This window comes from Cygnus olor, chromosome 3 (genome assembly GCF_009769625.2).
Source record: "Cygnus olor isolate bCygOlo1 chromosome 3, bCygOlo1.pri.v2, whole genome shotgun sequence".
In the NCBI taxonomy this organism is placed as follows: Eukaryota; Metazoa; Chordata; class Aves; order Anseriformes; family Anatidae; genus Cygnus; species Cygnus olor.
The window spans coordinates 9794782-9866870 of NC_049171.1; the positions used below are offsets into that span (position 1 = coordinate 9794782).

A 72089-nucleotide genomic window follows, 5' to 3' on the forward strand; every position below is an offset into this window, starting at 1 on the left:
GATAAATTCTCTGAAATATCACACTCTTTTTAATGTCTAATTGTCGAAATAGTTTCCAACCCTGATTATTCTCTGCATTATAACTAGTACTTGTCCTCCCAAACCAGAAGTTTTTTCATTTTACAAGTCAAGAAAGGGAACTGAGGACCACAATTACTCATCAGAGGAACTGCATATATGTCAGATGTGCTTTTAGCCCACTGTGATTTTGAACTAAAATGTTTATTGAAAGACCATATTTTTATAGATGTTAGTTTACTCAGAAGCAAATGTAGCCATGTTAAATGTACCTGTGCAGTATAATCTTCTTGGTGAGGGGCCAGGTAAAGATCAGTAGATTCATTGAAATGTGTTGTCTTGGGATCACTCAATAGTCATCAGAAAAAGATGAAGGAATCTCCAGGGAGGTTTAATTCCACTCATTTCAGGATGGAATTAAACAACTTTCTGCTGTGTCTACTTCCCTACAGGGAGCATGCAGCTCTGGATGTCAGACACTCAGCATTTCGACAGCTGAAGTTAAGTGGAAAGAATTCCACCCTATACATTAAAGAGAGGAATCCCCTTTTCTATATGTCATTATAAATGACCACAAAGAAAAATTATGTCTAGCCTCTGCCTTTGTTAAGAACTTGATTTACAACAGCCCTTAGGACATTATCTGCTGATTATTCTGAGAGACTAATCAAGTAAAGTTTAACTAAATTTATGGTACACCATATCACATCTCCACTGTTACTGCTGTGGAGAAGACTGCGCCTTAATCTCCTCTTTAAACACAGTTTTCTTTAGGGCTCTTCTGATGCTGTAATGTCTATAAAACCAACTAGTAAATGAGGATGTATTTACCATAATGAATATGTACCAGCATACACAGTGGTTAAAATTACTGTTTTCATTAACTATACCAAAGATCAAGATATTATATTTAAACTTTCAGATTTAATGTCAACAGGCACAGTATATGCTCTGAAATGGACCTGTGTTAGCATACACTGATGTCGTGAACCATAATTCGGGCTTTTGGGAGCTGCTGGTAAAGCAGATTTTGTCACGATTAGTAGTAATCATGAGCTGGAATCAGCATGGGGAACTACCACACCTTTCACAGAATCACAGAATGCTTGAGGTTGGAAGGGATCTTTGAAGCTCCTCTGGTCCAACCCCCCTGCTCAGGCAGGAACACCCAGAGCAGGGTGCCCAGGACCACATCCAGGCAGCTTTTCTTGAAAGCAAAACTGACTGAATGCTCCCAGTCCCTGAAGCTGAGCTTTATCAGAACACAAAGCATTAAATGAGGAAAAGATGTTAAATGGTAAAAAAAGTTCAAAATAAATCTTACCTGAAATCCATTGTTGACCAACATGTCAAGTTCTTTCCTCCCATCTTGCTCTCTGACTTCAGCATTTCCCTGGTTCAAATGAACCACACCTCTTTCTTTGAGAAAGACTCATTCTTCATTAAACTCTGCAGTGTATTTATTCCTGTCTCCTCTGTAGTCACCACTTTGCTCTGCCTCTGGAAGGTCTCACCTGTCTCAGCTCACAGCTGCATGAACAAAGCAAAGGGGTTGCCTTCCTAGCAGAGGAAAATGTTAACACTGGATAAAACAGGGAGCAAACGTTGTTATAGCACTGACACTAACAAGTTGTGAAATTCAAGTGGTGCCATACTGCTCCTCAGACCCCACAGAATGTTCTCAGCAGCATTTGTTTTAAGTGAGCAGAATTTGTACCTGCATTTCTACATTATGTTGTTCATAACATAATGCTCCTCTCTTGCTAAACACCAGCTTGCTCCTCATCGTTTCAGAAGGGCAGGTTAGCGCTATACATGTTGTAAAGTTCAGAACTGGATGCAAAATGACAGGTTATGTGCCTAGACCTAAACATCTGTACCTATAAGCCTCTCTGCTTGCCTTTCTCTGTAAGCCTTCCTCTGCTTCATCTCCCAAGGGCACCTTAGAGGTTATTTCTTGTTGTATACCAGCTACTATCTACCTCTCCAAAGTCTTTTTTCCCATAAGTTGATCAGAAGATCCCATAAGAGAGATACCATGTTCTAGAGTGACATTCTGCTTGAAGAACAGATCAGAAGCTCCAAAAGTAATAAAAACACAGTGAATTGGATGAAATTTTAATCAAATCAAGCATTTCTGCATGTTTTCTAGAAAGAGAGCACTACATTACAAATTTATGGAGTAAGTGGCTGCTCCATCTGTGCTTCATCCTAGTCTTTAAGAATATTTGAATAGCTACAGTGGATACACTTGTCATTTGTCTAAATTGAAGGGTAGTATTAGTCATGTTTTTGCCATTGAACTACTCTGTCATCTTGTGCAATTCATTTCACGCTCTGAACTTGTTTCCAAGCTTTTCTTTCTTTATTACTTTTTTTCTGCTTATGTAGAGATCTGGCTTTTGATTTTTGTTTGAGCAATGCTTGGTACATTTTGGCCCTGATGTTGGGTGGGTCTCTTATAAGCTACTGGAATATTGTCATCCACATCATCATGTCATACAGGCTGGTTTCTGACCTCATGTCCCACAACATGATTGGAGGCCAATGTGGACTCTGAAAGGAGTTAGACATTGCCCTGACATACATGAACATTACTCGCCCAGAAATCTCTGGGAGTTTTGTGTACAGCTGAGGGCAGAGTTCGGACCATAAAGTTTAAGTACAAGCATCTGGGCACAATTTTCTCCAGTGAGCAGGATTCCAAGTTTCTGTAACATCTGCTGTGGGAACTATAAGTACTTTATATTAATGTTTTACACTGTGTTAGCTATAATCGCCTTTTTTTATGGGAAAAATATAGTCATCTCCACCTGGTGATTCCAGTGATGCGGACACCTGTCTGCTAGGAATTGGACTGAGACCATAAATGCTTCTCACACAGACAATTGAAAGGCTATGAGATGGTAATGGCCTTAGGTTATGATTTTCAAGAAACCCATGCATGCTGTTTTGTTTTGTTTTGCTTTGCTTTCCTTTTTCCAGCAGAACATCATTTTCAGATAAGCTCCCATTTCTTTGTAGGGGTTCAGCTAGTTCTATCACTTCATATTTTGGAAAACGGTTTGGCTAAGAGATAATGAATGAACTCACACATAGGAAAGGAAAGAATCCTTTAACAGTGCTGCTTGTACGTAACCCCCACAGAAACCAGAACAATACTGTAGAACCTGTTGTTGTTCTTTTAATTCATTTCCTACTCCTATATGTAACTTTATAGTTACTGAAAATGTTGTAATGTTTTCCAACAATGTCAGTCGTTCTTTTATCTGTTTATGGTTTCTTGTTGTTTGTTGTCAGTCTTGTGTATGTATATGGCTGAGGCTGTACAGGGAGAAAACAAGAAGGGCCAAAGACCACCTTGAGCTCAATCTCGCTACTGCTGCTGAGGAAAACAAAAAATGTTTTTATAAATACATAAACAAGAAAAGGAGGATTAAGGAGAATCTCCATCCTTTATTGGATGTGGGGGGAAACATAATGATAAGAGATGAGGAAAAAGCTGAGGTACTTAATGTCTTCTTTACCTCAGTCTTTAGCAGCAAGACCAGTTGTTCTCCAGGTACTCAGCCCCTGAGCTGGTAGATAGGGACAGGGCGCAGAATGAAGCTCTCATAATTCATGAGGAAATGGTTAGTGACCTGATACTCCGCTTGGATGTATGCAAGTCTATGGGGCTGGAGCGTATTGAGGGAGATGGTGGAAGTGCTTGCCAAGCCACTTTCCATCATTTCTCAGCAGTCCTGGCTATCAAAGGAGGTCCCAGTTGACTGGCAGCTAGCAAATGTGATGCCCATCTACAAGAAGAGCTGGAAGGAGGATCCAGGGAACTACAGGCCTGTCAGTCTGACCTCAGTGCCAGGGAAGCTCATGGAACAGATTATCTTGAGTGTCATCATGCAGCACTTACAGGACAACCAGGTGATCAGGCCCAGCCAGCATGGGTTTATCAAAGGCAGGTCCTGCTTGACAAACCTGATCTCCTTCTAAAGGTGACGCACTCAGTGAATGAGGGAAAGGCTGTGGGTGTGGTCTACCTTGATTTCAGTAAGGCTTTTGACACCGTTTCTCACAGCATTCTTCTGGAGAAGCTGGCTGCTCATGGCTTGGATGGGTGTACGTTTCATTGGATTAAAAACTGGCTGGGTGGCCAGGCCCAAAGAGTTGTGGTGAAGTGGGTTAAATCCAGTTGGAGGCTGGTCACTAGTGGTGTCCCCCAAGGCTCAGTACTGGGGCCAGTTCTCTTTAATATCTTTATCAATGATCTGGACGAGGGGATCGAGTGCACTCCCAGTAAGTTTGCAGACGACACCAAGTTAGGCACGAGTGTTAATCTGCTCAAGGGTAGGAAGGCTCTGCAGAGGGATCTGGATAGGCTGGACCGATGGGCCAAGGCCAACTGTATGAAGTTCAACAAGGCCAAGTGCTGGGCCCTGCACCTGGGGCACAACAACTTCATGCAATGTTACAGGCTGGGGGAAGAGTGGCTGGAAAGGTGCCCAGAGGAAAGGGACCTGGGGGTATTGGTCGATAGCTGTCTGAATATGAGCCAGCAGTATGCTCAGGTGGCCAAGAAGGCCAACAGCTTCCTGGCTTGTATCAGAAATAGAGTTGCCAGCAAGAAGGACTAGGGAAGTGATTGTCCCTCTGTACTCAGCTCTGGTGAGGCCACACCGCAAGAAAGACATCGAGGCTTGGAGCATGTCCAGAGAAGGGCAACAAAGCTGGTGAAGGGTCTAGAGAACAAGTCTTATGAGGAGTGATTGAGGGAACTGGGGATATTTAGCCTTGAAAAAAAAAGGAGGCTCAGGGGAGACCTTATCACACTTTACAATTACCTTAAAAGAGGTTTTAGAGGGGAGGAGGTCAGTCTCTTCTCCCAAGCACCAAGTGATAAGAAGAAATGGCCTCAAGTTACACCAGGGGAATTTTAGGTTGGATATTAGGAAAAATTTCTTCACTGAAAGGATTGTGAGGCACTAAAACAGGCTGCCCAGGGAAGAAGTTGAGCCATCATCCCTGGAGGTGTTCAAAAGATAAGTGGGTATGATGTTTAAGCACATGGTTTAGTCGTAGACTGGGCAGTGCTAGGTTAACGGCTAGACATGATGATCTTAGGGGCCTTTTCTAACTTAAATGATTCTATGATTCTGTGGTCCTAATTGAAAAGGAGTCTTTGACTACTTTTCATAATTAAAGCTAATTTTTCTTATATAAGCAATCAATAGTGAAAAGAAGCAGATTCAAATAGCCCACACTCAGATGTATGCTGCCATTTGTGGACTGTTATCAGTACTTGAGTCATGTAGTTTAAAAGAAGCTGGAATAAATCTGCACTGTTACTTTTTTACTGTGGTTATGAAATATCATTATAATAAAACATAAGCTTTAGTTGAACTATAGATGGAGATATACAGAGTTATGTATATATTTTAACTGGATACATTATATCTGGATATATTTTAAGTAAAAATAAATCCTGCAAGAATCTTCCTATTGGAGGAGGAATATTTTACCTCTCCTACTCTGATGCTTACTTTAATTTGAAAACTATCCAAAAGGCATAATTTTCAGCTTCATTTTTTATTTAGTTCTTACTGTCTGGCCTGTGGAACATGGATGAAGGAAAAGTAAACTTTAGTGGATATTGTTCCATAATTTCCCATTTTTCTGTGATACCCTGTGTTGATAACCAATATACAATTCCCTATTAAAAGGAAGAATATATTTATGGAAATCAATGGGAATTCAGTCTGTTTCAGTACAAGAGTAAATCAAGCCCCAGATTAGTCAATCTATCAGTCTACAGTACCCTGATACAGTACCAGCATCAACAGAAAGGGTTCCTGAATGTAAAAAGTGAGGATATATAAGTATTAAGCATATAAAGATAATCTGTAAAATGGAATGTATGCATAAATTCCGGCATCCTATTAGAAAGCCATGCAGGAATCTTTATACCATCAGTAAAGAAGAACCACTGTGCAACCTTCATCTCCCCTGAATGAACCCCAGTATGAGCCTCCTGAAGATAAACTGAACATGCTAAAAAAGATTGGTGTTCAAGGGCATGCCATGTGTCTGCAAAATCCTGGGAAAAAATTTCTCTCTTCCTTTTCATTTGTAACTCTCAGGTCACAACACCTAAATGACTTGTAATATTGCCTTCTTGAATGAACATCAGTGCATTATGAGAGGTTTTTAATCATGAGCTATGTGTTTGAAAAGTTGCAAAGCCCAGTGGCAGAAGTACTTTTAATATTTGCCTCTGAGTCAGGGGTTAGCAGGCAGGCTACCAATATAGATGAAAAAGGGTGGTTTGCTAAAGAGAACTTAGAGCCAATATGGGAATACAATTTTCCTCTGCTTGTGATTTTCTTCCTGCCGATTCCAGCTCCATGCACTGAGATAGATTAATGAATGCATGTTTTTGCTGGATAAGCAGGTAGGGAAGTCACAGACAAAAAATTCCACAAAACCTTTATTTTTACCATACTTGAGTTGTTGCTAAGGAGTAAGTTTTCTTGCATGCAAAGTAAAATGAAACTGAATAGATTCAAATTCTCCTGCTTAAACTGCATGTTATTAACACTGGCTAAGAAAAGTCCTAATTTTCTGGCACATTCAAGCAATATGCCTTCAAAAGGAAAAATTAATAACTTGCATCTTACCACAAGAATGGACCGTAAGTGGTATTGCCAATCAACAGCTTTAAGCTCTTTGGTTGTTTGGATGTGAATGGCCTACGAGAATCTTTCTGGATTCACCAGCATTGTGGGAACCTTCCATTTACACTTGGCTTGGGAAGTGTGAATTCTTATTTTGCAAAGAGCCTGGGGATGCTGCCAAAGCTAATATTCTGGGGTCCATATGTGTTAAGTGACCAGCAATTCTGGAATACAGCATCAAGAAGCCAAATGGGGAAGCCTCTCAGAGACACTTCAGCCAAGTAAAGGAATTTGAGTTTTGTCAAGAATAATGTAAAAGGAGAGAAGTGGCCAAGAACAGATCATTTGAATTTGGGGAAAATTTAATACAAGAAAACTTTTGACCAGACTATGTGCATTACAAGCTGACTTTTTACAGCAATTGTCTGTGTTGTTCTAAGTGACCTGCACTTGTTTTAACATTGATTGTGTAATATGAAAAGTCACTGCACTCAGGATTGTGACCTCTGAGACCACAAGAAGACACATTTGCTACTAAATATTTTCTGCATAGATTGGAAAGGCTATGTGCCAGCTAGTGCAAAAATCCTGCCAGTGATATAGAGATATAGCACCAAATATTTACAGATGATAGTTACCCATTCATTCTGTATTAAGGATATAAATCATCATTGTGTACTTTCTAATATTTTACCAAAATCTAGATAGCACTAAATATATATATATATACTTTTCCTTTCACAGTTGTCCACCAAAGTTCTAGAAGTTGTCTCATACATAATTCAAGTGCTTAAAGTTGGATATATTCCTAACTCCGCTGTTCTGAAGTGTTGATGTGAAGGCGTGCAATGATGTATAAGTTTCCAAACATTGCTAAACACATATTCTAAAATATCTTTGAGATATGAATATAATTGAGTTCATAGAAGTGGCCAAAAGTGGGAGAAATGTATCTAGCCTGTAGCATGCAAATAGCAGCTCTGATGAATATCCTTAAAACAGGAAGTAAATGATTCCATCTCTTTTACATAGCAGTTAATTGATTTGCATGTAATATAACGTGGGTTATTTTCAAGGAAGCTTCATGATAATAACCGCTGTAGTTATCACTGCTTTCCTGGTTTCCAGGAAAGGTGAACTGTTCTTAGAAAAACACTGACAAATATTAACACTGTGCCTGAGATCATTTCATGAAATAATGTTGATAAAAGCAGAGCAAATTAAGAATACAGTTGGCGATCAGGAAGGAATAACCATTAATTCAAATTTTCTGCAAATAAGGATATTGTACAAGTGTATTTGAAATGAAGAGGTACTTGAACCTGAAACAGATGTTTGTGAATCCTTTTTTACTGTATCAACAAATCCTGCTTATCTAAGTTCTTCCAGGTTATGAATAAAAAAGTTCACAAATACTTCAAATCATAAATCAGTAACTGTCAAATAATATTAATGAACATATATTGGGCATGAATTGTCATGGTCTAGTTGCAATCTGATTGTGTTAAGTAAACAGGAACAAAGGAAATCAGAGTTTGAAGAACAGTTCTGTGTAAGTACTAGTTCTAAACATAAATCATCTGTTCCCAGTCACTGGTACATGGCAGTGAACAAAAATAGGATATACATGTGCAATTTGTTAAAATGCTGTTAAATACAAATACAAAAGATTGTTTTTTCCATATTTTTTTCATTAAATGAAAACAACAATTAGAAAAAAAAAAATTTGATTATATTCATATTTAATGGCCTACCACATTACCTTTGTGCATAACCCATCACAAAATTTGGGAGCATGTAGGCTACTTTGAAATACTGTCATGTGATCTATTAGGTAATCTGATAAATGTCAGTCCAGCATCCTTATGCTAAGTATTCTTTAGACTCTCTTAGTTGAATGAGTGGGACTGCTTTTATTGTGTAATGCTATCTAATGTCAGTAAATACATTCACAATAAAGTCATCCAAGTCCTAGTAAATGGTGGTCTGATTAGTCTGATTTATACCTAGGTTCTCAAGTAGGAAGGCAAACTAGCTTTTAATGAAATTACACCAGAACGTGCCAGATATTCACCCTTTCCTTTAGCCAATGTTCTCTTTTTGGATACTAACTTATATTATTTTATCAGAAAAATGTCTATAAATGCCCAACAACTCTTGCTAAAAATGGGTGTTATCGTCACTCACTATCCTATGATACTGCTGTCTTAGCAAGAGCCTCTTATTTATTTTATATGATTAGCTTGGAATTTTATTCTTGAAGGATGGGGCCTAACCACAGTCTCTTCTAGCTTAGTTAAATTGTCTTATATACTGGAAAATGAGCTTTCCCTTTGAAATACATGGAGCAAGCAAATAAAAGTTGCCTTCAGCTTTGCTAAATGCCACATGGCTTAAAACATCCAGGAATATTAAGCAAGGGAATATTAGTCAAGAAGAATGATCATGTAGAAGGATCATTCACCCTGCATTTATGAAACCAAGGTTCAATGCCCAATGTAGGGCTCCTGTTACAGGTCTAATCCATCAGGGAGTTAGTTTGCTAAGTACCTCTGAGGATACAGATCTTAGTCTATATTCCTCCTCTTTAATGAGGCATTTATGCAGGCTTGTTAGCTGCTGCAGCCTCTCTCTCTAGTTGATGGACAGAAACAGACAACTCCTTGCGTGCTTTAACTCACTGAAAAATGGAATGACTTGGGAAGAGGAACCCCAGGAAGTAACTGAGGCCAGCTGAATGAGATAGAAGGAACCCAAGATCCTGTACCTCACTTCTATATTTAAAAAAGATGTAAATAACTTGTGTACTTTATAGGGAATTTGTGAAGATAAACACCATAAATGTGGCAAGACCCTGCGATCCTGTTATATTGGGTCCAGTAGAAATACTTAGAAACTGAACCCACTGTAACTGTTTCCTAGTTGTAAGAGATTCTTCTTTGTGGAAGAACAGCTCACATGTTATAGGAACCATGGCAATGTGGTTAAACTTGATACACTACCTCTTTGCAGCTCTCAGATCAGAACTTTTTGATTCAATAATCGTATCCAGAAGAAAACTGGACACCCAAGGCAATAGGTTGTGGTTTGTTCTTTGTCATTTTCTATTTCTTTCTTGAAATAAACTACCATCTCCTAGTTCATTAATGATTGATCATAATTTTTTTCAGACTTGAGGCCATCTAAAGCTACTCATGCACAGTTGCCAAACAGGTAAAAGCAGATCTATAAGGATCTTGTGACCTTATCAGCCATTTCTGCTTCTGTATTTCATATGTTTCTGTTTAAATCTCAGTCTTCGTTTTACCTTCCTTAGAATGTATCATATGTTCTTTCACTGTGACTCACAGACCAAACTGACATGCCAGGATGCAACAGGACATGATGTGCCAAGCTGTGGAACACAACAGATTACAAAAGTGGTACAGAAATACGGCAGGGAATACAAACAAACAAACAAAAAGCAAAGCACTTTTTTTTTTTTTTCAAAGTAAATGAAATATCTATGAAATATTGGTTGTTGCCCAGAGAGGTTGTGGAGTCTCCTTCTCTGGAGATATTCAAAACCCACCTGGATGCTATCCTGTGCAATGTGCTCTAGGTGATTCTGCTCGGCAGGGGGGTTGGACTGGGTGATCTTCAGAGGTCCCTTCCAACCTTTCCCATTCTGTGATTCTGTGATTCTACGAAATGTCCTGCCCCATTCCCCCTCATCTCCCTTTGTATGGCCTATCTTTCTATCTGAACATATGAAATAAAGAAAGAGCTGGAACAAGCCTCTCTGAAAAAGTGTTTAATCACTATTTACAATCACTTTACAATTTACATTTACAATTTACATTTACAATCACATTACAATCACTATTTACAATGAAAGATATTTATCTGGAATAGAATAGGGTTTAGAGACTTATTTCCCACTGTCCAACACATAAACTGCAAAGGGCTGGAGTAGCTCAGTTGGGAGAGCATTAGACTGAAGATCTAAAGGTCCCTGGTTCAATCCCGGGCTTCAGCAGTCTTTCCCAGGAGTTTTGTGGTTTTTTTTTGACCTGGACAAGCTTGAGAAGTGGGCCCACGGGAACCCGGTGAGGTTCAACAAGTCCAAATGCAAGGTGCTGTACCTGTGCCAGGGCAATCCCAGACATGAGTACATATTGAGAGAAGAACTCATTGAGAGCAGCCTTGCAGAGAAGGACTTGGGGATTCTGGTAGATGAAAGGCTCAACATGAGCCAGAAGTGCAGGCTTGCAGCCCAGAAGGCCAACTGCATCCTGGGCTGCAAGAGCAGAGGGGTGGCCAGCAGGTGGAGGGAGGTGACTGTCCCCCTCTGCACTGCCCTTGTGAGGCCCCACTTAGGGCACTGCGTCCAGGTCTGGGGCCCCCAGCACAAGAAGGATGTGGGGCTGTTAGAAAGGGTCCACGGGAGGGCCACAATCAGAGGGCTGGAGCACCTCTCCTGTGACAAAGGCTGAGAGAGCTGGGGCTGTTCAGCCTGGAGAAGAGAAGATTCTGGGGAGACCTTGTTGAGGCCTTTCAGTACTTAAATGGGTCTTGTAAAAAGATGGAGAGTGACTTTGCTCAATCAGATAATGACAGGACAAGGGGAAATGGTTTAAAACTAAAAGAGGGGGTATTTAGATTAGAGATTAGGAGAAAATTCTTCACTCAGAGAGAGTGGTGAGACAGTGGAACAGGATGCCTGGATAGGTTGTGGATGCCCCAACCCTGGAGGTGTTCAAGGGCAGACTGGATGGGGCCTTGGGCAACCTGGTCTAGTGGGTGGCATCCCTGCCCGTGGTAGGGGGGTTGGAACTGAATGATCTTTGAGGTCACTTCCAACCCGAGCCATTCTATCATTCTATGATTCTATGAAAAAACAGGTAGCAACCTAAACAGTTACTACTGACAGGCTAAATGTGAACCAGTGATCCAAAGCAGAAAAGTTCTGCAGGCAATCGCTACTTATGTCCTGAATTATGCAGACTGATTTGATCACTGAAACTGGCTGCTCATTTTCCCTGTGTAAGTCAAGGTTCTACAAAATCTAGATGAGTCTTAATTGTTGCATACAGTTGTGGACAAGGTGTCCAGCTCTTTAAAGTGTTCATTGCCCCCAATGTACAGAAAAAATCTACTTTAATTCTCTTTAGCAAATACATACTTAGGACATATAAATTTTGTTCCCTAGCCTCTATACCCTTTCATTCATCACCTGTTTCCCTACTTCTTCCTGCTCTCACATCTTTCTCATTCATTTATTTAATCCTCTTTTTAGCTTATACCTGACTTCTTGCTATTTGTTTTCCCTTTCTCATAAAATTAGGTCCTGGTTGCTTTCCTGTATTCTCTATTGCATCTTTGGAAATTCCTTCCTCGCTGTTACCTGGCAGTTCTGATCTCAGCTCTGCCTCTGATCTCTGCACACAGTTTCTGTTTCCTATCTTCCTCCTGATTACTTAGCAACACCTTCAGTTAAGCTGGCTCATGTCCTAGGTTCCTTTTATGAGCATCTGGGAACAAGCTGAAGAGCTAATGTCATATAACCAGGCATTTTCAGCATAACATTCATAAATGCTAGGTTTTGGGGATTTCTTCTGGGTAGGTCCCACATAAAAAGTAGTTTGTTCATGTGCACAAACCTCATTTTGCTTATGTGCCATATTTGGATCCTCTTCAGTGTTAAGTAGTGCCTGAATTTGAGAAGATTGGTATGTACAGCATAAATGCATTATAGTTATTCAATCTGCTCTAGCACATGGCTACCTGTCCTTAGATTGGTTTTCTCAATAAAAGGGACCTATAAGACAAGGGTGAACATTACTATTAATTAACTAATTAGTCTGTCCTGTTTCACAATGTACATATGGCCCACATTAAATGAACTTAAACTTCATTTCCTAATAAAACTCTCTCACTGCATCAAAACTAACAGCTCATCAAACTAATAGTACAAAAATGTGCTCAAGCAGTTGGACAAATGCTGAAAGAAAATTCATTACAAATGTGAGATTAAATTAATAAATGAAAGATTGCAAGAATGCACTGGAAAAATTTTGTTATTGATATTGGCAATAGGATTTCATCCATCTTTAAGTGTTACATGTTTGCACAGCATGATAACATTTGAACATCATTGTTATGAACAGTGATGACAAAATGTCTAGAGGGCATGAAGGACTGTCTGGGTCTCATCTCTTCTAAAACTATTGAATGGTATCTGTGGGTTTCTGTTGAATAGTTATGGCCTGAAAAGATTGTTTGTTGCAATGGATTTATTATTATTATTTATTATTATTATTTATTTATCTACTGTTTTTTTGAGGATCATGACTCACTAGATGGAGTCTAGTGAGAATGGAGTCTGAAGTGAAAAAGGGTTTGGAACACTCCTGAAAAACAGTAAAATGGTAGATAAGCCATATTTTCTCTGCATGATCCTTCCTTTGCTAGACCCTTTGACGGTGAAATTTCTTTGTCTCCTTGTTCTTGTCCTCTACTTTGTCCTATGGGAACACAACAAACATGGTATCATAAAAAAAAATAAAAAATGAATTTTACCCCTTGAAAGAACTATAGAGTGGTGTGTACATTGGTTTCACTGCAAGAACCAATGCCTTGAAATTAGGCAATAGTGAGACAGTTGAGATGAACATGTCAGTTGCACCAGGGAAGCTAGCTATGGACATGTTACTAAGAGAAATATGTATGGCAAAGCTGTCAGATCCATATTACTCTATTTTCATACCATTGAAAATGGGGTAGCCACATCCAGTCTACGTAATGGGAATGGTCCCTGACCCATGCAAACTCCTCAGCAATGCTCTGGGAATTGTTTAAAAGATCTCTTTTGCCCAAATGTCTTTAACAATTTAACCATAGAGATGGTCAAGATTATACTTCTAGGAATGGTCCCTGGCAGAAGAAGGAACCAGAAAAACATTACTGGTATAGCTTTGGCTTTGTTTGTACCAAATACTATGACAAAATCCTCATCTCAAATGAAGGCAGAAGTCCAATAAAAATTGTGGGTGCTGTTAAATGTCAACTCAGAATGTCCTCTTTGGTTGTTTGTTTTAGGTTAGATGTTGGGGTTTTTCACTAACTTTGATACTAACTTTTTGCTGCTGTTTTGCTATGTCTTAGCGTATCTATGAAACACCAGGATAGTTTTGGATAGTATATGACAGTTTAAGACATAAAGACACATGTCACACATGCCCAGTGTTCGTTGTCTAAAACTCAGACAATATGGTCCCAACTAGTTCCTTAAATGCTGTGGGTGGCAAAAGTAAACATCTTTGGAAGACAATCCCTTCTTAAGATAGGTATCTAAATTTGGTGTATGAACCATCCTATGGAGGTATCCACTGCTTTTGATTGGCCTCAGTGGGAGACTAAACAACAAGACAAGATTAGCCATTTTTCTTTTACACAGCAAAAAGTTAGACAAGGCAAACTGTATTTTTAACTTAAGCTAGTCGTTTAGGTATTTCCAGAGGGCAATTAATTGTTTGTTTGTTTTTTGTTTGTTTGTTTGTTTTTGTTTGTTTTTTGTTTGTGTATACTATTGGTATATTTAGAGTTCACCATTTGTTTTGGCTTTGAGGGCTTTGAACCAGAGAATCATAGAATCACTGAGGTGGGAAATCGTCAGGTCCAACCCTTCTGTTCAAAGCAGGGTCAGCTAGACCAGGATGCTTAGGACCATGTCTGATTGGATTTTTAATATATCCAAGGATGGAGATTCCACACACATACACACACTAAAAAAAGGAATCCTGTTCCATTGTTCAACTGAAGGTTTTTTTCTTACATTGAAACAGAATTTTATGTATTTCAAACTGTGCCCTTTTCATCCTGTTCTGTCACTGGACACCACTGGAAAGAGCCTGGCACCATCTTCTTAACTGTCCTCCATGAGGCATTTATATACAGAGATGAGATCCTGCTGACCCTTCTCTTCTTCAGGCTGAACAATACCAACTCTCTCAGTCTCTCCTCTTACATCTGATGCTCCTATCCTTTAATCATCTTTGTGACCTTTTGCTGGAGTTGCTCCAGGATGTCCTTGTCTCTCTTGTACATTGGTTTTCTAGTCTTTATTGTCATTTTGCTATGCTGAGGGATGGACCTTCCAGACTAATGTGCTGGACACTTCTACTCCATCCAGTCACAAAAATCTGACTATTATTGCAGATATCCATCCTAAATAATATCCTTTTGTACGTCCAATATAAGTACTTCTCTTCCATTGTTTATATCCTTCAAAAATTTGTGCCTATCACCTAAGGTAGGTGGTGAAGCTGAACCTTGAAAGTAGGTACTAGAGTTCAAGCAATTTAATCTAAAATACACTTAAAGCCTCTGTGTCCTTGCCTACTTTTGGATTCAAAGTACTAATACCTTCTAAAAACACATCTATGATCTTAGTTGAACAAAACTCTTAACAAAGAAGGATAAGAAAATAAGGTGTAATTCTTAATGCTTACTTGTGACTGATTAATAAACCTACGCAATGGAGGAAGGCTCAGAGCAGATGGTCAAGAGCAATGTGCTCATCATATATGTATATATCCCAATATAAAGGGGATCAGAAGGTGGTCTCTGTTTTAGATAGATGGGGGCTGTGTAGATCAGCTGACCATATCAGTTGAGTGGATTGACTCGTTGTGTAAATGTTTGTTCCTGAGTTAATAAAATGAGTGCAAATGTCTTCCTGAGTCAGCCAGTTCAGCACAGGGGTGGAAGCGTACACGTCTCAGCCCAACACAGAGCATAAAAACTGAACAACAAAAGACCTTTGAAGAGAGCAACAAGCCTGAGATGATTTCAACCCATGTATTCCTTCACAGTGACTGGGGATGCTCAGTGTCAGAATGGTGAGCATTATACAAACACAGTTAATGAGAATCATGTTTGCATTGTGATTCAGCTATATGTTGCTGCTAAGAGTAATTTGTAGTTGTGATTTTAGTACATTGCTGTACCACCCTGCTAAATCAAAATCCCATATAGTGTCAAAATACCTTCAGATAAGTAAAGTAGGTGTTAAACATTAACCTATGTACTTAGGGAGTACCTAAAAGAACCTGGTCAGAGAGTGTTGGATTTTGACACTACTTCAATAATGTTTGATATTACAGTGCTAGAAAAACACAATTAGTATTCAAGTTTCAGTTTGCTTGATCTGTGGTGAGTATTTGGAATAAAAAGTAAATATTCTAGTGGTTCTCCATGACTGTAGTTCAACAACTGATATCACAAACAGCTGCATAACAACTGATGCCATCTATGCAATATATGATGACATTGGCTTAGCAAAGTTTGACATATACCATTCCATTACAAATGTATGGCTTCATCAAACAAAATCGTGTATCTTTCCTTAGTTAACTCCTTCTCCAGAAGTAAAGAATGCTTCTACAAAGGAAACAGTGGGTGTTTTTTAGGAGAAGTTGATGTAAACATGGTAACAAAAGGAAGGGCCAGCAAGCAGATGGTCTTCTGGCTTCTCATTTTAGAGCTACTGTAGCAGGTGTTGAAAAAGCTTTCCATCTTCCTGATGCAAAAATGGGGGGAAAACAACTCTTTTGGAAAACCACAGAAAAGAGTAATTACTGCATATTCTGTCATCTATCAGTGGGAAACATTCAAAAAATGCAATTCCTTTCATGGAATTGATTAATATTTCAAACAAATGTGTACCAGGCAAAGGAGATGTGGCTATTCACAGTGGCCATAAATTACTGCAGATTACTCAGGAGAAAGGTCTGGGAAATGAACACCACTTTTCATGAGGGCCAGGATGCTGTCATGAAAATAGCTTGTATTTACATTCTAGCATTTTCATAACATCAGACCAAGCCATTTCAGAGTAAGCGTTCTTCTGATTTCACTGGATTGCAGCCCTTTGTTTTCCTTAGAGGCCTCCCTGCCATTCACAACAATACAAGTGTATGTACAGAAATACACACACACACACAGAGATAGGCAAACACAAAACCACATTGCATCCAATTGTTAGAGAACATTTAAAATTATCTGTTGTGAAAAAGCTATGAATATTAAAATGAAAAAATAGTTAATTCCTTTCTTTCTCCTGTTTTTATGTTTACTTGGAAAAAGGGGAAGCACACACAGAGGCTGGGAAAAGACGGAAAATGTTAAGAGCTATCATTCAAAGAGTTCTCCCTTACTGATTTTTTTTCAAGTCTAAAAGCCAGCTGAGATTCTAAATCTCTCCTCTGTCTTTCTTCTGCAAAACACCACTTTACAGTCATAACCTCCCTTTCTGAGATCTCACACACACTCATGAGGTCAGCTGGCTGGAGAGAAGACACAGTTCCTTCATTTTATTGACTCCATAAATAGTCAAATAAGAATGATTGTGCTCAAGTTTCAGGGAACATCTAGTTCACACCAGGTTGACTCAGTGGATTACCATTATAAATCACATCCTTTACTATTCTTCATCATATTATTTCTATGGTTAATCTTGTAATTTGTAATTTGAGTATCTATCTTGATCAGAAATTAATATCTGAATAGAAAGGATACTGTTCATCTGGTGGTATAAATGACTGATGCATCAACTTCATTAGTATATTGATTACAGAAAAAAACAACAAAACAAAAACAAAAAACAACAGTATACTATACTTATTCTGATTACTTGATTTCACTTACTTCTGCTCATTAGATATTCAGAAATAATCTCAGATTTTGAAAGGTCTGGATTTGCATATCCAATTTGAAAAACTCACTTTTGATCTTCTGGACAAGTTGATTTATTTGATGCTTTTGTTAACTGCAATTGAGGTACTGCTGACTAAGGCCTCAACAAGATGTTCTATTTTTTATAATTAAATGAAATTGATTAAATAAATTTCAATTAAATTAATCTGAGACATCAAAATTTGTAGTCATGTCTAAGATCTTTTTGAAATGAGCATCATAATCCTCAGAACTAATACTACTTTACTTTTCTTTACATAGAAGAATATACTCCACATATCAAACTCAAAATAATGACTAATCAGGATTTTATTTTCTTAGTATAAATCATGAATATTTAATATGAAGAGTGTGGCATTTTAGAAATGTAAATAAATCTGATGCAAATACAGGAACAAAAGTCCAAACAAGTAACAAAATACTTCCGCATTTAGAAACCTCAAGTACTAATAGCCTGTGAGGGAGAAGAGGACGAGCTTCCATTAGATTTATCTCTTGGTCATGATCATACACACATAGAATAATTTTGCCTGGAAAGAACCTCTGGAGACCTCTGATGCAAAACCCTGTTAAAAGCAGATCAGGATGCTCAGGGCTTTTTCTAGTCAAGCATCAGTATCTCCAGGGATGGAGATTCCACAGACTCTTTGGACAACCTGGTACAGTGTTTGACCACCCTTAGGGTGAAAAACTGTTTCCTAATTTGAAGGATATAAACAATGGATGAGAAATACTCATTTACAGTTACAATGTGGGATGTATCTGAAAAAATTATTTAAGATGATCATCTGCAAGAACCGATGGTTGTGATTAGGTGGCTTAAAAGCCTCCAACCTAATAAGAGGGACACTCTATCTCTTAGCACAGCAAAATGAATTGGACAGTAAAGACTAGATCCAGTGCTTTCTGAAGACAGTGGAAAAATACATTAGAAATAACAGTATTAGAACTGTAAGGAAGGAATATTCTTGGCTCTAAGGTCAACTGGCATATCACAGCTTAGCATGGACCCTTACAGCTAAATATTCAAATCCCACCCACATCTGGTGATGTCATCAGACTTCCAATTTTGAATGTTTCCTGGCCCACAGCAACCCCAAACTATAGCCGGATATCGTCTGGGAAAATGCTATCTGGCCGAGGACTGTGTGAACAGCTTAACAATAAGGATGCTTGCATGTCAGTGCTTGAACTGATGTCCTAGATCTGTTTCATCTGCTGATATAGCCAAAGAATCCAGTGGAGTATCTTAAGAATTTTTCCCTACCTCCCCCAGGTGTTTAAATCCAGAAACATTTAGTAACAGAGTTTAACAAATGTAAGTCATAAAGACCTCAAAGTAGAAATCAAAATCTATGTCCCACAAACAAACAACTTCTGTCCTTCTGCCAGCAAAAGTAAATAAATAAATCAATAAATAAATCAGAAAGAATGTTCCAAAGACCTACAAATCAGTATTTTATTGGATGAAGTAGAAAAAATGTGTTTCAGTGAAGTAAAGAGTGTATTAGTAACAGGCCTTATCTTCCATCAGAGAACAACTAGTTGGAGCGTCCCTGAAGGAAAGAGAGACATCTATGTGGCGGTCAAAATCCAAAACATGTTCAGATTTACAGGCGGGAAAAAGAGAGCACCTTTAACTCCAGTCTGGAACTAACCAACAATCTGTGAAGTTGCATCATCTACTTCCTGCGCAATGCACCACTAACCATAAGAACAGCTGTACTGGGTCACATCAAAGGTCCATCTAGTCCAAAACCTTTTCTCTGACACTGGCCAGTAGCAGAAATGTTAATAAAGAGGAATGGACAAAAATCAAAAGCAGGGATCTGAACAGCGATGAACTTTGAAATCCAATCCTCAGTCAAGTCTTAAATTATTCAAAGAACTTCTATCCCTAAAACAGGTCCAATCCCTTCCCACCATCACAAACCCTCTAAAACCCTCACACTAGATTCAGTGTGCATCAGTGTGTGTGTCTGGAAAGAGGCAGGAAGCAGAGAGGAATTCCACAGCTTGAACTCCATGCTTTGTAATAAACTCTGCTTTTAAAACATTGTGGAGTTGGCCCAAGAGAGTTGTATCATTCTGCTGCTTGTTTCAATAATCTATTAAAGACATACACATATTTGCATACTCTCTCATTCTCCATCTTTTCATTTTCTGACCAGCTGAATAAATGTTGATAACATGGTAAATACCCCTGTTTTTAAAATAGCTCCATACCTCAAGGATGTGCATTTATAAGATTGTTGGACTTCTTCATGACATAATACAAAATCTTCTGCCAAAGGATGGACTTTATTCGAAGGCCAAATTTTAACTGGAAACACCCTTGTTTTTTAGCAGCAGAATGCCACACACTGTGTGTGGGAAGACTCTTGTCCAAGTCAGCCTTGCAAGGATTACTGAAATCCAAATGCTGTTCATAAAGAACTGCACCTGAAAATACTCTGATCACTTGTATAGTCGTGGATTAGTTTGGTTAAAAATACACATAGGCCTTCATCCTCCGCATAGCTGGGGTACATAGCAGAAACAGGAAGCCAGCAGTATGTAGATTCTTCCAACCTGGTGTTTCTGGTGCTGTAATTTACATTATAACCATCGTTGCAGAGTTTTGCTTTAAGTTCACACCTATAAATTGAATCTGAGTGTGCCCAATTTGCTCACTTCTGCCAGTAACGAACCTCAGTCTTAACTTGAAGAACAAGTTGTCTTCTCTGAATAAACCAACAAAGCACCAATTTAGCAATGAGAACCTTTCCCATGCAAGCAAAAGAAAGCTCGAGCCCAAGTGTATGGAGGTGAAAAGCTAATGCTTCTTACTTCCCCCATCACATTGTATACTTCTGTTCTTTTTATTCTTACGGTAAGAAAAGATCTCTTTTGACAACACCCAGAATAATTGCTTGCATGCAAATGAAAACACTGTTTGGCCAGATATCTTCCTTTGCAGTTTCAAAGATAACATGGGCCTTATAATCTTTCCTTGAAAGGGAAAGAGAAAGAATTCCTCTATTTCAGACTCAGTTATGACCACAATGTTTTGCACCTGCAGCAATAAAAGAACCTAAGAAAGCCATTTTTTGCCTAAGAAAGCAGCTCCTACCGCAGCAAAGGGAGGGATGAGCTGCTCATGCGAGTGAGTGAGGAGCAGACAGGCATGGGCAGGGGCAGATCTTACTCTTCTTACACCAGATGGCCCAAAAATATTGGGCAGAGGATCAAAAAGAGCATGTGACAGTGTCTTTTTCCACAGAAAGAGCTAACACCACCTCCTTGTGAGCAGAAATAAGCTTTCAGTCCCCTAATTGTCACATGCACATATGATGGTGTGTGTCTGTGTGTACTTCTGTATTTGTTTGTGGTCCAGAGGATGTCTTAGCAATGAAGTTTCAACTCTTTTCTCATCAAAAGACACCTGCCAACAACTTCCCCTCTCACTATTTCCATTCTCCTGCAGCTTTCAGGCTTAGGAGATGGGCAACCAGACATCAGAAAGCATTTCAACAAAATGTTTACTCTTGTAAAAAAAAATCTAGCAGGAAGCAGTGCATTTTTATGTAATGCCCATGAACTCAAATCAATGAAAATTTCAGTTCCTCTATAAACATTTCAGCCAGCTCTGAGCAATATACAGCTGACACTTTCTTTGCTCCAGGAAGCACTAACCAGCAACAAAGGTTTCAGTCCAACCCATGACGTTAGCAGAACAACAGAGTGCCATGCCATCCAGTTGACTTCTGAAGGTCCGCTTCTGACCACCACTGGCAGGGCAGGTGGCACTGATGCTGCTTTCGTTGCACAGACAGAAACTTCAGCAGTCACCAGAGGTGAAGTTTGGAGCCAGCAGGCAGAGAAAAAGGACTTCTGCTGAAGAGGTCTAGGCAAAGCCCCGGTGGTTCTCTTTGAGTCTCTAAAAGTTTACCTTTCCCCATATTTCGGAATTTTCAGTAGAAGCTAAAGTTTTTCAGCCCTGTCCTTTACAACTCCATAAAAACAGTGGGGGATCGACTCAGCTTAATGTACATGAAGGGAGCGGGGCTTGCTTTCCAACCTGGCAGTGTCTCTCCTTTGCTTGCTGAAGCCAAGCACGCTGCCAGCAGGCCCCAGGTGTGCGCCACATGAGCAGGTGAAGAAAATAAAATATGTTTATGTGTACTGCGATGACAGTTCTGAATCCACAGAAAGTGAAATACATGACGAGGAGTGCGGCTATCCCAAGGTACCAACATTTTGCATGTGCACAAACAGGCAGAAATCCAAAGGCACTATGCGTTCACCTCCTTGGAAAATTCCCTGGACTTTTGCTCTTTTGAATAGATTTTTTTTTTCAAGTTGATTTGTTTTCCCTTTAAAGTTTTCAAAAATTATTATTACTATTATTACATTTAAATTCTTTTTCAAAATAATCAATAAGGAACTGTTTTACAAGAAGGCAGGATCTCATACTACTTTTATACAACTGCATTAATTTAAGTAAGATCAGAATCAAGCACAGACAGTTTTTTTTCAAAATCACTAATAAAACCACCTTTTGAAACCAGTTTGAATTGGAACTGTCTATGTAACAAAACCCTTTATGCTTCTACAGCTACAAGAAAGATCAAATGCACAGCCTCCTTTGAGAGGCTGTCGTTCACTCCACCAACTGGTGGGAAGTGTCCCAAGTTGACAGTCTCTTCATGAAAATCCTGTTTACAACCACAGCCAAATAAACCTTATGATAAAAAGGAGCCTTCCTGTGCCATGCTCCCATGATAGGAGGCAATATATTTTTTTCTTCAGAAAACAGTTCTGATTTTATTCATTGTGTATCTTGAACAAAAACTCTTCTCCTGAGATAGTGGGAAATTGTATCGTATGAACATCACACGGAGCCATTATCTGCTAATGTACATTTTAGCAAATTAAAAAGAGTGATTTAAAATATATATGTTAGATATGGTAGAAGTACAACAACCAGAAGACCTTACCCTTTCAAAGTCTCTTCAGTATTTACATGACTCTATGACCAGGCAGAAAGAAAGAGGTAAAGATGCTTTACATGTGGCTTGAGGAGATGTGGTCTCATATATTAGACCTGAAGGTATTTTTATGCACTAAACTCCTTCAGTTTGGTACATGCTGAAACTTTCTGTTAAAGTTAACACACAAAAATCACGAATACATCATCCAGCTCATTCAGATTCCAAAACTGAGGTTTGGAGCTAAAGATAAACCTTTCTTCTTTCATCTAAAGGATACTGTCTAAATATATAAGTGTATAGTCATACACCTGCTTGATCTAATGCCTCTTTCCAGCATGCTTGTTGACATGGGGGGCACAGGAGGACAGGAAAGAAAGCAAGATAGAGTGAGAAAGAGCATGTGTATGTATATGTTTTTCTCCTATCTAGCCAGGGCATAAATTTTAACCAGAAGAATAGGATCATGCTAGGTTTAAGTTGAACAACAGAAAGCAAATCTGGCCTCCTGAGATTTTATTACCATCTTCATTTTTTTTTAAAAAAGGACAGTCTTTTAAATTGCAATCTACAAATTAAATAAAGTATATATCTAGAAGTCTATCTGGTTTAGAAACATGAAACAGTCCTAAGTTCAGGTTGGGAGGTAGAGAGATGGTGGCTTACAACCAAAGGAGTTACTAGCTACATTCTGTTTCCTGAATGTGCATTGGCTGCTCTGCTCAGTGGATTGTTACCAGCTTCAGCATTTTTTAAATATTTCCCATTAGCCTTTATTTGATATTTTATGCTTCCCCTCATAAAACCTTTAAACAGATTAATTGTGCCTGTGATGTTTGTTTCTTAGTACAGCTGCTCTTCCTTCCAGTTTGTTTTATAATTGTGATGTCTCAAAGATATCCTCATAAAACCGACGGGTGGATCTGCAAACAACCAGAGTTTTATCAGAGAGGAAATCCAGATTAAAGTTATTGGAGAAAACATTTGAGTAATGCTCCATGTTACCAAAAAAAAAAAAGCTAAATATAAATATTTATTTTATCTCCATACATACTGCTAATCCTGTAGTTTATATTATTCAGAATATGCAAATATACAGTTCTGGTAAAGTAGGATGTCTTAGAACAAGTAATGAATCCAACCTTGGGAGTCTGCGAGTAATACAAATTGGTTTAGGGGCTGTCATGCTGTACCTTCAACAAGTGCTATATTTCAGGATTCTTTTGGTTATTAGTTGGAAAGGATGGGTGAGGCTTCTGACCAAAGCAATTGCTAACTATAAAACCAGATCAAATAAAGGCTTCAGTATGAAAGAGCACCTTTAAAGTCCATTTGTGAGATACACTGTTCAGCTGTTAAATGTCTTGTAAGTTTTCCAAGAACTTTGGTGAGCTTTCTTAATAAAATCTATATTATTTTCATTGAAGATTAATGATAGGCTTATTAAAAAATCAAAAACTTGGAGAGGCTTTCTGTGATTATGAGCAAGGGTCATCACACTACATTACTTTGGAATGTTTTTATAAGCTCTGTCAGTAGAACTACACTTTAAAAAAAATCTATAGACCAACTTCTTCAAGTCTGTTTTTCATTTTTAAAGGATATAATCTATTTTTTTCTCTTTCGTTTACAAGTATTTGCACAAAAGCAAAATATCATCCAGCCATGTAATACCATTGGGTCTAATTTCATTATCTTTTGTAACTGAACAACCATGGTCAAACTGATATCACTACACAGGTGTAAGACAGGGAAGATTTTGCCTGCAGACAAGCACCGGATTGTATAGAGCAAATGGAGACAGCATGTATGGAGGGAAAACAGACCCTGATCTTCCATTTGGTGGCACAGAGAGGGGCTACTGCCTGTTATTGGTCTGGATAAATACAGGAGAAATGGTGCAGCAACCTGTATCGTGCCAGGGTGTACTTGTGTCTCAGGACGGAAAGCTTTCATAAAGCAGACAAAAGTCCTTTGGGGCTGCTACAGGTAGTAAAGAAGACCATAGAAGGCCACCAGCATGAATCAGGGGATGAACAGTTCTGACTGTCACATGGCAGACAGTCACCAACACAGTGCTTTTAGTGCTGACTGCTGTAGTTTGCTTTTTTTCGGGTGGATTAAAAAGTAGCATTGACTATTGTCATATGCTAGAGCCAAGCAACAAAATAGAGATGTCCAGAACAGGGGTCTGGTGGTGACTTGACATCTCTTTGTAACCTGCCTCCATGATGGAGGAGAGCATTATTCTCTCATTTATTGGGCAGCCATCTATAAGTGTTGTCTCTATCTGTTTAAAGGGACTCAGGATTCAAAAAGTGTCATGGGTAAAAGCATAAGCCAAGTTTTCCATAATGACCAATGCCCAATTTGGGATATTCTGAAAGAAGCTGAAAGCAAAGAAAGTCAGCCTCCTCCAAGACAGCAAAACTAGATACTCAGAATGTAATTAGCAATCTAAAAGTCTTGGTCACAGTGATCTGGATTCATGCCACATTGAGGCAGCACAGTCACAATTATGATTGCTTTTGCTTTCATCCATCAGTCAGTGCAAAGATAGGTATCTCCAGAAAGCAATTCAGGTTGTGCAGGGAATCCAGGTGCTGAAGCAGACTGAATTACTCCTGGTGGTGCCTATTTCTCCAGTAATTAGAAAGGGAACGTACTGCAGCTACAATCCTAACTCAGGCACCTCAAGTAGGTTACCTGAATCCAGGCCTCTGTGTTCAAATATCTTTAATTAAACCTAAGTGACTTAAGAAACCACCTGTAATGGTATGCATATTTTTAAACAACTTCTTAAAGTGCGCAGTTATCAGTCATTGGTAGAGAGAGCACAACATTCAGCCGAGAGAAATTTAAAACAAAGGCTTCTATCACTTTTACCCAGATGAATTAATGTTCAATAGAACTGAAAAGGCAGAAGCACATGTGGACAATTCCTATAAGCAATGGTGTCAAGATATTCCCTTCTATTGCTAAGTGTTTGAGTTTGAAATTAAAGAAGAAAGATAAACATCCTAAAACTTTCTATAAAAAAAAAAAAAAAAAAAAAAAAAGTTTGCTAAAATCAGGGAGAATAACAGTCTTAAAGATATTTCAAAGAGGAAAAATGCAGAGGTGGGTTGTGATTATGTAAAACCTGTGTTATTTTCGAGCATGCAAAATTTTTGTTAGCCTGATTGTTGATAAAAAACATTATTTATAAGATTAAAATTCCCAAACATGCCCTCATTGTTACACTTGCCCTTTTTGAAGGATCTTTCTCCCTCAGTGGAGGAACAGCATGCGCTTTTCATTCTTTGCATTTCCATGCCATGAGCTCTTTAATTCCCTTCCAGTTCCTCCCTCTCCTGATAACTGGGTTCCCCTTCTTTGCCAGTTCAGGCTGTTCGTGTCTGTGCTCCCTGCTTCCTCTTCTCCTCCAAATCAAACATGGTGATGCTCAGCTCCATCTGACCCAGGAGTCTGCGTGCCCCTTTTCTGGCCAATTGCAAACACGTAAGGGAAGCTGTAAATAAAATCGTCTCCACTGTGCAGCTGGTTCTTCAGTCTCTTCTTTCTGTTCCATAACATTTAGGCACTTCTCAGCAAAGACAGCAAGGAACAACCTTTAAAATGCCCAGTTCTTGCCTGCTTTTTATCTGAAATCGGTAACATTCTCTTTATTCTTACCCTGAAATTTTGGAAAGCATTAGGAACAGCATTTAAACATTAGCAGGAGAGATGGAAACAGAAAAATGACATCAGCTAGAGGAATAACACATTGTGAATTTTAAGCACCAATTCCCATACAATTATTTGTGTACTAGGCCTTGAGATGCTGCTCAAAATTGATTCCTTTTATGAAGCATGACTCAAATAATTGAAAAAACTTATTCTTAAAACTCAAAACACACAAGAAATGAAAAGGCAGCTATTTCCACTTCAGAGGTATTTAACTGAAACAAGGAAGACAAAATCTCTTAGCTAAGGCCACACACCTTTCCTTCCTCCAACAAATTAAGTGCCTGGGCATGTGCTTGGCACCAGAACTTGATTGTCTGCACTGTCACGCTGTCAGAATGTCACTGGCTTGGCTTTAGTCTGGGTGAGCTAATATTTCTTTAAAACCATTCCCAAGCACACCTTAGGCATTAGGAGGGATCAGGGACTATTTTTTGCCTGAAATTAGTTTTGTGATGGTGCCCTGCTTTGGACAGTGAGAGAGCTGAAGAGTGTGGATATGAGCCATGCCAGCTGGTCTCAGAGACAGGAAACGGGCACCAGCCTTGTTTAGTTTCCCAGAGGCATAGACACAAAGAATCAGTGATAGACACAGGTCTGGAATGGATCAAATCCATCCATACATCTGAGACTTGTAATTATTTTCATTTTCCAGTCTAAAATCTGTACCTCTGACTAAAAACGCAGTGCTGTGTTGCTTTCCAAACTTGAAACATGAAATAAAAACTGAGAAAAGCTCTCACACTTTGGTTAGCTTTCTCATTATCCGTTAATAATTATGCCACATAGTTCTCCATCAGTGTGGCTATTTCAATGACAATTTGTAATGACAAGTCTGTTCCCTAATACTTCAGGCTGAGATTCAGCGATGTTCAATGTGCAGGAGCTTCTCCTGTCTCCCCCACAGCAGCAAATTCCTGACAAGCTCCTGGAGACTGCAAAATAAAAGCAATTGTAAAGTTCTGTGTGAGAGGTGCTGGGGTCCTAGGCCTTTGCAGCCACTGTTATGCTCTTCCCCTTGGTGACACCAATTCCTGCAAAAGTGACAACATTCTTTGGTCATCATGACAATTTAGCTGGTTTGGTGGTGGGCTCTGAAATCTAGAAGGCAGCAACCTATTATTAACCCTAGTCACATAGTCTAGCAATCATTTTGACTTACTACCAACCTAAGCCATATTTGAACTGCTGACCAAGAAGTGAAAGGCTCTGTATCCTGTTACCAATATCCTAAATCATCTAGCCTCCCCTGCAACTATATTTTTTGGATTATTATGTAGGAACAATAATAGAATACCCCATAAACAGGTTCTTTAGATATTCAAACATGTCAGGTTGTACTTTCTAAATTTTCAGATAATTGTGGAGTAAATATTTGTTAAATGAAGTATTTTACATCTGTCTTGGACCAAAGCGATCTTTCTGTCAGTAATACCACTGAACACTTGTAAAAGTATGCCGGCCATTACAGAGTTATGCGCTCTTGGCAAATACAGTCTTTGAACTCATGTTACTGTGCTGCCAATAAAAAATATGTTCTTTTTTATCAACTGGATGTCTTTCAATTATACAATCATTGTCTGACAGAAAATCAGTTGAAATAGATTTTAAAATAGCTTTTTTTTTTTTTTAATTTCACACCAGTTGGCAAAAGGTTGACATTTGTTTGCCTAACTCTCAAAGAGACATTTGGTGTAGTTCAACAGTACAGAGAAAATACTGTATAAAGATCAAAAGGGAAAAAAAGCATGTACACTTTTCCATGAAAGACAACACGTGGTCCTTACAGAAGGAAATGCTTCATTTCTTTCCCATACATCAGCGCTAGTCCTTCACCTCATCATTATGTTCATCTGCAGGCAAAATGAATGGTGCTGGATCTGGAGGCCTGGGCTGACCAATGTTTTCATAACCCCTTTTAATACTGTCAGAACACAAACAGCAAACATCTAAAAATCAACTGTTCTTATGACCCTGGCCTATTAGAATAAAATAGCTGGATTAATGTAAACTGACATATACACAACCTAACTCAGATTATACTTAAAATTGCTATAAGATCTTTCCTATCGTTGTAATCACTGAAACTCAATGAAATTACTTTTTACTGATTTAACAGCAGCTAACCACCCCCCTTCCCCCCGCCCCCCCCCCAATCCCTCCATTCAGAATTGCACATAACAGAGCAAATGCACCGCCACACTTTATTCATCCCAACATGAATCCTCAGGTACTCAGTATCAAAGCCGTTCTGGGCTCCAGGCACACTTTCCTCATGTTGAGTTTTTCATCAGCCAGCACCCTCAAATCCTTCTCAGGCCTGCTCTCAATCCATTCTCCACCCAGCCTGTAATATATGCACAAATAAATTTTATTTCATCCATCGATTTGTAACTGACAAAATATACTTCCAAAACCAAAGATGTACAGTGTCTACTTTTCTGAAATATATGCACCTCTATAATTTTTACAAGCAGTGCTATTTTCTATGTTTACACTCATTTTCTGAAAGTTACTTTCAGCTATGTCCCTCCTATGAAGAAAGGACACACTTTTATTTTCAGCCATGTAATCACCCTCTCCATCTACTCTTCTTTCTGTGTGCAATTATGCTACTAATTGCCTAAGTGTGACTGCATTGATGTGGAATAATGCACTTGACCACCCTTTATGTAAGTTAAGTTCATTTTTAACAGGGGAATTCTCTTTCTCTTTATGAGTTGTTCCTCTTTGCAGTGCCCAGGAGCACCATGAAACTCATATTTTCTGCCACATCTATTGTCCTATTTACCTGCATTTTAAGCAGTAAATTGCCTAAAATTAGACAAGATGAAGCTGAACCTTAGAGTAACAGTCACTTATGAAGAACAATTATTCCTACCTAGCTAAGAAACCAAGATTACCTCTGACCCTGCTGTTTCACTATCTTGTATAAGTAGAGAATATAGATGACTATATTTGTATTTGAAATATAAAACGTAAACTATCTTATTGACAAGAAAGAGAAATAGACTCTTTTGGAAAGTGATTCACTTCACTTCACTTCACTTAGTGGTCTGTTTCGGTAATTGTATCATAAAAGTCTCTGTTCCTCTCCACTGACTGTAGTAGAAGTTTTGATGATTTGCTCAGGCTTGTCTGCATTATAGATACATACATTTGGCTATATGAATGCTGTCCGAGGTATCTACACCCTTTGACAGGAGGCTTGTGGGATTTAAAAAGCCAGAAGCGTATCGCTCAACCCTCCTGAAATAACACACTGCAGCTCTACCAATAAATCTATAGCCATAAAGGGACCAGCTCCAAACTTTTTCTCATTTGTATAACTTCTCTTCTCCATACCTAAAAAAGCTTTTCCATTTTTCTAATTTACTTGTGTCTTGAATCACTGGAGATCTTACCTTTCTTACCTTTTTTTTTTTTTTTTAAATTTTATTTTATTTTTATGGCATTTGATGTGAGGCAGGCTTCTTTATGCACAGCTCAGTGGTCCAAATGAATGCAGTGGTCACTAAAATAATTATACCAAACAACTAAGTATTGATTAGGCATGTTTATATCACAATAACTCAGCTCAGATACAGTGTAGATGGTAGAAAAAGAATCAAATTGTGCTCTGATTCATTATGTCTCCTACAGGCCTTTGTCATACTTTACTCATTAGATATGAGATGCTCTGTTGATAGAAAAAAAAGGAAGGATACAAATGCAGACCATAATCCTGCCAGGTGCTGAATGGTGTTGAGCATCCAGTGAGGTTTTATAGCTAATGAAAACAATGTGCATTATGCATCCATAGAGACTAAGTTCATATGAAACATGTTATATCTGTATCTGTATAACTTGTGAGGACATGGTCATCAGGTTCTAGGGCAACAGAATGTCTCTAAGAAATTATCCTTCCAGGAAATGCACACTAGAGATGTTCCTTCAAGTCTTTTATTTCCATCTTATTCAATAGTGAATTGACCTGAATGAATTTAATGATAATGAGATATACAGTCTGTGGAATGGGGTTTCTTTCCCTATATCATTGAATAAAGTTCTATTATACGCTGGCTTGCAGTGTCAAGCCTCAAAAAAAAGGCAAAACGTCTTTTTTTTTTAATGAATGAAAATATTAAATATATTATGAGCAACAATTCAGGTAGATTTTTTCATGTATTTTACCAGTGAAAACAAATGAGAACGAAAGTCAAGTAAAAATTTTTTAACATTGATATACTTCTGGATGTTTGCCAACTTTAATAATCTAACCTCTGTTTAAATTAAAATATCGTGTCAGCTTTTAATACAAACCCTACATGAGTTGCAAATTCGCAATATGTGTTAAGTCTAAAAAAATCATCATCTATCATTGCACTATTTCAGCAGTGGCAGCTGGGTGTTTTTAAAAGGTTTCTATGAACACAGATCTTAGTTTAAATGTAATATTATGTTATATTACTCACACTTGAACTGACCTTCATAAATATCAAATCCTTACAATTATAAGTCCTGACATTTAATACTTTCCTGCAGACTAAGCGGGACCATGTTACATTATAAGGTCACTTGTCATCTGCAGCTTTTAGAGAAACTTATCATTTTAATGAAGACACTAACTCAGACACATACAGTAATGAAATTGTAGACAAACATACTTCAGACTGGCTCAAGGGTGTGTATTCTCGCTGTACCATACAGCACTGGAAGACTTTAAAAATGCCTCGCTTGTTCATTGCTCATCTGTATTAACCAGCAGCATATGCTTTGCATTGTTGCCATAGGAAATGACTTCTTAAGTGGTCCTAGTGAACACTGAAGGGTTAATCCTTCGCACTCTCCTGGGATGGAACTAACAGGCTTCCCCAAAGGTCTGCTCTTCCCCAAGCAGTAAGGAAGGAAGCTGTTCTTGCTCCCTTAAGCATTCATCAAAGTAACTGGGCAAAATACCAGATGGATCCAAAAACATGTTGTACCCATAAGCCTAAATTATGCCACTTAACTTTAAGCACTTTACTGAACCACCTACACCTTGTTCTCCCTCTAGAGTCAATGGCAAGTTGGGGCATTTCTGGGCAGCAATTCAACCAGCTAAGAGTGGAATACTTCAAATAAAAGACTGGCAATTCTAGCAAAACCAAGGCCAAAACATGGTTAGTTTCAGTGCATCCACACTTCATCCTACATTGACCACAAACCGTTTGTAATGCCTATAATGTTCAGGTCCAGATAATAATAGAAAAACAGTGCAAGAAAGAGAGATTTTCTTTCACATGTGCTCCACCACAAAGCTGAGTTCCTGCAGATCTTCCTACTATAAATTGATCCTATATTTGCATTTGCTTTTGTATTTGTGAGAGAAAATAAGTCAATAATACAAACAAGCAAATATAGGTAATGTTATATGCGACAGAGTAGAACCGCAAATACAAATATCCAACACACTAAAACTAGAAATGTCATTCCAGATTGCCACTGGCTAGAAGGTGCCCTTCCACAGCAGAGATTATAAACTTTGTGAAACTTTGTACTATCTACCTGTTTTTTACAGTTCAACTTTCAAAAATATTAACCCTCTTTTAGCAAAATGTGAAAAAAAAAAATAACCCCAAAACATAGCTGCTAAATATATGTATGGTCCAAACAAAGAGACCTGAAAGAGAGGAATAAGAGATCACTACTTTTCAAAAAATTTCTTTGCTTTCCAGACCTTCATCTGTCACCAATAACAAGAGTGGAATGGATGACAAAAAAAAACAGAACATAAAGATGTCAGAGATGTGTCCACCACATGAAAGTGATATTCTTTTCACATTAACAAGGCCCATACACTAATAGGCCTTCCAGATGTGCTTAAATTAGTGATAGTAAAGCTTGAATTGGTCCAGAGATGGAGTCACATCAACGTGCAGGCATGATAATCTTTCATATGGTGATCAAAGTGATAATCATTAGCATTTGTATAACATATTGCACTGATAGTGCATCCAACGTTTTTGGAAAGGTCTTGGACCCACGTATACCTTATTGACTTAATGCACCTAAGTGATTTCCTAAGTAAGGATATCAGTCATCTTAGCATCACTCCAAAGTCAATGGAGAGAAAGAATAAGGATATCAGTCATCTTTGCATCACTACAAAGTCAATGGAGAGAAAGAAGTGCCTGAAGGCTACTCCTATACACGGAGCAGGGCATGAACACAGACAGTACAGCATTACCAACCAAATTATTAAATTACTAGTCCATGGAGCATTGTGATCCAAATCAACTTGTACTGTCCCAGACAAATTCCAGGCATAATTTCAGAATTACCACAAGCAAAGATCCTTTTGCCGTTGGCGCTCTGGCTGTGGGCATACTGTTTTGGAGAATAAGGGAATTTATTAATATGGATACTATCAAAGAGTGCCAGCTGGCCTAAAGGCCAAAGAGAGAGCTGATAACTGATAAACAAAGAAAATATAGTCTAGAATTAGGTCTAATACCTAATATCTCTGAGCTGCCTACCGTTCACCTTTACATATCTCAGCAAGTTTGGCACACACCAGTATTCTGAAAACAACTCCTATATATCTAACTTTGAAATATCACAGCAGTGAGCACTATAATGACTCTGTCCCTTTCTGGATCTCGTCCTGAGTATCCAACAACAAGAAAACACATAAGGACAATTTTATTACCTGTGGACCTTGCTTGGTAAGAAGCCCAGTAAGAACAATTGACTGAGTCCTTTTTCATGATCTTCCTTTCCCAATGAATATGAGCTAAATGAATTGATCAGGTAGAAAGCAGGCCCACATTACAGCACTTAACTAAAACTTCAGAGGGAACTACCAAGAAAAAGAATAATAGGTGGACGTGACCTTTTCTTCAAGGATGACATAGCACTGGAGACAGGGTGTACTGACTGGGAAAGCCCTAGGAGTTTATGGTTACAATGTTGTCCCTCAACACTTCATTCATAACAATGTACAAGGCATGATCTAACCCTCAAGTGTGTGATGTATTTCAATAATGAGGACAGATTGTGTGTTCCAGTTCCTATAGGTGATTGATATCTTGGTAACATTATACTGTTGCCAATAAAGCAAGCAAGTCCTTTGCCTGAAACAGTCTTCAGATTAATGTGTATATAGATACTTAGTTAGGACACCGTACAGAGAAAGGGTGGATATGTATTAAATTTTGAATATTTTACATTGTAAATTAATAATAATAATAATAATTCAATTTAAATAAATAATTAATTAATTAAATCTGATCTTCAAGTACACACCAGGTTCTAAATGGAGGCAACCTGTATTATTTATATGAAGAATAACTGTGTGTTGAAACAGAAGAAAGACAGGTAAATCAATGCTGCAGTGTTTGCTGCAGTATTTGTTACAATAAACCTGTGGCTGACATTCTCCTCTAGGAGTTACATCTCCCATAAATTTGAAAAGTCCACCTAAAATGCTGGCTCAGAATAAAAAACAATCAAAATAGTCAAAGGAACTGAAATGAGATGCCTTAGGCTGGAAAAAATCCTACATTGTAGATTCTATTGCAGACTTCCTGATAGTGCTTTAGTTAATTCAATTTTTCAGAGTCATCCAATATAATTTATCTCTGAAGGTGTGACCTTTGTGCTAATAAGGTAATTCAATGTTTATATAACTAAAATCAGCCATACTTTACCGTTTGTATTTACTAGTATCAGTTCATTGTGTTATATGTGAAAGCTGAATTTACTCACACAAGTTGTTTTCCCTTTACTCTACACTAAAATGTGACTGAAGTATGTTGCTTCAGAGGAGAAGCATAATCAGGTTGAAAAATAACAGAGAACTCCAGGAAGAAGCGATAGATGTTTAAAAAAAAAGAACAAATAAACAAAACAAACCACTGAACAGAGAAAACAAAGATTGAGTAAGAGGAAGCAGAGTGGTTATGATAAAATGTATAATGGTCATACAGTGGTTTGACCTTCAACAGTAATACTAGTCATTCTTTTTTTAAAAACAAAAACAAAAACAAACAAACAAAGACTTTAGACAAGGTTATCAGTGACTAAATTTGTAGTAAAAATTCAAATTCCTTTTGCTTTTGCATGGCTAACCCCCTAAGTCTGCTACTGCCAATAATCATTACACATCATCAGACTCTGAAGATGAACAAAATTTCTTCCTTTGTATGCAGTCTAAAAACAAATACTTGTATAACCTAGTGATATTCTAATGATGGCCTTACTTACAATGAGATTGATCAATCAAAAGAGGTTTTCTAGTGTCTTCTTCAGAACATCTCAAAATTACCATCAATGACAAGTGTTTGCCTAGCAGTCATAATCCTGTTATCCAAAATATCACTTGCAGGATACCACTATGACATGTGTACTTAGACATAACTGTTTTTATGGATCAAGGTATGAAAATATACAAAATGGACTTTAAGCATACTTAACCCTGTGTAACCCATCCTCTTCTTTTCTTTTCCCCATTAAGTAGTGATGCTGTGAGATGCTGTGAGATTCTGCATTTCCATTCAAAGCAGAGGACTCTGTGGAGCGCTCTGACTTGTGACCCTTATCCTTGCCACACATCCTTGCTTAGGAGCATGATCACTTTGGACAGCCTGCTGTGCCCCATATTGGGATTTACAGTAGCACAGACTAAATATTACCCATTTAAACTTATACCTATATCCCAAGCAAGCAAAGCTGGAGACATTTCCTTCTCAGCTCCGAATATCAGAATAAACTAACAGGAAATTTTACATATATGTGTGTGTATATATATATACACATATATATATATATATATATAGTATGTTGTTGATCCCTCCTTTACGGTCTACACTGGTGGCAGTATTTTCTGTTTCTAATCGTTGTGGCCTTTATGATACTGTACTTAATGAATTATGCTCCTCAGGAGGAGGTCAGTGAAAGAATTAAGCTAAAAACCCCTAACAGTGTCGTTGGCCAGGAGCCAGCTCTTTCGAGGCTGTGTTTCTGCATGAGGTCTGCCACAGCTGGAGCGAAACGACTTGCAGGTGGCTCAGTGGGCAACAGATCACACAGTACTGCTCTGTCCGCCCCTCGACAGCAAGGAGGGAGTCACCTATGCCTGCCGATGGTGGCTGAAAATGAGCAGGAAATGTCTGACAATCTTGATTAAGAACTCCCAAGCACTGAACTTTCCATAAGGAAAAGGCACACTCAGATCTCTCTGCTTTGACAGTCCAACTTCCAATTTAAAAACTGCTTGGGGTGCAGGAGAAAATGCTAACACTTATCCTTATGATGTTAGGCTGTGGAGACCTTAATGGATATGATATGCATGGCCCAAGTCAGCACACCAAAGCCTGGGTAATGAAGTAGGTATGCTTGGTTTTCCCCACAAGTTTCATTCATAGAGAATTTATAGGTTTTATTTAAAAAGTAGCTGAAACATACTAAGTAATTTTCTGGAGTGTTTTTTAACTATTAATTTCTAAATTACATGAACAGATGCATAGGCACAGTGGAAAATAGCATCAAATGGCTTGGGGGAATGGAGGAGCTCAAAGAGTGGGCCAAATAACTGAGGTTCTACTAAGAGCCTGTTTGGACAACTCCTTTAATCTCCCTGGGAATCCCACCATTTGTCTGTTCAGCTTCATTTTCTTGCAGATAAATCATTTGTGCCTTTAAAAGTATATAAATCTATAGAAATTGAGGAACAGAAAGCTTTTCCACACCTCAAGTCCGCCTTTCCTAGGCACTTCATACACAAAAGCAGGCAGTGGAGCTCCTTCTCTGGAGATATTCAAGGCCCACCTGGATGCTTTCCTGCCCAACCTACTGTTGGGAACCTGCTTTTATCAGGGAAGTTGGACTCAATGGTCTCCAGAGGTCCCTTCCAACCCCTATGATTCTGTGATTCAGTGAGCTGTGGTTGTTCTGCTCTTCCAGCAATCTCAACAGCTGTGTATTTTGCTCATACTCAAAGCTGGTTGTGGTCAACTGAAATGACGACACTTCAGAAAAATAAAAAAACTACGTGTGGCTGTGGGGAGGCCTTTGATCTGTCACGTCTGGATGTCACCGCTGGAAAAAGAGAAAGATAGCTCCTTGTGTCATGTTTCCTGAGAGGAGGCTACCACAGAACCACAGAAACGCTGAGGTTGGAAGGCACCCCTGGAGCTCATCTGGTCCAACCCCTGCTCCAGCAGGGACACCCAGTGCAGGTAGACCAGGACCACGCCCAGATAGCAATGACGTGCTCACCTGCAAACATCCTTAGCAGGGAAACCTAGGGACCACAAAATATGTGGTTTTCTCCAGAAAATACTAAGTCAATCCCATTCTAGAGATGTGAATGCAGTGTGAGGAACAAGCATGCTATCTTTGGTGATGGCAGTCCTTGATTTTGGTGGGAGAACCTTTAAATTTGGGATCAAAAAATAGTGGCAAAGTATTTTCCTGAGCATACCCAAGCTGCAAATGACTCAGGTCAGCACTGATATCATGATCCAGAAAAGAAAAGGCCTTGATTTCTATAATATTTTCCTAATTCTTAAAGTAGCTTCTACTCCTCCTGCAAACTTAAAAAGGAATGGCTTGGCCAGTGGCCTTTTGTTCTTTATCAGCCCTCCTTACAAATTACCTTTATCAAATCATGAACAAGAAACAATACCATGTCACTAAGGTGACAACAGGATGGTTAGAAAAAAAAAAGGGGGGGGAAAGGGGAAAGGGGAAGGGGGAAAGGGAAGGGGGAAGGGGGAAAGGGAAGGGGAAGGGGAAGGGGAAGGGGAAGGGGAAGGGGAAGGGGAAGGGGAAGGGGAAGAAGGGGATGGGGAAGGGGAAGAAGGGGATGGGGAAGGGGAAGAAGGGGAAGGGAGGGGAGGGGACGGGAGGGGAGGGAAGGGGAGGGAAGGGAAGGGAAGGGACGGGAAGGGAAGGGAAGGGAAGGGAAGGGAAGGGAAGGGAAGGGAAGGGAAGGGAATGGAAGGGAAGGGAAGGGAAAATGACAGAAAATGACATATTTGGCAAAATTTAATAAGCACCCTGTTCTTGCTCCTGATTTACCTGCTGAGTTTCACAGCTTTTATAACAGTCTCTTCTCTGTTTCCTTCAGGCAAAGCCATGAAAATTCACATGGACCCAGCCCAAAGTTCCACACATCCAAGAATTTTATTACATTGTAGACGTGCCCACATGAGAGCAAGTCACGCAGAGCCAGAAGAGGCTAACAATAATAGGTGTATTCTTAATTATCTTCACACTGATCTCATGCTGTGGTACATGTAGTACTTACGGGCAGGACAGGCTCTGGGTTTAATGACTAGAAAGGGTGAATGGCACAGTGTGTACAGCAACGAGTCCTCAGCTCTTCCCATCTGGTCTCTAATTCTCATTCCTGCACCCTTGATCATTAACTCTTAATTTATTGCAGTTTAAACAAACAAAAAAAAATTATAATGAGTAACATACAAGCTTATGTTCCTGGTAGCTCTCATTCCCTATAAATTCCCACTACACCTAGGAAACTGTGGTTTGATTTTCTGTGTTGCTAATTGGTGAGCGCAGCCAAAGAAATTGCTAGCAGGTTTTCATCCCTTGAATTTATTTACCACCATGGCAGGGGAAGGGGGCCATTCCTCTGGGAAGGGGAGAGTAACTGGAAGGATTACATTATTTTGACCTTACATTTGAGCTGACATCTAGCACGGTACTAAATCAATGATTTGGCACAGGAGACGGGATTAGCACGGGTGGGTTACACGCAGTGTGCAGGGCTGCAGCTGTCCCGTAGCTACCAGTGGATGTCAGTAGAGGCTCCACTTGCAAAAGAGGCAAATGGAAAGAGACAAAGGAAAGAAAACCCTCCAGGTTCTTTTAGTATAGGCAATGCACAATATACAAGAACTCCAAAATGGCTAAACTCTCCCAGCTAATGATTTAGGAGTACTAGCAAGCAGTAGTACATTACAGGAGAGAGCAAAGCTGGTCGGGCTGCCTGTAATTCTTTATGCTTTCACCTTTCAAAAGCAATATTTTTTCAGTTAATTTAAAAACAATGAACAAAGTCAGGAGGCCCACTGTTGGAATAGTAGTGATGCTGGACGACAGATTAAAAAGAAGCAAAACATATATTATCCTCTCCCTCTCCTCCAGCGGAGCAGCCACTGCTCCAGGGACACTTAAATGCAACAATAAAAAGCGAAGCTCTCTAATTATTGCTTTGCAGGGGTTGGGCTGCAACCTTTTAGTAAAGCAAACAATCTGGACAAGCTAACAGCAAGTTTTTTAGCTAAACTCTTAACAATTTTATCCAGGACAAACAAACAAACAGCACACAAATGGAAAGGATTTCACAAACAGAAAGATCTCCTTTGCTAAATTATGGCCCATCACCTTGTACAGCAAAAGTTGACCTCACCTCCCTAGGGAACATTCCTGGCAGTAGGCTCACTGCTATGAGTGACTGAGCTTCCCCATTCGGGGACAGATTCTGATGCCATCACTTACTCTGAAAAACACGGATCTTATGTGCAATGAGGTGCTACTGCACAAGGGAACAGGCATCTCAGAGAGTAGGCACTTCATCCAAGAAAAGTGGTGGAAATATCATCACTGTAAGGTTTTTCTTCAAAGTAAATGTGGATTTTTTTTGGCTTTTCTATCCTGAAGTAATGCAAAATAAGTTCTTTTATTGGGTAGGAACCTACAGTTATAAAATGTTGCTAGAGGATGAAAGCTTTCCAAGGCCCTAGCTGGTAGAAAGCACTGTCCTGTGACATAAGGACTGATAATTCCTCTTAGTTATTCTAGTTTGGGTGGATGCTGTTTGGTTTAACATTTTCTGCTTTTTTAGTCTGCCCAGATTGTAAATATGAATTATTATAGCTCATGTGGTCACTAGAGCTGTTCAACTACTTCAGTTTATTTATTTATTTTTAATCAGAAAAATGCCAGTCCTAGAAACCAACATGTTTCATGATAGCATACAAGATTAACAAACTTTTGTTGGGAAAATTTCTTAGGTCCAGGATGGAATTTTTGGTCAAAACCACAAAGAGAGACAGAGAAAGACCTACCTCATAATAACAAATACCATGGTGATCATCTTTCCTCATTAATCATTTCTTCTAATCAGGCTTCTAATTATTTTTCAGCCTAGTTTCCTACACAAATGAAAGTTACATAATTGTAGGATTGTTTACCTCGCAGACCTCCCTTAAAAACATTTGAGCCCATCAGCCAAATTCAGTATTTGCAGAGGTTTCTCTGTGCTGTTGGGGTGTCTTGGAGAAATTGAGGTCTGAGCAGAAGAGAAGGATCCAGCCAGTCTACCCACTGTGGGAAAGTCTTCAGCATGAGAACAGATGTGATGTTTCCTTGCTAGCTTGGGAAAGAGTCAGGCAGATGTGAGGCATGGAGTGAGAGATGCTCCAAAGATACTGAGGGGGAGGTGATCACAGACAGAAATGAAGGAAGAAAGATAATTGCAGTGGATGACTGATGAGAAGAGGCACATGACTCGTCCATAGGAAACTTGAATGCCCTACTAGTTTTTACCAGAGCAACTTGCATTATTTTTCTCCCTTCTGCCAGTATTTTATTGGTAATGCTGTTTTCAGACCTGAGTAGCATGGGGGAGAAGACACAGAACTACACAAAGAAGATCCACTACTTTTTTTTTTTCTGTGTCCCAAACTAATTTTCTGTATCATTTAGCACTGCTCCTTGAGAGCAATCCCTCTCTGTTTCAAATGTTTTCTAATTTTATTTTCCCTATGACTTTTAGCTTGATTTTTTTTTTATTATCTTTGGTATTCAGGGCAATATCTCAGGTACCCTGGAAACATTACCTTCTGCTTTTCTAATTCTTTTGATTTCTTCTCATACGAGAGGAATCTCACATCTGAGCTGTGTTCCTCTTTGGTTATTTCTTCCCTCACTTTCTGTAGATGAAGGTGTACATGCACTGCAGACTGTGAAGCATGAAGAGACATCAGCCAGAGGTATAGCAGCATTTTAGACAGGAGAAATAGGAACCTGAGAGACCAGCCATGTCTCACTGGAGAAAGAAAGCAACAAGCCTTTTATTTAACATGAATGAGGAAGCTTCTGTGGAAAAACACTGGAGAAAATTATTTAAATGAGCAGGTGTATTGCTGTAACTCAAACTGTTTTGATACCAGTTTAGCCACAGAACAGGGTGTTCAGCCTGGATTCACCCTCCAAGGATTTACATGTTAGGAGCAGATTTTGCACGCTAGGCTGAGCTTCAGTCAGCTACAAGATACACTCTCATCAGGGCCTGAGCTAGCTTATTTAAAAGTGTGATTGACATATGTTGGCATCTTCAGAGGAAGCCAGATAAATATGAAATAGGCCTAGAGCCTACTCCCTGGTTCATCTGAAAATATTTTATCATTGGAACAGGATTTTTCTTGTAGCCCTCAGCACTAGAGTGGGTGCATTGTCTCTCTTAAGTAAACTACATTATCAAAGGGATGTGCAAACCCAAAATAACAAGAAGAGAGAATCAGCATTCTTCATAATGAGTTATTTTATAGGGTGTTGCCCATCTTTAGCTTCGGTGTTCTGGTAATTTGACACATGGAATAATACCAGTTAGTAACTTTGGCTTTGAATGTTGTTATTTTATGTCTTATGAAAAGTTAATTGCATCTTAGACACAGTCAAAAAGGAAAAAAAAAAAAAACCTGTGATATGGGACAGAGTTCTTTATATTGCTGCTTTCTATTCATTCAGCCCAGTCCATGCTAGACCAAGCAGAACTGCAAATGAGACAAAAAAAAAAAGTGAACACAGCAGGTGTAACAGAGAGCTCAGAACACAAAAGGGTGCTATCATTTTATAACATGAGCTAGCCTTCCATAGCGACCTGAAAAGAATGTGGCCTTTGAAATAGCTTCACTAGAATTAGTAGCCTTTCAGGAAATATTACTATTGTTCTGAATTCCACTCGAAAATTTAATTTGCCCCCTGTTATTTTCAGGCAAATTCCAGCAGAGCTTTATTCTATGAAATCTGCGTAGGTGCATACGGAACGTCGCCTTGACTCAGGAAATTCATATGCCTTTGTGCCCAGAATGATCTACTTAGCATGTGTTTATTTATCTGCTCATGGAGAGAGCTTTTGCAGATATAATTTACTTTTAGGTGTGTGTGTTATATATTGAAATCATATGCATGCTACAACTACATTGTATTATACTATAAAATGCCTAATTAACTAGGAAGTATTTAAATGTTAGCTAGCAAGTATTGAAATGTGAAACTTCAAAGTCTGGGCTTAAGAGCATGTACAATACCAGTCCTTCAGTATAGAAAAAACCATGACATGATGCAGATTTCATACAGACAATATTCCAGAAAAGCAATTGCCTCCTGACTAGAAGTCAGATTTCAGTTCTGACCGCTCTTCTTTGAGGAGCGTAAATCAGGTAGCTCTGAGCTGAATTCACTGGTGGCTATCTCAGACAAAGGCAGCCAGATGTTATTAAGGATGTCTCCGTCATCCTTCCTGCACTGTGCTGGGAAGGAGGGAAGTCTGGCTGAGTCCGTGGCTTTGGCAATCAGGAGGTGTGTGGAGACCTGCTCAAGGTTGTTTTACGCCGGGTTATCCAGAGACCTTTGACAGCATGAGATGTCTGGTGTGTCACCGCTCATTCAAGCGTGTCCCCATGGGCTGGAATCACACCTCAAAACCACACTGAAGACACAGCCAGGACTTCAAAGCCAGACAGTGTGACTGATGGAAATGAGACATTTAAATGCACACGCACTGCTAAAGGGCAGCGGCTTCAGTTGCAGATAGTACGTCCTTTTAGTTTACTCAGACCTCCATGTTTAATAGGGAAAAAAAAATAGATTTTTCACCCACTAACAAATATCTGTTTAAACTATTTTATGAAGCTAACCTTTTTTTAATAATATGAAAAATACTAGTTGTGGGATTGAATTTCAGAAATAAGTAGCCATTTTTCTGCACTGAAGGATGCCAATGTTTAGTTAAATATGTCAATAGAAATGACAGTCTAGCTATATGGATCATCTGTGTAATTCTGAAATTTACTACTTTACTTTATAAACGTAAAACTGATTTTGCATTGGATTCTGATGAGATCAGCTAAACAGTGAAATCTCTCATTCTAGATAAACATGAAGGTAAAAAGATCATTCATTTATTGTTTTGAAAGAGTAGGTATTGTATTTTTCTTTAGAGAAATATTCAGCAAATATAACTGCTCAAAATTATTGTGCAATAAGATTACTGAATTTTTATTTTTGTGTCACGTTAACTTAATTTTTTGCTATCTGAAGTGATCTTCAAAGGGAATTGTGAAAGTCTTTTCTTCCCAGTTGTACAACTTTTCCAGTTATGATTGGCTACCAGCAGTCATGCTGTGTTATTTCATATTGCTGTGTCTGACAAAAGGTAGCAAAATATGACAGAATACAAGACATGCCACAAATTCAGGAGCTGAAATACACATTTCTGAAAAAAAAAAAATATATACATATATAATATATATAAGTATTATGTATATAAGTATATAAATATTATGTATGTAAGTATATATATATATATAAATATGTGTTACCAGTTTGCTGCAAAATCTTACCAAGCAGCAAATATGTGACCAACTAGTTAATGGCTAATTTGGAAAGGAACGTGTACCACTTCCTTCCTTCTCCACACAATTAGTGGTTGAGAGAGGTCTATCAGCAGGGGAAGAAAAATGTGAAACTAAGGGTAAGAAAGTCCACAAGAGCTGCATACATGGCCTTCACTTTGTTTTGGGTTTTGGTTTTCTTTATTTTCTTTTTTTTTTTTTCCTCTGCAGAGATAAATTAATAGATCATGACATTTTTCCTTTTTTTGTGGAAAATGTGGGTCCAAAGAGATTGGACATTTTATGACTTCTAATCAATTCCAACTAATTGTTCATTAACCAGAAAAAAAAAAAAAAAAAAAAAAAAAAAAAAGAGGAACAAAGTACTGGAAAATACCCTAGAAGTTGAAAGATTTCTGGATTGGACATTTTATGACTTCTAATCAATTCCAACTAATTGTTCATTAACCAGAAAAAAAAAAAAAAAAAAAAAAAAAAAAAAGGAACAAATTAATGGAAAATACCCTAGAAGTTGAAAGATTTCTGGATTTCTGGTTTCCCGTTTGTTACGACTTTTATCTTTGAAATATATTTCCAATGCATTATTTCTTCAAATGTCAAAAAATGTCTTAGAAATCCAAATAATTCATTTCAAGTGCAACAAAGCATTTTTGACTCTGAATATTTTCTACTTTTTCTGTCTGAATAAAAACAAAATAATTTAAACTGCTTTGACTCAGAATTATTTCTGTGTTTTCCAAACTGCCAAGCTAAAACAAAATCCATTATTTTCACTGTAATGTATTAACACATACATAACTCTATCTAGCTTTTCTGTTGGATACCTGTCAGGAAAAGCAGGTGAAAATTCAAATTGAGTCTGTAAAGGGACAAAAAAGGTACAGATTAACCAATAATCTGTGATAGATATATACATAAATTTGGGGGAGCATAGCTTGGAAAATAGCTTTTTCTCAAAAGAGCTTGTTAGAATTTCTGATAGAAATGATATAAAAAAGCAGAGCACTTATGGGCTTTCTCTGACTTGATTGGAATTAAAACCCAATAACAATATGACAAAAAGCACCGTATATATACATACCTGTAATTTGATTATACTCAAGTGTTACCTTTGTTGTAAAGTTTTGCTGTAGCACAAGCAAAGGACAAATTTTCCAGCCACCTGGAGAGACGCTTACCCCTTCTCCCTTTCTCTTGTAGTGAAGTCACTGCTCACTCATCACTACAATATTAATGCTATAACCACAATAAAGCTTGTAATAATCAAGGTAGATAAAAAAAAAAAAAAAGTAATTCTTAATAACTTAATTTGTCTTTTCATTTTCTTCACTGGATAGAGAGGATATTTACAGTTTAGGAAGGATTAAATTTCCTACCTAAAGTTGCTTGGTGAAGCTTGGCAAAACTATGAAGAACTAGTGGGTCTACCCCTTTCCAGTCTCCGACATTTGTGCACATCTGATCAATTTTCTTTCTGAGGTATGTGGCAGAATACGTGCAGTGTGCACATATATGCCCTAGTTATAGCAATTTTGATAGCACAAGGTCCATGCACCAGATAAGTTTATAGATCCACTTGCCACTAACTCTGGGATCCATGCTAACCTTTGGATATGTCTTCCTTATGCACTAGGATGTGAGACAAATCTTCTAGACTTTGTTAGATCCAGAATCAGCAGCAGTTCAGCAGTTTTGGGACAGAGCACAGTACAAGATGATGAGCCCAGCTTCTCAGTGGCAGAGACACACTTGGCTCTAATGCGACTCCCCTGCTTTTAGATCTGACCTCCTACCTTCTCAACGGGCTAGACTGGAGGATGTGCTTGTATCAGATGATGTAGGGCCTACCTTAGGTGTCTCTGGACATTGCTCCAATGCCTTCGTACACATCCTGTGTGAGACACACCTCCAGTCCTTATGCCTGAGCTTCTTCTTCCTGTAGGCTTTGCTCCTGGTCTTGTCTTTGCTGATACACAACTAAGTCCCAGCCCTCAGAAATGTCCCTTGGCAGTGACTAATGTACTACCATGGGCATAGCCATGGAATTCAAATTGCCACATCTTTGTAGCACTTAGCTGATCTAACACATCTAATCCATCAGACAAATGTGAAGTCAATTTGTACATCTGCAGTGGCCATTTGCTCAGGATATCTGAGCACAGGGCAGCTTCACTGGAGCTATTGCAGCTTCTCCAACAAGCCTGCCGATTGCCTGGAATTCCTAGAGTAACAGCCAAAAAAGCAGCAGGATGGTAGATAATGTATAACGATCTGCTGCCAAATATGGTGGAGTTGGCACCTGTGACTTTGGCTCAGTACTTCAGTTCCCACTGTGAAGATCAGTGATTATTGCTTTAATAAGCAGTTCTTAAGTGAGGTACCTGATATCTGTTGTTGCAAGAGCTGGAGTGCCAATGGAACAAAAGATGGGGAAGTTATAAAAAAATTAATCCTTGGGGCTCACCATTCAATTTACCTTGGATTTTATTATTCTTGGAAAAAAAAATCTTTCAGTTATTTCACCAAAAAACAGTACACACAAAGAGATTTCTCAGTGGGTTGCATATTGGGTGAAATTTAACAAGTCGCCAAGAATGCCCAGATTTCTGAGTCTCATTTTACAAGAATCAAAACATCAGAATGTCTCCAAAACTTGATTCTAACCTGTTCACAACTGCACAATACTGTTCTCCAAAGAAAGAGACCACCATGGCAGTGGCTCATGACTCACTGATGCCACCAGGACACCAAAAAGATTCTTATTCAAAATCTCCATTAACGCCCCAGTCTCTTTTAACTACAGAAGTGGGCACACATTTATACTAACATGTTAAAGGTAGGTCAGTTCTGTGCAAGGTTCCTCAAAGTTTATTAATGTGACGTTCAGCAACAGGACAGTAGTTTCACATTTAGAACATTAACTGAGACTCAACTGTAAACAGTCTACATGTAATTCAAGACTCTCTGTCTTTGAATCTGTCCCATGTTTTCAAATGTGTGTAGATTAGTGAACTATTTTATATGACTCACAGTCTAGTAATTGGTCACATATTTTTCAGTTAATACATATATGTAACTAGAACATCAAGTTTGGAGAAATGGGTAAAAGTCTTTTTTTTATAAAAAAAAAAAAAAAAAAAAAAAAAAAAGCAGTCTTTACAAACAGAAGTTGGATCTTTCTGAAACAAATGTCTCTTTCTGAAACAAAGATCATATTCTGTAGTAAAGTAAAATTTCAAAACAATATGACTTGTGGCATATGTAACTATTATTCCCTAGTCCTGTGCAAGTCTCTAGAGAATGTTGCCATTACTAAATGGTGAACAGAAGCTTACAAAGGTAGGTTTGTCTCAGGCTTACCAGCAGATGGAGTTGGAAACAGGGTCTTGACATGCATGATCATTAACTTGCATAAGGTTCTTTTCTGGAATAGCAGCACATAGCTGGTGTACTACTGACATCTCAATTTATAACAGAACATGCAAGGTATAAGTGGAGAGAGATTTTTTATTCAAACGCAAGTGAGAACACCCTTATAAGTGTGGCATCTGTGCTGAAATAGCTAACACAATGTGGAAAAGGTAAGAAAAAGGACAAATATGGCTTTTTCCATTCACAAGCAACTGACTGGCTCATGAAAGTGATGTATAAGGCTTTAAACTACTTCCAGAGAAAGTAAGCTTCTAACAAAAAAAGCACCCTGCCAAGGAATACATTGTCACAGATCCTCTTTACATACAGCTAATCATTATAGTGAAATTCTCTCTGACTTATCTACATTAATAAACTCAATGACAAACATGTTATTTGGAATGTTTGGGACTGAAAACTCTAAGAAGTCATTTAATGAAATCAAGAAATTAAGAAGATTTGGGAAAAAAACTTACATTTCCCCTTCTTCCACCTTAGTTCATGATGCTTCAGCTGTAGGCCTAGATGTTTCTCACCTAAAAAAATAATGAAACAAAGAGGCTAATTGCTTCCACTTTCATGAAACATGTGAAACAAGACTCACCCTCTGACTACTGCATTTTGGTATGAGGACATTCCATGAGTCTTTACATTGGAAGAAGCTGTTCTGATTGCACACCACAAACCTCTCGTTAAAATTCTTGGAGCAGAAACTGATTATCTGGCTGATACATTACAGAAGTGGACATTGCGGCAAACTTCTTATCATTATGCTATCATGGCTAAGATATCTGAAAAACAACCTAAAGCTGTACTTTTCCTGTTGACTATTAGAAGTGGAAAGCTTGCCTCAAAGAATCCTTTCCACATACTTCTCTCGCCTCCCTCCCCTTCTGGGGAAGTGGGACCGTGTACCTTCAAATGAGTCACAGCAAAAGTGGAAAAAGTCCTGCTGTCCTGCAGCTCGTGTAGGCTTTAAAACCTGGGCAAAGTAGGTGAGAAGTGTTGCCATCTGGACTGGCAGTTTTTTACACTCACTTTGTACAGGTGCAAATGGTTACAAGGTGCTGGGCAGCCAAGGAGCAAGATCATCCGGTTCACAAAGACTGAAGAATTTGTGTACAAACCAGACAAGCTATCCTGCTCACCAGCAGCCCCCAGATGTACTCAGCCAGTCACTGCCGCACTGGCTCCCTCCAGGTGTTCTGGTAAATAGGTAGGAACAGGGCCAGGGACAACCCAGCCACCAGTGCTCCACCTGGGTACCAATTTTGTTGTCAGGGTGACTGGAACTGCTGCTAGGAAGATGAGAAAGGCTTTCTTTTGAACACTGAGAGGCTTAACTGCACCTGAATGGAAACCTGTGTGGCCACCTAAACCTTTTCTTTACTGTCCTCTTCCCAGATGCTTTAACTGGCCACCGGGGTTGCATCTAAGAGCATGCCATCACAAGGCAGAACAATGCACTCTGATTAAGTGGAATGTAGCAAAACCCAGTGGAAAGACACGTCACTTTGTCATTTACTGGGAAGTAATCCAGCTGTCTTCAAGACTATGATGGAGGTAAGCCTTTAACAAGCCTCTGAAACCATTTGAAAACTTCATGCTTCTTTGTTTTCACATCCATTCTACCTCTGCTGTGGAATTTCTCCCTTAAAGATAAAACCTGGAGTAAACAGTTTGTGATCAAAAATCACCAGTGCACATCCATGCCTGCAACACTTGCCCTGAACACTGGAGTCTCTTTAACCCTGGAAATGCCCAGTGGTGCTCCTTTCCTGTTTGCCAAGCATTCAGCTTCCCAACCTGCTGTGAAGGGCAAGCATATACCTGCTTCTCTCACATCTCTGCTCATCCCACGTAGGCTTTCCTGCAGTGTTTAATCTAAGAGGAACCATATGGCTGCATCTATACTTGTACCTTCAGCAGCACCAGCATGCTGGCATGCAGGATGACACTTGATTGCCTACTCTGTGAATTTATTAGAGTACTCCTGGAATACTCCTAGCCCCAGCCAACTAGCCCTCTCCCAGATTTCTGGGCACAGTCAGGAAGTTAGCAAAAGCCAAGAAACATTCCCAACAGACTGTTTGCATTTGACCATCCCGTTTAATATGAGGACACGGTCAGACTGTGCCAGCTGGCCTGCAGACTACTGAGCACTGTTACATTCACAAGCTGAGATGTACACTTAGAGCTCACCTGCAAGAGAGGAACCCAGTCCAAATGCTGCAGATCAAAACCTTTCTTGAAAGAGACAAAAAGAGGAAGAACTCCTTTGGTTTTACTCAACTGCTCAGAGGCAAAAGCTCTAAATCAAGGTATCTCTGGGCAACTTCCTTATTTACTAGGCTTTAGACTAACTTGGAGCAGTAACTTTTTCACACTGTATTAAAATATGTTTCCTGTATGAAGAAAACACTCTGAATGTATTTTGGTACCAGCACTTTGTTGGATGCCCACATGTTGCCCTGAAGAAAAGGGACATTAAGCTCCTTGGAAGACTGCACTCACCTGTACATGGCTGTAGGGAATCACACTCACTCGTGGTCCATTGTAGTACAAGAAAGTGTGAGGACCTGTATGCAAAATGGCATAAATTCAGTTGCACCCACTGCAGAATTGCCTGGCGCCTGATTTTTTTTTTTTAAGTGACTTCTCAGGGGACTGGGGGAGAAGACTGGATTTGGTTGTGCTTGCGTTTCCTACACTGAAAAGTCCTGACCCACCGCATGAAAGAGGGCACCACACACACATCCTATTTCAAAAGCAAAAAGAGAGATTTGCCAAGATTTAAAAAAAAAAAAAAAAAAAAAAAAAAAAAGCTATTTCAACAAAGACAACTAAACTACAGATCCTGAAAGAAGGGATTCTTGTTACTAATTTCAGAAACACACAAGTGTTCATTGCTGACAAGCAATGGCAGCTCAGACTGGTGCATACTGGGATCTAGCATCTGTACACAGGGTGCTTGGGCACCTTCACAAGCCTAGATAGTCTCTCCAAGAGGCCAGACCCCTTCAAGAGTGTTAAGTGTAGCAGGACATGGATGTTCTTTTGTGGATTTTAGGTCAAAACTTCACTGATATCTAGCCTTTTCTGCAAATTCTTCCTATAAACTCCTTTGGATGCTTTGCAGCTCCACATGTTCCTATCATACACACTTGAAAAAATGACAACCCAATTTCTTATTCATATGAATATAAGTCCAGTGCAACTCCAGTGAAGCCAGTGAAGCAAAAACATACCTAAAAAAAATGGGAAAAAATCAAGCTCTGCATTTGTGGGTTACAATTCTCATATGTGACAAATGATTCTGCGGGCCCTATTTTGGAAGTACCTAACTTGAAACAGCTTTTCAAACTGAAGCACTTAATACTGTCTAAAGATCAGTTTTCTGTAGGGCACCCAAAAGTGAAGTTCCCAGTATTGCAAGTCACTCTTAAAAATCTTGGCCATTTTTTCAAAGGATGTGTCAGTGTCTCCAACAGATGCAAAAGCAATGAACACTCAAATAGTTTGGTGTTTACAGGTTCATCAATCAATAAGAAACACTTTGATCACCTGACATGATTCAAACAACATACTTGATATCTGATACCAGACCTGGATCATACAGATCTAATAAACTTTTGGCTGCTGTAAATTTCTTTTAAAAAATATAAAAGAGGATCAGTTATAGAGAAGTTGATTAATATGCACTCTACTCAAGCAGTCTTGAACATCTGTGTATTAAATTCATTTATTAAATTATACCAATCTGTATTTTAATGAGTAAAAGATACTTATTCTGCCATCCATCAAAATAAACTCAGGAAATACTTAACATTATAATCATTTTTCTTGTTTGAACATGAGTTATGAAATATGAATCCCACACTAAGAATGCTGTACTTGCCATTATGATCAAATATGTTTTTACAGGTGCACCAAATATTCTGTTTTCATTTCATTCTCAAACTGTTGAAAATATAAACCATGTTTTATATTTCTTAGGTAGGTAATATTGCCTTTTTCCCCCCACATGGCACCCATTATTAGTGAGTTATTACCATGCCTTTTTTTCAGACACACACTACATATCCTAAAGTTGCTTAGTAATGAAAATACAGATTTATGTAACATCTAGTATCAAATAACATTTAGGGCACACTTTGGTATTGAAAGGTTTGGGGCACTAATAACTTTCAAGTGCATATTAATATTACCAGATAAGGTGTATACAATCTGTCAGGTCAAGTTCAGTCTTTTACCACTTTGCTTTTTTTTTTTTTTCTTTTGCCCGAGGAAAGTTAACTTTTAGGTATAACAGGATTTAATATACGCAGGCATTGAATTTTTTGTTTCTTATTGTTCTGATGACTGTGATTTTTATTTCCATTTTATTGATCTACTTTTATTAAATGAGAGGAGAGGAGAGGAGAGGAGAGGAGAGGAGAGGAGAGGAGAGGAGAGGAGAGGAGAGGAGAGGAGAGGAGAGGAGAGGAGAGGAGAGGAGAGGAGAGGAGAGGAGAGGAGAGGAGAGGAGAGGAGAGGAGAGGAGAGGAGAGGAGAGGAGAAAAACCTGGCACATGAACAGCAAACCCAGCTGGGATGGCAGGTGAGCTAAACTGTAGACTTCTCCACAGTATCAGTTTGACATCATATCAAACACTAAGTACAGTCATTAAAAAATTCTTTCCTTCTATTTGTACAGAGTGAATAGCTGCTTAAAGACAAAGCTTAGTGCTGGAAACCATATTCTCAAAGAAAAACAGTATCTGGGAAAGTGCAGTGAAGAAAAGGAAGACATGACTGTGAGGCACAGAGATTCTCAGGTGGTATTCAGTCTCCTTGCCTCTGGTGACTTCAGTGGAGCTACAAGTCCAATACAGAGGTTTGGCACCGGACTGTAATAAACAGTAAAACTACCATATTAGCAAATGAGACTACAAAAATACTTTCAATAAAGAAATGGGAACTTCTCCACCAATTTCAAGGGGAGTAGATTCAAATCATAAAAGAGCATATCAGCAGTAGAGCCAGTATACTGTAAAAAAGCAGTCTAAACAGTAAATTTAACCACATATTAATACCCTCCTTTTTTCTTTATTTTTTTTTCTTTTTAATTTTATTTTATTTGTAAAACAAATTAAGAGGGTAGGATAGGAAATCATTTGTCATTTTACTGGCAAGGGGGAAAACCCCTTCAACAAAGCCATCACTTCATACAGGTGTAACTTCAATGTAAGTTACCAACACACCAAAATTACAGCTGAGGCAATGTCAACCCTTTTCATGGGGACATGGAAAACAGCTGATATGAGGAAAAAGGAAAACTTCAAACTTAAAGATGGTAAGCAGAGAACTAATTTTCTTACAAGAGTCCTCATTAATGTCATAGCATTTACGATTTTTGCTCACTGTTTTTCTAATTAGTCTGTATAATACATAGCATTCTAGCTCATTTCCTGTTTGATAAACAAACAAACAAACAAAACAAAAACACCCACCCACCACTTTTGTCCCATACCAACAATTTGTGTACACCTAGAAAGTGAAGAGAGAATGAACTCTCAAAATATGCAGGACAAAGGGCTTGTACAATAACTAGTACATCACATTCCTAACTACTGTTAGCCCTGAACTTAGCATTCTTAGAAAGATGTTCAGTCTTGACTGAAATACGTACAATGATAATAAGAAGCTATTACATCCTAATCCGTGTTATTCCAAATATTACCTATGTGCACTGCATAACTTTCCACCTTAGTTTTAAGCACAATTATCTATCATTGTATTCTGAATTTTAAGCTCCACTGAGAACACTTATGTACAGTGTTCAAAGATCAGAAGAAAAAATGACATCTGGCAGAAGAATATAGCCAGCACCTGATCTACCAGAAGTAGATGGAAATCCAGGAAGTTCCTATCTATTGCACATCTCCTTTAAAAAAAAAAAAAAAAAAAAAAAGTAGAAAATCCTTCCAGTTGGCAAAACCTACATCCTTTACTGACTTTCCAGTACAATAAAGAATAAAATATGTGCACATGTACCTGTGTAAAAACAAACAAGCAAACAAACAAAACCCCAAGGAGTAGTTTGTTTAACCAGAGATGAAGAGATGGCATTTTTCCTGGCAGTCATGTAATTCTTGACTTTATTATTTGAAAAGAACTTTTCTGACTTGGTTTCTTCCAATAGGTTGGAAATATTTGAAATGTTACATTTATTGTTTAATTGGTATGATCATCACAGACTTATTATTAAATGAAAATAAATTACTCACAGAATCTTCTCTCCATTGGACTATTTCTAATCAATACATCAAAAAGAAAAATTTCAACAGGAGTTAGTGGAATGATTCCTGCACCCAGTGGTTCCAAAAGATTTTAGGAGGAATCCCTACCAACATAGAAAGACACCTTTATCAGATGTGATCAGGGCTTTAACAGTCAAGATTCTTACAAACAACTAAATCACAGAAACTGAAAAAATTAAATTTGTATTAAATAGCAACCCAAAAACTGAGCAAAGGCAGTGCGCATACTAGAAATAATACTTAGCAAAATGCTGAACAAGGTTGTGTCAGAAATACTGAGGACTCTTTAAGTTAATTACAAGTCATTGAATTCTTTTGTTGAATGTCCTTCACTGAAGGTCTCTCAGTGTTCAACTCAGGACTGATAATCTTTTTGAGGTCTGCAACACATATGTAAACTTAGCAGCTATCTTAACAGAGAGCAGAAACTTCACACTCACCTAGCAATTTGTGAAAGCTGGAATAGTTTGGTAATTTCTCCTCAGTCTCCACCCTGATTCATAAACCAGCTGGCATAAACCAACATAACATTTTAGGCTAAACTGGTAAAAGAGCGAGTAAGTAACTCCTGCACTATTTCTTACCTGGTCCATGTCTGGAAACTAAATTCTCTGCACTATACTGACAAGATTGCTCAACCTTTTGCCATCATAATGAAACTAAAGTAGAGAAAAGTTGCAATTCTGGGTGTGGGTGGCTATGCTGTTCACATGAAAATTGGCAGAAAGTGTTTTTCTTTCTTTTACTCAGTAGGACACCAGACAGCCGCAGAAGATTTTCATGGGAAGGATTTGTTAATTTAATTAATTTTTGAGACATTAAATTACAAGAAGGAAATAGCACCATGTTTATCAGTGTTCCACAGAAGTAGTAACTGCAACATTTACAAACAGAGGAATACCATCAGTGTTTAACTCCCAGTCCAAAACACTCAGACATATTGTCCCCACACAAGAATGCAACTAAGTCTTCAGAATCAAAAATGTGATTTTCTGTTTGTAAGTCTTTTCCTCTGCCCTTTACAGGCTATCATCAGCATCTGAGACATTCTCCATTTTGGTGTCTAGTGGTCATGAAGTTAATATAAGTTTTGAGTAGAGAAAAAATGCAAGCTAAAAATCTTAAGTGAACTGTCTACCACCAAACTACTACATGTATCGGGTTTTGCATTATTTCTATTTTTCATATTTTAAGATTAATGTTCCTTGTGATCTTTGTGAATGAGAATTTAACTTACTTATGTCCCAACATATACTTCACCAGATTTCCATTACTCACATACCTGTTTTCAACAGCAATCCCAGGCTTTTGGCGAGAAATATATTACTGAAACTTTCTGAGAATTAAATTACTTGACAATTTTAAGACCTCCTGAATGCAACTAATTAACAGAAGGGTACTGTGGAAAATAAAAAACCAAGATAAAATATATGTTAGTGTTATTTAAAAAAAAAAAAAAAAAAAAAAAAAAAAAAAAAAAAAAAAAACTTCTAGGACAAATAAACCAGACCACAGACACTCATTTCACAATGAGGAAGATACCTAGCAAGTAGTAATGCTGCAAAGACTTCGGTATGAGAGGCAAATGCAAATTTAATGCAAGTTTACAAGGTTATATGACCATAACAAGAGCAAGTATAACTCTGACCAACAAATACATGTATATGGAAAAAGGAATGTTCTTTTTCCTTTTATCTCCTTGAGTTTTCCATGCTCCTACCCATCTTGATCACTGGAAGCTATTGACAAATTGGAAGGAATTCATAGGAAAGTATGTAAAGTGTCCAAGGTTTTATAGCAGTTGATTTAAAATGAATGTGTGAAAACAACAGAAGGTTAAGCGCTTAACAAAGAGAGAATGTAATAACAACATATAAATATTTGAAAGTCCATAACATGGAAGTTGTAACAGAATTATTTAGAATGATATGAAAAGCTTGAGTGGAGGAGTGGGATGAGAACAAGTAAGTGAGAATTGAGGCAAAATTAACTGAGACCCATTTAACTATGCAACAGAGGAAGTAAAGGAAGCTTCAAGACTTGGAATATTTAAACAATGGGGCAACTTAATCTATTCAAAGTTATTCTTCAGTGATTCATTTGACTTTTGCAAGGGAATAGACTAGATCACTGGTGTCTAATTATTCTGATTGGTTAGGTCACATCTTCTTTTGTCAATACTTGAAAGAACATATGTGTTACCATAAAAGATGTCTTCATATCAGTATAGGTGCAGAGCTCCCAGAAATCAGCAAAGGTACTATATATTTGTGAATCATCTGAACTGTACATGTGATATTTCCACATACCTGAATCCTGGATTCATGCTAGTCTTGGAACCTGCATACTTATTGCATGTACATTGCCCAACACAAAGTCCAACTGGAAATCTCTGGGGGCTCCTACTTATCTGTCAGAGACAATTTCTGAGAATGAGCTACTTCTGCTATTGACAGACTACTCCTGGCTGGCTTTTTCTTCCAAAGGCAACTTAGGAGTACAAATGTTTTGAGAGCAATATCAGTGGCTTCCTACCCATCATCTTTCTTCAGGAAACATCTTATCCTCTCAGCTTTAATGAGAGGAACATTGCTATTGCTGCAGTAGATCGCTTGAAATATTTATATTTTTTCATAATATCTATGAGATCTATGTATGTATCTCAGAAGCCATATATTATAATATCTGTCCGCTAATGAGACCATTGTCTTTTATTTCCTGTATGCTTTCTTTTTTATTTACTAAATGGAGAAAAACAATTGGGAAAGAGACAGACACAGCAAAGATAATGCAACACTAGAGAAGACATTCATAATTGATAAATATTATTTACCAATTTACCATAAAAATTTTAAATGAAATATCAACTGAATTTGTCTTGGTGATAGATGAAAATTCCCCCTTAAGACAAAAGAATAAGAGATTGTTTATAAAAGCTGGTTCTCAGCAGAGGTTTTGGGAAGGAAATAAGCATTCTTCACCAGTTGCACAGTATATTGCCTAGGCAGAGTACATTGATACTAAAACAGTTTGTCTTATTATTCATCTCTGTTCACTTCTGCAGTTGGTTTTGGTGTTGACATGAAAATAAATGAATAACAGAGTATCTAAACAAATGTTTTGTCTAATGGAGAACTTATAAATGACATGCCAGTTACATAAAATGTCAGATTCTCTTCTGTCGCTGTGTTTTGCATCAAAACAAAGTATGTGATTTATGAGAAAAACAATTAAATACAACTCAGAGAGCATGGAAAGACTCTCCCTAAATTCCACAGAGCTTCAAAATGGATTTTTTTGACAAGAAATTAAAGTTACTGACATAAAAATTTTAACCTCAAAAGGCACATGGGGATACTAAGGAACTTACACTACAGTGAAAAGACGTAATGGAAGCTCCACAAAACACTTAGAGTGAAGGATGGCAAAGCAAGAACCGCCCCCCAAAAGGCCCTTAGAGTAGATGCTCTTCAGTAATGTAATCCATTAACCTTACATACACAAGAAGACAAACACAAAAACTCACCAGTGTAGGTATGAAATGTTTCCTGTCACCTAGCTTACATATTACTAATATCAGCAGCAGGAAAGAGAGACTACCTCAAAGAATGATTAAAAGCACCTAAGATAGGTTTCTGCCCTGAATTCTTAAATGGAGTGTAGAGAAGGACTTGGTGGAGCATGGATTTGCAAACAGTAGCCCTAAGTATCTCTCCTGCTTGCAACAGCTAGGAAAGTGGGCACCCATGTCTGCTCATATAGGGTGATAAACACCTTGTGAAATGCTTTTAACATCAAACTTTCATTAGGCTTGAAGTAGGTTATTACAAATACCCTCACTGTATCTTGTTGACTGGACTTCATTTCTGACTGGTCACCAGTTGCTCTTTCCCACCACTGAGTATGAATATTACAGATACTCCCATAATCCTACATCATTATGCAAGCCCATGGTGCAACTCATCCCCCAATCGATAAATCACTGCTTCAGAATGTGTTTCTAATTCCTCCTCTTCCAGGGGCTCAGGCTTGCCCAGACATGTGACTTCACAGAACACTGAATGTGTTGCATAAAATGTCACAAAACTTAGTGCCTATAAGTTAGGTGGCCTGAATTCCTGCTGTGAGAACATAAACGAAGTCTTTTTGGAACACCCTTAGATCCATTTGGTTTGTGCCACTCAATGCAAAGCATTTTATTCTGAACAGTTCCCTTCAATTTTTTAAAAGGAAGAGGGTGAGTAGACCACTGTATAGGAATCGCTTTCAAAAACCTCTGAAAACATTCTGGACCAAGTCAGTAAATGAGGTCATAAAGCTGAAAGCTGAAAACTCTTCTTGGAATAAAGCAAAGATTGTTGATCAACACTTTTGTTGGGGCATATATCCTTGGTTCAAATGCGATATCTGTTGTCAAGGCCATAAAAACACAGAATAATCTAGGTTGGAAAAGACCTTCAAGATCATCAAGTCCAACCATTAGCCTGACCTACCAAGTCCCATCACTAAACCAAGTCCCTTGGTGCCACATCCGCAAGTCCCTTAAATGCCTCAAGGAATGGGGACTCCACCACCTCCCTGGGCAGCCCGTTCCAATGTTTGACCACCCTCTTCATGAAGAAATTCTTCCTGATACCCAATCTAAACATCCCCGGCCTCACTTGAGGCTGTCACCCTTACTCCCTGCCCATGGCCCCAGAAGCCCCATTTCAGCTCAGGCCAGAGCCTTCAGTTCTGCCACGAGCTACACTGCAGATGTACCCGTCTCCATGTCTGACCAGGAACCTGTTGATTCAGACTCAGGCCCGTGGACCCAATTCCTTGCTTACCCTTGGACCTGCCTCATCACCACAGGGACCACTGGACTGTATCTGACCCTGGTTACCATAACCAAACCTGACCCTGACTGACTTGCTTCCTGGCTTCACCTAGGCCTAGCTTGTCACCATGCCATTGCACTATGATCTGGACTCTTGGTGGATCCCACCTGCCATCCCCAGGCCTGCCTTGCTTGGGGGAAGTGGGACAAGGCTTGCAAGGCCCCTGCACTGCTGGCCGTGTTACCACACTTGGCTCCTACCTACCCAGCCCTTGGGGAGCAGCTGACCAGATATCACGATGCAGGTACCAGTAATGCAGTCTTCCTAGCATAAATGCCTAAGTTCCACTCAATTCAGGCTCCACTGAAGATCATAAAAGACCTCTTTGCACAAGTGGTAGTAGTATTGTTCTTCCCCACACCCTGTACCCTGCTTGCCTTACACAGAACTTCCTCCTGTGTAGAAAATTTACCTCCAGATTTAACCTGAGGGAGCTTAAAGCCTCATCTATGTTTCAGGACAACTCCCCTCAAGTGGATTGTTAAAAATTTTCCATGACTACTTTGGAGCTGAGTCAATGTACTGGCAGGAATGCAAAAGTCACAAGACCAGAGGGCAGAGGAGAGGATTATCAGCTGTCCCCTTGGAAGGGGCGCATGTGGGTCTCCCACTCAATTTCCCCAAACAAGCATTGCATTAGACCATCTCTAGATTAAAAAAAAATAAAACAAAACAAAACAAAAAAAAATAATAAAAATAGAAGCATTCCAGAGATCAGACATCGTCTGTGTTCTACTTTTGTTCTAATTGCTCAATGAAGATGAGGGTTGCTTCCACCTTTTTTCTTTCTTTTCTGACACATTTGCATTCATAGATACACAACTGGAAGGTTCAAACGTCTTCAGCCTGAAGAAGTCCTGGTTGAGTTCTTACTCCTGAGTGAGTTACCTAAGCAGCACAATTTTATACAGAAGAGTCAAGTGAGTTAGGTAGAGTTTGCACATCTCCTTTCTCTGAAAGGTTAATTTGTTTATTTTAGGATAGATGCATTTCAGAGATGAATTTACAATTAATTTCGTTGTGACATGTTAATTTAATAACCTGAAAACTGGAGAAAAACGAGTGCAAGAAATGTCTTACACATTCTAAATAACGCCTTTTAACTCTAAACCATATTTGCATTCAAAGATGTGAAAAAAAAAATGTGTCATAGAATCATAGAACCATAGAATCATAGAATGGTTTGGCTTGGAAGGGACCTTAAAGATCATCTAATTCCAACCCTCTTGCCATGTGCAGGAATATACACACAAATATACACACAAACATAAGCAGACCCCCCCCCCCCACCCCAACTTGTAGAGTCATCTGAAACTAACCACTTCTCAAAGAAAAATAAAGGAACTTGACTTACGATGGGATTGAGTTATAAACAAATGTATTTCCAGTTGTTTTAAAATTTCAACAAATAAGTATTATATCAAAATAAGTTAAGGATAAATTGCTAGTCATACCTACCAGTGAGTTAACAAAGCAAAACAAAACTTAAAAATTACAATTTAAAGTAATTTTTAATCAGAAAGACATAATATAGATTGATTGATTTATTTATTTTACCTGGGAAAATCAGGGCATATTCTACTGTAACCACTCAACAATAATTTTACCTATACTTATTGTGTGTGCTTGTTTTGTTTTGTTTTGTTTTTTTAACATGTTTTATTCTCAAGTAATTTCCAAGAAGATTCACTTATTCTGGAACCATATTCACCAAAGGGCTTTAATTTAACTATTACTGAACTGCTACAAAAGAAGAATTAATACTAAATGACTATGTTTTATATACCAATAAGTAGATTTTAGAATAACAGTGGACTGCTTTGCCCAGAAGAAAAAAAAATCATGGCCGTATATTCTTAAGATTTAAGAATACATATTTGAACTGATTTAAGTAGTTTAAATTTCTAACATTCAATCATGAGGTTTCTCCTTAACTAAATTATTGTTAGGATTATTGACAGTCCCATAAATTCTAAGCATCTGAAAACCCTGCTGGCAACCTGAAAAATCTGGATGGATGAACATGATTTCATGTTTCATTTAATATCAAAATTATGACTTTACAATGCTACAAATTTAGGACAGATATACCACTGAGCTCTACTGTTTTAAGTAATTTGATTTACTAAGAGATCTGATATAATTAAAATATCATCCTTATTTATTCATCTTTAAACTCTTTTACTTCATGGAGTTCCAAATTTCTTAAGTTACAAAGTAAGTAAAATTAAAGAAATTCATCAGAAACTTGTTATGGATAATTGCCTAATTAAAATTCCTGAAGCACTATGGGTGTTTGTATTGCATTTACCCTAATATTCACCCCTGCACATATTCATTAATCTTTTATTTGATTCTGTATTTTCTCTCTTTTTATGGGTTACATATTACAAAAACAACATTGCTAGTGCTCATTTACATAATCTGAATATACTGTATTCCCATGATTTGTGCATTTCTTTTCTTGCTTGACGAGGTTATTAAAATTATAGGCCAGAATATGGCACGATGATTGGTGAAGAGTGCTTTCTAAAAGACTCTGTGCTAGTTAGAACTGAAATTACCCTTTGTTTCAGAATGTTCCAGGGAATGATTGCCCACTGAGATAATGTAAGTTAAGTAAAGAAACTTCAAACAGAGTTTAATGATGAAGTTGTATTGTGTATTTAAGATAAATTCGATGTATTTAATATAGTGCCCTGTGTTGCAGTGTAATACTAGTCTCTTTAAAAAGCTTTTTCTTCCTATTTTCTAACAGTACCATAAAAAAATCATTGTTACAATTCATCATTCTAAACAGTCAAAGCTAGTATTTTATAGAAGCACAAGTAATTATAAGAAAAGGATACGCTATAGAAATAATAAACCTCAGTATAAAGGTCAAGCCATTGTGAAGTAAAAAGCTTTTATTAAAGAACCTGTAGTTCTGACCTAGCGACCTTCAAGATCATTATGATCACCTCTACCGCTATTAAAATTAAATGGTTAGGTCAAGAAGTATCTTTTAATATCTTCAGCATAACTTTTATTTAGAATGCACACTTGAAGGATCAAATCATAACAACATCATGGGGATATACGTACAGAATATCAGTTGCTATGAATAGCAACTGCACCTAGTCTCTATTTTACTCTTTTTTGTGCTTTCAGTCATTTACTTTGAGAAGGATTTGGGGGAAATATTTAGTTTACTCCCAGTCTGAATATTATTGAGACAAGTTCACTCTGGATTAACCTCTTTATAGAAGTTGCTAGAGCATCTAGAAGCTTCAAGCTCATCAAATTGAATATTACAAACTTACATAGAAACAACAGTAACTGTACCAAAAAGCATTTAGTCTTTGGCAGGAGATGGTAAGTTAATGAGCCCAAGAGAGGAGAACATAAAGTAGCAGTGAAAGGATTATGGACAACAATTGCTCAGTGACCATAACTGATCTGCAAAACAAAGTGTGACCAGAAAAAAAACGGATACAAATGTGTATCTGAAGAGAACACAAATGAACATAGCAGTTGACTACAAAGGGCAGCGCATTGACAGCTCAACAAAATATGCTCTGCGTGATCTTCCCACTTACAATGTCAACTCCTATGTAAAGTATTTGCAGATTTTTCTTAGTTTGTTTCATAGTAAAAGGCAAGGGAAAAATATAATGTTAAATGTAAAACTTAAGACAGTCTAAAAGAAATGTGTCATTCAAACATGATAGACAATGCTGAACGAGGCAAGCACATGAATGAGTGTAGAACTGTGAACTTACCACTTTTTTGCTAAGCTCTTGGAAAAGCATTATATTTAGGATGTCAGCTGGACTTCAGTGAAACACGCTGATCTGTAATGGCTATGGGAAAATCTAAGGATAGGACTTTTTGAACATTGCCTAAAAGGTTCAGCAGTTGATGAGAATGGGAAATCCATGTCTCATTTCGAGAAGTGGACTTCAAAAGCATTATAATAAGTGCACTTTCAACTGAAAATGTTAAGCATTTTAAATGATGGAGAATGAAAGTCTGTCCATTCTTGTACAGACTCCCAGGACACCAAAGAGAACATCCTTTCATATTCTCCCTTGTCTCCATCCACTTCATCCTTCCTCTCCATTCATAGACACTTTTTCAGCATAACCTCTGTTTTTTTTCTGTTTTCCCATCTTTTTTTCTCTATCATTTATTGTACTCATTGACAGGTGAGCATTTTTTATTGAAGACGCATGTCTAAAAAATAACATAATAAAATACATTTTTAAGTCTCATTCAAAAGCGAAAGCCTACCAGAAATAACCTTGTCCATACAACCTCAGCTGATTACCTTGAGCATATACATTTGATACAGGCTTTATTTTGTGATCACAAACTTTTTTCCATAGCACCCCAGTCATTTCATTGTCCAGATTGGATGGTGCTTACTTAATGAACAGCTGTTCAATATTTAGTTCATTGTTCAATACGTGGTCCCATTTTTCAATGCATGGCCTCATGCCATCTTTGTTTCACTATTCAAACCTTCTCTAAAGTCATTTATTAACTTCCCATGAGTTTCTTTATGACACTCATGGTATAGTTTGAAAGCTTTACAAACATAATTATGTCCACAACATCGTTGTGAGATAATGGGTTTTATGCCCATCCTACAAATACAGAACTGAAGCAAGAGATTATGGTTAATAATACCATGAATTTTGAGCATCCAATCTGAAATACCTTGGATTTGATTTACAGCTCCCATCGACCTAAGTTGCAGCTGGGAGTCTTCAGCACTTTGTCAAATTTGTTTCCACGCTCTCAGGCTGGGTACAAGAAAATGAAGCACATTCTGTTAGCAGCAATCTACGAAAAGTTTGTTTAAGTAACTGTCCCAGTATCACATATCTCAGGTTGAGACAGAAATGGAATTCAATTTCTAGACTAGCATTCACGCCTTCCTCATGAGGGTCTCCTTTTCGCTTACTGAAACCTCTTGCTTCAGCTTTACATTCCTTCCCACTTCTGCAACAAACGGGTGATGAAGACAAATGTATCTGTGATGCAAACTACAGAGAATCTACCTTGATTGGGACAGGAATCCCAGAAAAAAAAAAAAAAAAAAGCTACAGATCTCAAACTAAAAGTTGTGCCATAATGCATAGGCTTTATAGTGGAGTTCGTATATTTTGATGTCCTGAATTTTCACTTCCCACTTCCAGTTTTACTATTCCTAGTTCTAGACTGTTTGCCCAGACAATCTTAACTTCTGTCTTCAGTTTCCTGAGTTTTCTGTTCTCTCTCCCCTAGGCCTCCGTCCTTGTTCTTCGAGAAAGATTGTTTCTGTCCAGCCCTTTTCTTCCTCAAACTCAGCTAGTGCATCTGAACACACTTTCCTTCACCTTTTGTGTTAGATGAAAGTTATAGTGGAAACCGAAAATTTCATAAAGAATATGCAAGACCGGTTTACTGCTCGTATTTTAGTGTCCATGTAAGCCAGAAAGCCCATCCTGCCTGGTACTGTGAGCAGGCTTTTGGTCGGGGATGGTGCCTTTAGAGTAAAGAAAAATCTACGGATATCGATACACTTGATCATGCTTTGGAGATTTGAATCCATTAAACTCAAGTTTTTATCTGCATCTCCACTGAAGTAGCAAAAATTACCACCAGAGCATACCTATTCATGCCTAAACAACCCTGAAATTCTCACTTTCTTTCCCAAGGTTCAGTGCACTGACACATATCTAAGCAAGGATTTCAATAACTTCAGTGACATGGGCAAAAATACATATTTTTCCTTGCATCATTCCTAGAAATGGCTGAGCTATTTTGGCTGGAGCTTTCCAGAGAAGTACAGCTTGAGACAGCTATTTGGGCATGGAAACTTCAGTCAAACAGTTACAGTTTGGCACTATTATAAACGGATTAAATCAAGTTCATAATAGGAAGTATTAGGTAATTTTAATAATAGGCAGTCTATCACCTATAAAACCTTTAAATAACAAAATGTTTATGTGCGCAAAAAAATATAACAGAAGTTCTATTAAAAAGTGTCCCTGTGAAATGAAAAGGAGACAAAAAAAAACAAACATGCAAAAATATGAAATATCACATCCTGACTGTGAAAAATAAAGACACTGGTGCTTCTCCACCTTAAAACAACAAATATCTTGAGCTTTTTCCCCTAGTCCTAAAGCTGGAAGAACACAAAAACACTTTGATATGCCAGGAGGAAAAAAAAGAAAGAAAGAACAAGAAAGAAAGAAAGAAGAAAGAAAGAAGAAAGAAAGAAAGAAAGAAAAAAAGAAAGAAAAGTAAATATTAAGATAGCATCCTTCCTTGTTTCCCTATATTAAAGTGTGGTTTTAGTCCGGGCCTAACCTTTGACATTCTTCTGGATGCTTTAATGTAACATAATGAACCTCCAGATAACCTATTTTCCTTTTCACTATGTATTACAATCTGGTGAAGCTTCCTTTCCATCTCTCTCTCTCATGTTCCCATTCTGTCAATACACAAAATATTGAAGAACATCTGATTCCCCTGGATTCTGATCTCATTGGCCAGCATTTACTTCAAAACTTTAAAATGTCTTTTACTGACTTTTTATCAATTTTATTATGAAACACTGGCCTGGAATGAAGTACAGTAGTGATATTCAAGGAATATCAGGGTCTCCCTGGGGTGCTTAAGATAGTTAAAAATCACATTTATTCTATAGTTCCTTCTTTTTAAAGACAAAGAAGGTTTTACAACTGCTTAATATGACTTGCACAACATACTATAAATTTCCCACAACAATTTCTGTATTACTCACATAATTATTTTATTTGCTACAGAACGTGATTCAGAATCATATTGACTCTGGATTTAAAATCTTCACGTAATGGCAAATATGACATGTCTTTGGAATGGTGGATTTAGTCATGAAAAACAGACAGTCCAGCATTAGCCCTACATTGAAAGAAAACCCATGAAGTCTGTTCTGTTGTATTGAGTGCATCAAAGGATTGACTTGAATAAAACTGATCACAGACTATGCAGATAGCTCAGAATTCATACCAACTAGCAGAAAATCCCTAGGATGAAGAAAGAGTTATCTAAATTAAAGGTTTATATAGATATATGCAATACAATATAACTTGTAAATACTGCTTCTATTGTTTACCATAATCCTAGGCAGTAAACTCACAGGACCTTGCTGGTTTAAATAAAATGCAAGAAGGAATTGACTGAAGGATACATTTTAATAGCCCTCTGTCAGAGAGAGTTAACACACTTGCACCTCTAACAACAGCATTTTTATTAAATCTTTATTATGTTGTATTAAAAAAAGTCCCCTTAGCCCTCAGGTAGTTGGTTGATGCTGAGTTTTCAAATGAAATATTTATGAAGCTCTTTGTTTAGAAGTTTAATTGTATCTTTAAATGACTTTCATATGTTTATATGCTTTACCCCCTATATAAATGCCATATGCTCTATCATACTGTCCGGAATAGTCATTATGCATTTCACCATCACAACTGTTACATAACAATAAGCAGAAAAAAAGGACAAAAGGATAACTAAGTTAAACCAGATCCTATACATACTTATTTTGTTGGTAACCCAGATCATATCTCCAGCAAAATGTGCTTCTAATCATGTAACATAGCATAGTACTATAATACCTTCCATATTTGAACTCTCAGTCAATGTATAATACTATAAAAGATACTAACGTACACTGCAATGACCTTTCTATTTCGTTGCCATGGATGGGAGGAAGTAGAAGACTCTTCTGGATAAAGAACAGGGTAGAACTAGGAAACCTAATGTCTATGCCTTAAATGAAATTCAGTTTTGCTTTTATAATGGCTTCAGAGATCCATCACTTTTGTGACTAAACACTAAAGAAAAGAATGATTTAGATGATTTATTATCTTTCCAAGTAATGGATGACAATTTTGAAATCACCTTCCTGATTTAGGAGCTTAAGGGACATCCTCTAACGTGAAAGCATGTTAGCATGTCACTTTATGTGAAAGTGTTGCTACATTAACTCTGGCCCTGCTGCCTTGCAGCCCTTCAGCTGTCTCCTGTAGTGCAGGTTTTGGCCATCTGCTCCAGGCTGTCTCTGTGGTTAGTCTCCAGGGGCTTAAGCCACCTAGATACCATGATAGGAGATGTCAAATAAAGCTGTCCACAGTTTTCACAATGGTACTCATCCATGCATCTGTGCAGCCCTTCTCTGACCCACAGCTAGGGAGCAGTGTCATGAAACCATCTCAGTTTTGTCATGAAAAGTGACACCCCTCTCCATGCACTGGGTGGGGCTGGCAAATCATCAGAGGCAGACAGCAGGGGAAAGAAAAAACATATGAAACATATGCTAACATGAAGAAATAAAGGAAATTGTGGGTTTATTACACATAAAAGGTGAGACACTTGCTTTGGTAGTTGCCAGAGGGGACGGTGAAGGATAAGATATCTATGGCTTATATTAACCTTATACTGTTATTATACAATTTATAGATATTAATACAATCTATTAGGTCATGATGCTACTTGATTATGCTCTGCACATATCTGATTGGTTGTTCAAGCACTACGTTAAAACCTTCAAGGGGGAGCATCAGTTCACAACCCAGGAAAGCCATTAGTTTTGCAGAAATGGCATTAAAGAAATAACTGTTCATCAAGAGAAGAGACTGTCAGTGTGCGAATGTGAATAACATTCCCTGCCTTTTGAAAACAGCAAATACTGCCTTGCTAAATTTGTTCTCTTGATGACAATTTTTATTGTAACAAATGGCCACTAAAATCTGCCTTTCCCTATACAAGGAAGCCCCAGTTCTACTAACAGGAAACAACATCTGAGAAAGCATCTTTCTTATTATTTTGGGTAGAAAACAATATTTTCCTGTATAATATAATAAAATAAAGTCTATGTGAAATAGGAAAAGCTTGGACTGTATCTATAAGGACCATTAGTTTCAGAATTGAATTAATGAGGGTATTTAAAAAAAAAAAAACCTGTTGTGAGCCTATCACAAAGTCCGCCTGTGAGAATCGACAGTTTTGCAGGTTTATTTAAAATTTCTCCAGCAACAGGCACGTGAATTTGAAGTCCTGAGTGTTAATTTCATTGGCTGAAAGTTAATGGAACTTCTCTCATCAAAATTCCTATTTTGGAATGCCAGGCTTTTAGCAAGACATGATCAAATTTTGGCAACCTTTTATATCACACAAGAAATAACCACAAGTTTTTTCAACATTTTTATGTTGAAACAAGATTTTTCTGCTATAATTTTAAATAAAATTGACAAAGTATTTCATCAGTTTCAGTAACTGGTTAGTTAAATGCATCACATATACAAGAGAGCTTTTTCTCCCTATTTTGTTCTCGTAAAAGGCTGGATTTTATTCTGGTCTCATTGATATAATTCTATTTATTTTACAGTCATTACTATTAACACCAATGGGAAGAGAAACAAAGCCATGAAATCAGAGTTTCCTCTTTTTTCCTTGATGCAACCTGATCCTATTTGGTTTACCATGGAATGGTTGCATGGTGAGAGAGACAGATTTTCTTGTGTTTTTAATAATGTGTTCTCTGCAGAGAGAGTCAATATTTGCCCTTCCCATTTGGCCGGCTTCACTTTAAAAATCATTATTTCTGGCTGAGGAAGATTAGAGATGGTAAAGAACACGTTCGTTAGGACATTGCTGCCATTGGGAATGTGTGACCTAAAGGAACATCCATTTTGTCAGAGGGAATTATGTTATGCAATTTCTTTCACAAAGTGAGCAAGGTCTGTCCAAGGTCTATGCTACGTAAAGCCCTTTACAATTACCAGAACGTCATCCAAGAACACGATGCTTAGAACCCTTTCAATTTGCTGTGTCAGATTTCATGACCACTTCAACTCAGTTTGTTCTTATGCCAACACTGTCCAACAGTCATTCCTTGTGTGCATGCTTCCTTTACAAATACACTACCAGACCGCAGTGCGTGCTCCTTGCCTCTGTTTCCTGCACTGAGTAAGCTTGGTACTTCCATCTCATCTGATAAGAACTTAATCCCCTTATTGTCCTAGACTTTTCTGCTTTCTTGAAAATGCTGACCAGAACATACATGCTATTCCAGATAAAGTCTTATCAGAGAGCTGTATCAGGACAAATAGCCTATCTTTATGGAAGAACTGTTTTGGAAGTATTTCAATTGAAATTTAATGGAAATGCCATTAAGCTTTGTTTGGCTTTGTAAAGGTGATACAAAATACTCTGAATCAGTGCAGCTGAAAAAATACAGTCATCAGTGATGCTCACTGAGAAAAATCCCTTTTGAGAGGACTTGGTTAATTATTTTGCTTACTTGTGACACAAAATGAAAAGAAAAAGCAAAAAGCACTGTCATTACTCATTATGTACTCAATTTATCACAGAAGAATACAGTTCTGCCCCTCTGCCTATTAAGCCTTTCCCAGACATTCTTTTGGGTTCTGGGCTTCTGAAAAAGCCTTAAGTAAAACTAATACTACCTAACTGAATCACTGCAGTCTTCTGCAAGCCTCACTGCTGTTACCAACCAGTATATCAAAGCTGACTGGGGACGTTAAATGTTTCTTGTGCTGCTTGAAACAAAAGAACTTGATTAGTCATGCATCACATGGGTTTCTCTCTTTTTTATTATGAAACAAAGAAATATAGTAATAATTTGTACTTCTTGTAATGGTTCATTGTGCTCAGGCAGGAGTGTATCCTGCTGACCCAGCAGCTTTCTGTTAGTGAAATATTATATACAGCATGAATGGGCAAGCAAATTTAACACTTGAGATTGCAAGGGATTGCTTTGCCTTTTTTTTTTTCTTTTTTTCTTTTGGCATTTGGCAGTGCAATTGCAGTCCTCTGCTGCCTCGATAGCGTGTAGGTCCATCAAAAAATCCAGGTGGGCTGTGTTGAAACAAGCTCAGGAGACAAAGGTTAAGTGCCCAGTGATCCCTGGAAGCCCTCTGGAGGGAGTCAGCTCCAGAGCTAGCCAGGAGCAGAGGGCACGAACAGCCCATCAGCATTTCTCAAAGGAGACATCAGCCAGAGAAGGAGTTTGCAGCTGTAGAGCAGGGAGATGCTGTTATTGCTCTGGTTCTTCCTTTTTTTTTTCCTAATATAAAATAAAGTATTATTTCTCTGTGACTTTTGTGCTTTAAATAAGCCAGGCACAGCCACGTTAGCTTTTCAGTTCATCTCTGAGCACTATGTTGGAGCTCCGTGCTCTGATTTTCAAAAAGCCTAAGGAATTTGGACAGCCAGAACTCAATTAAAAGCTGAGATATTTTATGTCAGCATCTTTTGACTGATTTCCACAGTTGTGCAGATGAATCAGAGTCTGCATTTGCAGTGAGACATAAACAAAAATTAAACTGCATTCTCTTTCCTCTGGGCTACCTTTATGCTGCAGAGAACAAAAGGGAAGAACCAAGCTGTGTTGTATCAGGCAATGTTCCTTCTCACTGTCTTCCTTCTCCCTTCTTTTCTCCTGCTTGTTCTACAATGAAGGGGAACTTCTTCCTAACCCCACTCCCAAGCTGCCTTTACTGTGCCTCTGTCTACTCTAAGAACTTCTGAGTGTAGGCCCACAGATGGGACAGCAGGTCCCCCATGGGGACACTGACACCTCTGACACAGCCAGGAATGGCTGCTCAATTTCTAGCTTCTTAGCAAAAAGGCAATGAACTTTCCTAGTTAAATTTTCTCCTTGTTTTTGTAAGACAACACCTTCCCTTGCCCCAAAAGCTCTTATCTTTTTTATCTGGAAAAAAAAAAAAAAAAAGCAATAGAGAGGAAGAATATTTTCCTGATAGGCTTGTACAGTTAGAAATCATAAACAGTAAAGAAATCTACATGCTGAGGTTCCAACAGAAACAGAGACTTGGCTGACTTCTGTAATCTGAACTTTGCATTAATTAAGTGTTTTGAATTTGATTAGAATAAATTAGCCATCTTGTTTGATCCAGCATTTGCCCCTTCCCAGCCATTTTAAAAAGCATATCCAAGATGAGACTTCGTGTTCCTAATCAGATGAATGAAAAGAGAAAGAGGAGGATGGGGAGTCAAGGACAGGAAGAGAAATGGGGACTGAACAGAAGAAATAGTTGCCATCTGCCTACTCTCTGCACTTGGATTGTCCACCATATTTTGTACTTGCTTTACCTTGTGGCAGTTGTACTGATGACACTGCCATCTTAATCCTAAATTCACATATTTTACATGAGTATTTTTTCATTGGAACATAATTACTTTATGGAACTAAGAAACATCAAATAAACATGGTAATAATTATTGGTGCTTTGTTCCTGCTTTTGTTGGATCTCTGAGAGGCACTTGACAACCCAGACCAGGGCTACTTTTGCAATGTTTGAAGAACCAGTTCAGCCATAGGTTGATGTCAACCACGCTAATCAGAACTCTATCAGTCGATAACTGCGTTCATATGTTGCACTACACCACGCAGCCATGCGTGGCAAGCTCCACAGGTCACACAGCCTATTCAACGCTAGCTTTCTTTCCTAGGCAATTTATTTTGAAGCTATTAACTCGGTTGTGATGTCACTCCAACTTATCAAGGTTAGATTCGCTCCTTCACAAATACAGATTCACCCGTTCCTGATAAGAGGCGTAGCAGCACACCTGCCTCACTCATTTTGAAACAACCTTGAAGTTAATTTTCACGACACTGTTCATTTTCACAGCCTGTAGCCTCACAAGGAGAGCACAGATGCAGGAGACATACCTGGAGATCAGCTCCTGCTTCAGCTACAGAGAGCCTGAACCACAGTTCCCATCTCCCAGTGCCCTGCACAGCAAGCATGTACCATGCTTGTTTGTGCAAGCGTGTGCACATGGGGAGGGAAGGGGGAAGGTGTTGAAATCTGTTCTGCAATGCAGCCAAGAATCCAAGATTCATGGGGCCAGGCAGACACTTAACCAACCTGATTGTGTAATCTGCTGGGCAACCCACAGCCCTGGGAAGCAGAAGCAGAAGCTGCTGATCTGAATTTCCCATCTTCTCCCTTGACCTTGTATTTTAAATGGAGCTGTGGCTGTTGCACTCCATATTGGATATAATATTGCCTATGGATCAGGCAGCTTGCGCTCCTCAACTTGTTACTGCTGTAAAAGCTATACAGCCTTCCAGGATCATGGATTCAAAACATTCAGCTGCAGCAAAAAGTGCCTTAAAAAAAGTGTCTTCTGTTGCACATGCTGCAGCAGAACTTTAGACACATAAAGCTTTTACCGTAATATTTAGGACCTTATAACAATCCAGATTATCTTTCTTGGATTCATATATTCTACATCAGTTGCATTGTGGATAGCTTCATGTTATTTTGGAGTTTATCTTAGACACCTATAACTAAGTAGACCTTTAATTCCTGCTGTTAACTCCTGCAGTACCCCAGTGTTTCAGGTTTTCTATTGAGTTGTGCGGAGAGATGTCTGAACTGAGTCCAGCAGTTTCACTACTGTGCCACTTAGGCTGTATGTTCTCCTGCTCAGGAATTTAAACACTGAAAAAGAAAAAAAAAAAGAGAAAAAAAAAAAGAAAGAAAAAAGAAAAAAAATAAAAGTCTATATTGAAATATTTTACTTTTCCTTTGATTACCTAGAACTTTTTCCCAAGTAGTGAAAACTAATTTTGAGATAAGAACTGATGGTTTTTAAATGCAGAAGCGAGACACAGAACATGTAAACAGTTTCCTTTCCAAAAAAATGTTGTGTTATCAGAAAATTGCTATCTGGTTGCATTAGGATCTCAGTCCCATGGAGTTTTATCCCTGTGAAGCCCCATCTCATGGAAGCAGAAGACCCATGTTAGCAGGGGGGTCTTAGAGAAGGCAGAGCAGGAAAGGGGAATAACATCCCTGTTGATCTGTCAGCATAAGTTGCTACCTTGGCCCCTCTGATGCTGCTGTGATAGCAGCAGAAGAAACAAGCCCAGCTCTCCAGGTTTCTGCCTCTGCCATGTCTCTTTCCATGTCTCTTGTGCAGGGAGCCTACAGCCTGAGCCCAAGGGTCCCAGGCATTTCAAAGATCTCCCTGTTCAGAACACATGCAGTTACTTTCTAAAAAAATATCTAGAGTCACTATTTCCTATAGTAAAATACATTTCTTTTTATAAAATGTCATGATGCCTATGTCATGACATGGTGACATGGGTGTCATGACATGGTGTCAATTACAGTCCTTGTCCCAGTGTCTATGTATCAGCAAAGGTACGTTTTGCTCAGTAAGCCTTTTTCTGGTGTATCTCACTCGGAATTTTTTTTTTGCCAGACAAAGCTCACAACCCCAGTGCTCTACTTATCTGTATAAAGTTACTCATCCCATTGCTACACAATGAGGAAACGTGGTATCAGTCTATTTTAAATGGATTGCTCTACAATTGTAGCAGACCACAAAAAGATTTCTGAACATTCTGTTTATAATAACAAACAGGAGTTTTGTTTCCACCCAGTATTTTCCATGATGTCTGCAAAACACTTAACGCTTCGGAGAACGCTAGAGTGCTGAGATCACCATTTGTCATGATGACCAGAAAGATTTTATAGTTTTCCTATAGATATCTGTTGTCTCTTGTCTTATAACCAGCCTTTAAATTCCTCTAGGTAGCTTTTTATGGGCTTATTATTATTATTGAGAGTACCCACTCATAATAATGAACTCAAGTCATTACTTTGTTTGAGCAAACATCCTCTTCAGTACCACAAGTATGGGATTACACCACCTGACCGACAAGAAAGCATCC

General features: G+C 38.3%; 1 long non-coding RNA gene and 1 other non-coding gene across 3 annotated transcripts; one reads left to right on the plus strand and one right to left on the minus strand.

Moving 5' to 3' along the window:
- Positions 1-10631: 10631 nt before the first annotated feature.
- On the plus strand, positions 10632-10704 carry TRNAF-GAA. The gene has a single exon. It is a non-coding gene; the product is annotated as a tRNA-Phe (tRNA).
- A 13562-nt stretch (positions 10705-24266) lies between these two features.
- On the minus strand, positions 24267-46712 carry LOC121068400. 2 transcript variants are annotated; one of them, XR_005818849.1, is made up of 4 exons: positions 46635-46712; positions 46108-46171; positions 28315-28466; positions 24267-26069 (listed from the first exon to the last, which is right to left on the minus strand). It is a non-coding gene; the product is annotated as an uncharacterized LOC121068400 (long non-coding RNA). The 2 variants fall into 2 exon arrangements; XR_005818850.1 differs by lacking the exons at positions 46108-46171; positions 46635-46712 and adding an exon at positions 39175-39624.
- Positions 46713-72089: the final 25377 nt, after the last annotated feature.